Below are 72089 nucleotides of genomic sequence, written 5' to 3'. Positions count from 1 at the left end.
TCAGCGGTGTTACCAACTGTCAGTGGTGTTACTAATGTCAAGTTTTGTTACCTTTTTGGAATAAGTTTGTGACATTTATGCATAAAACCTGTTCAAAACAATGTCAGTGTTCAGTTTTAACATGAGCATTACTGATAAATTGTGTTGTTCTTGAAATCTCATTACAAATTCTTTAATGAATGGTGTTTATGTCATTGGTGTTACCAAAAGTAATTTGTTTCACTGTTGCCTACAATGAATGTACCTCTGAATAGTTAAAGTTATGATAATTTCACTTTATCAGAAGTCTCTTTTGGGTTTCAAATTCATAATGAATGTTCATGGTGACAAGTATCTTATTTCCAATTTATAATAAATTCAATTTTTTTATGATGATTGTCAGTGGTGTTACCGACTGTCAGTGGTGTTACCGCTATGTCAGTGGTGTTACCATGCTATTTTTTAATTTTTGTCCATAATTCCTTGGACATTTTAATCAGTACAATGCTTTGTGTTTATGCCTTTAAGTCCAAAGCATACACAAAAAAATAATCGTAAAAATTTTATCACTCCTTCATCTGCTCCGTGTGAAAGACAATGATAAAAAAACAGTAAATCAGAGCGAAAGGCACATTTATGCTCTGAAACCTGATATTTCAGTGCAGCGATACATGTTCAATCATGATCAATTGGGAGATCATCTTTAGGCTCTTCAATCCATATGCAAATCAGTATGAAATCGCCTTATTTTGTTTGATAAAAAAAAATTCAAAACATGGTAACACCACTGACATTTTTTCCTTGTTTATTTTCATTAATTATTTTTTTCTTCTCCACTGTTTTAGACAAAGAGTGCCCATTTTGTGTTTTGAATACTTTAATGTTTCCTTAATTATTCTAACTCACAAGAAAGTTGATTTGATTAAAGTCATTTTGAAAAATTCATCTGTCTGAAAATTCTTACTATTTTGAAAAGCGCCCATATACCTTTTTTTTTTTTAATAATTTTTTTTTTTTTTTTTTTTTTTTAAATAATTTTTGTTTGTTTTTTGCGTATGATTTTAATGTCTGGCGTATAATCGTACAGCGGTCTTCAATTTCGTAAGATTGTACGCAAATTTCGTACAGTAACCAGGTCTGAAGACTGCCAATGTAAAGGAAAACTACATACCGTTTAGAAAGGATCTCTAAAGTCCAGTGTTGTGGAGTAAAATGAAAAATTGTGAGTTTGTGTAGTACACCTTAGATTAGTATTTTCCCAATGTATCATTTTTATAGACATCTTTCTTTATTTGGTGTTTAACGTCGTTTTCAACCACGAAGGTTATATCGCGACGGGGAAAGGGGGGAGAGGGGATAGAGCCACTTGTCAATTGTTTCTTGTTCACAAAAGCACTAATCAAAAATTTGCTCCAGGGGCTTGCAACGTAGAACAATATATTACCTTAATGGGAGAATGCAATTTCCCAGTACAAAGGACTTAACATTTCTTACATACTGCTTGACTAAAATCTTTACAAAAATTGACTATATTCTATACAAGAAAGGGTAAAAGGAGAAACAGAATCCGTCAGTCGCCTTTTACGACATGCTGGGGAGCATCGGGTAAATTCTTCCCCCTAACCCACAGGGGTATTTTTATAGACAGAAACGTTTTATTGTAAGACAGAAAAAGGCTTGGGCAGCTATTTCGCTAACCAATGATATCTCAACATATGTGAGTTATGAAAACATCTGACCTGCTTCGAAAACTTGTACACACTGTACAAAGCTCTTTATTTTTTTACATTCCTCATCACTTGTGAATTAATAGAACATCCAAACTGCTTCAAAAACTTATCAATCTTTTGCACTCAAAAACATACACATATTTAAGTAACTCGAAGGTCAAAGCCCTGATGACTCATTTGCTTCCACTTTTGGCTGTGACCCTGACCTACAAATTACCTTGACCTTGAAGGCTGACGTCAAGGTCAAACAAAACAGAATGACAAACGGGCACTGTCAACAGCAGCAACAGACCATAAAACTGACCTATTTTCTATGCAACCTTGACCTTTGAAGGACAACTGAAAGGGATGACACTTAAGTTTTTATCTTCAACAAAAATCACCTGAAGTTTCATGGTGATACAGCTTCAACTTGGCAAGAAATGGTCAACTTTGATCTGAAAATACAACATTTCAACATTTGTATCACCTCCCTGACCTTGACCTTTGGATGTGGTCATCAAAACAAATGTAGTCAAAAAGGTGGTTATCCCTCAACTTGTCACATACTACCATCATGCCAAGTTTCTAGTGTTCATGGTCATCGTGAAAAGACAAACGTTAAAGTTGTCCACGAGAGAGACAGACGATGGAGAGCGAATACATAGGCATACTTTTTGCTTCGCAAGCGACTCAAAAAGTGTCAAATTTGGCCTTATTCCTGTATTTGTTTCTTTCATTGAACACCTTTGTCTTGACAAGTGTAATTTTCTCTTTCTCAGGCAAAGTAGAGTTTGAGAAAATTGGGTGCTCTGTGAGGAACTTCTTGACTTCAACTACCCCTGGCAAAGATCCTTTACTGCCAACCCCATGTGCCTTGATATAGACACTAAAGAAACGAGAGACTTCCTGTTCATCACGCATGTTCCAAACATTGTATTTCCTTCCTGACTTTCCGCCACGATTTTGCTCCGACAGTGAACTTTCATCCTCAGGAGGCTGCCGACCAGGATCTAATGATTTAGACATGACTGACCTTGGCAAGGAATTTGGACTAGACACGACAGATCCTGACAGGGAATGTGAACTAGACATGACAGATCCTGACATGGTTTTTGAACTAGACATGACAGATCCCGATAGGGAATTTTCATCCTCAGGTTGTCGACAAGGCACTACTGAACAAGACATGACAGGTCCTGGCAGGGAGCGTTCGTCTCTTAGAGACTGCTGGCAAGGCTCCAACGAACTAGAAATGTCAAGTCCTTCCACTGAACTTTCATCCTCAGGAGACTGATGACCAAGAATCGACGAACAAGGCACGACAGGTCTTGGCAGAGATTTTTTTCCCGCCGGAAGCCGCTTACCAGAACCATCAATTGATGACAAGAACCCACCTACTTTGGTGATTTCTGTGACTGCCAAAGGGCATTGGTACACATGTTTATTGATGTCTGCACTGTGACCCATGTGTCTGTAAAAAGACTCTCTCTCTTGGTCTGGCACGTCAAGAAGGGCAAAGAGGGTTGATGCACGATGTCTGAATTTGTCTGCAATCAAAAGCTGTGGGCTTTCTAACTTGTCCGACATTGCAGTGGTGATCGTACTGAGTGAGTTCCATCCGACAGCATGATCCAGGGAACCTCCTGTGTTTGGGAACAGAAAAACATTTTCTGAGTGAATGTTCGCGTTCCCTCTTTCTTTGACCAATTTCCGCAAAGGCTCCACTGTGTCCACTGGGATCAACAGTGGCACTAAACGTTTGCTGCCTTTCCCTGCCATGTATGCCAATTTGGTTTTTTTCAGTAGAGAAGCTTCAAGAGGATCAGAGACCTTCTGCACTGTGTTGGGAGCAATCCACTTTTCCTGTTCAGCATCTTCCCATTCTGTAAGTGTCATGCGTGCGGGTTCACCGCCCCTCCTTGCATTAAACATTGTGAGACGACATACAATCAAATTGCGCATCCACACAAAGTCATGAGTACCCCATAGTTTGTAATCATCCTGGAGTAGTTTTTGCATTTCTGCAAGAACAAATTCCTTGAGATTTTTGACATCCTGTTCAATAGGCATACTTGCTGGTTTCCTCAACACACCTCTCCTCTGCTCACACTCCACCTGTGCTGTATAGAAAATGTAATCCCAGTGGAGATCCAACACATCCGAGAAATACCCTATTTCCTTGGCCTTTTCAAGCTCATCGTGCTGGGTGTAAAGACCCTTTAAGACTTTGATAGCTTTCTTCAGCGTAAAGCCTATTGCCAGTTTGAGCCCAGACTTCTGTTGACGACCTTTTTCTTCTCTTTGAGTTAGATCTTGTATTGCTTGTGTCAACTGATCAAAGTGCTTTCTTGTGAGGACATCTTCTCCAGAAAGCTCTGCAGAAGAAAGCCTATTGACAGCCAAAATAACATTCCCCATTCTTCGCATTTCAGACATGACAACTTTTCTCTCTTTCTTTACAGACTTCATCCATAATTTCTGTCCCATCAGTAAGATAAGGTGATCTTTTCTGCAGAGCTTTCCACAATCATCATCTCGGAACCGTTCCAAAACCTCTTTCTGAAACTCTTCCGACACCTCAGCAGGTTTACTTCCATCGAAATACACCGCTCTTGCTGAACTGCTGAAAGTGTGACTGCAATGCTTTTTGTGCTTGTGTATTTGTCTATGGCTGTAAAAGCCTTTACAGCCGCCACACATGACAGTTTTTGCAGTTCCCTGTGCTCTCTTCTTTATAAGTTTGTCGTTTTCACATCCCCCTGCCTGAAGATCAACATTTTTTCTGTAAATCCCTTCTTTACGCAGACCTTCGATTGCACGATTTTGCTCTACAAAAGGAAGTGCTAAAGCAGCTTCAACACCCTCTTCATTTCTGTGTTTTTTGATCAAGTGGCGCTTCAGCTTTGACATGTACATTCCACAGTATATACAGGGTCTGTTCGGTTTTTTCCCTCTCCGCTCACCACCCTTGTCGCCATCATTTGGTGTGTTGACAGCACAGTTACCATCATTTGGTGTGTTGACCGCAAGGTCGCCATCATTTGGTGTGTTGACAGCACAGTCGCCATCATTTGGTGTGTTGACCGCACAGTCGCCATCATTTGGTGTGTTGACCGCACAGTCGGCATCATTTGGTGTGGAGTCTTCTTCAATCCCCCCCACAGTATCGGCAGCGTTGTGTTTGGAATCTGCAACATAACAGAAACATTCTTGGTCACATAATTTATAAACAATTTTACCCCCTTCACTGACCCAGCATGATAATTACTCGGTCCTCAGTGTGCTTCCGGTATGACTACAAGACGAGAAATTCTCCGGCCTATGAAATATGTACTTTCACTTTCTCCACACAGAGCATGCAAACATGGCACTGAAGGGGTTAAACAAAGTCATGACTTTATATCACATGGAACCACTTACAGATCCACAGTACCTTCACAGTAGGTTCACACATCTGCATTCTTCACAGACCAAGATTTTCTGATTGCTTTCTTTTCTTTCTTTATTTGGTGTTTAACGTCGTTTTCAACCACGAAGGTTATATCGCGACGAGGGAAAGGGGGGAGATGGGATAGGGGAAAGGGGGGAGATGGGATAGAGCCACTTGTTAATTGTTTCTTGTTCACAAAAGCACTAATCAAAAAATTGCTCCAGGGGCTTGCAACGTAGTACAATATATGACCTTACTGGGAGAATGCAAGTTTCCAGTACAAAGGACTAAACATTTCTTACATACTGCTTGACTAAAATCTTTACAAACATTGACTATATTCTATACAAGAACCATTTAACAAGGGTAAAAGGAGAAACAGAATCCGTTAGTCGCCTCTTACGACATGCGGGGGGCAGAGAAATAAGGATGTGGAAAAGAAGACTTTTGGTAAGTGAAATAAAGGTGATGGATCCAGTCAGGTAGAAATAAGACAACAAGAAAGGAACTGGAAAACTGCAGGGAATAGTAGGGAGAGTTTTCTTGGAAGGAAATATAGGTGAAAGGACTGGTAAGGCAGAAATAAGACAAAAGAAGAGAAGTAAAGGGGTGGGGTAGCTCTGTGGAAACATGATGGCGACCCCATGGGAGCTTTTCTGATTGCAAGAATCTGCTTTTGTGAAATGAAGTTTAGTCACATTCTTAGTCACATTCTGTCACTGTTGATTGGGTTTGTTTAACCACTCAAGTTTCAAGTTTTGTTTAAGGACTCGTAAGAGCCAAATCAAGACCCTCCTGCTTAAAAAATGTATGTCTAAGAATTAAACTTTTCCGAAGAGTTTCAGCACTAATTCAGTAGAAACTTCCAAAATTCTGAAAACAAAGTCTTGAGAGAGTCACGATCATAAAACATATGTCATGCACCCAAAAGGTGAGCACATTCAAACAACTACAATGGCCAAGCCCTTCGGTGCTGTTCATGAAAATGGACTGAGAGGTCAGTCTTGGACTACGACTCAAGGACTGGCAGTCGTAGTCCAAGACTGACCTCTCAGTCCAACTTCATGAATTGCACCACGGATGACTCACTTGCTCTATTTGACGATACTGACATTGACATCACCCTGACCTTGAATAATCTAGGTCATTACAGCTCGTAGTTACTCAAAATGGTACACTAAAATGTTGAGCAGTTTGATGTTTCACATCAAACAAAACAAATATGGATAGCACCCTTACATTACCCAAACCCCATCCATGACCTTGACCTTGCAATGTCACATTTCTTTGGATATGATAGTCCAAGGAAAATGTTTGCCATGCTACAGCTGATAAAAACAAACAGCCACATGTGTTAGGGGCTACTGTGTGCTATTTGTCATGTGATCTGGTAATTAACCGGGCTGCTTTTGCCTGCTGCTTTGTCATGTGTGAGGCTGTAGCATCTGTGAGAAAGAGAAGGTAAAAGCATTCAGATTTTGTCTGAGACTACGCACATGCACACTCCCCCTAAACTTTAAAATGTGTCACGCTCACAGACCATCTGGGAAGCTAGGGGCCAGAAGATCAGTTGATAGAAAAATAGTCTGTTTACGGTATCCCGACCGACCCTATTCTTTACCCCCCACCCCTAAACTTGTTCCCCATTTTTGTTCAGAAGGAAAACAAAAATTGAAGCCTAAACAGGAAGGGTAAAGGGGCAATTGCTCATGTTAAAGGCACAGTAAGCATACCTGTCAAGCTCTTGTGGACTCTCACCATAAGATTTTGCTCACAAAACCATAAGTTTGCACCAAAAAGCATAAGACAACATGCAAAATTGCAGAAGTCGTTAGATTAATCACCACAAGAACTAAATACATGCACACACACACACACAAAAGAAATCAGCCTTATTTCACACAAAAGAAAAACACACTTTTCTCAACACTGAACTGCACTGTTTTGTGTCATTTTGAAATGCAAAGCATGTTTAAATGTAAATTGTACCGAGAATCACCTAAATTGTACAAAGACAGTACGTACACTTCCAACCAGACACACATTTAGTGATTTACACCGTACCCCTCACAAAATGTTACCAGAATGCACAAAAACACCACATGATAGTAAAGGCACAAGACAAGTGTGTTTTAACAACACTCATTCATTGAGCACAGTGATTCAATCATGAATGGAAACCCCCACCACAATGTTTAAAAGAGAACATTTTAGCCAAACAGAATATGTAAAACACACAAGTTACAAGCCAGAAACTCATGTGTGTCTCAGCAATCAGGGACAAATACCAGATCAACAAAAATATGACATGTAAATGCTTTAGTTTGAGGTCGCGCATGTTCTAAAAACAAGTCGTATAATGATCGGTTGTGACAACCATCCGGTGCCAACTTTCGCTCTCTGCCTCTTCGAAAATGCATCATAACGCCCTTATTTTTATTTATATGGCTTCACACTTGGTATAACGTGAGAAAATATTGTGTAGATAATAGAAAAAAAATATTACATCTAAATTGCTTTGGTTTGAGGTCGCGTGTGTTCTAAAATCAAGTCCGACATGATCGGATGTGACAGGAATCCGGCTACTTTCACTTTCGATCGTTAGCTCTTCAAAAATGCATCACAACTCCCTTAGTTTCATTTCTATGGCTTAAAACTGCGCACAACGTGAGAAAATACCTTGAAGATACCGAGAACAACAACTATAGTACATGTAACTGCTTTAATTTGAGGTCGCGTGTGGTCAAGCATGGTCGCACAGTACTCGGTCAGATCGCGCTGACAGTGTGCACATGCGCGTTGCCTTGTACTTCCGCCGGATCAGTTACTGCGAGATTTTGTAGCTGTTACTTTGTTCTCGGAAGAACCTTTGCGATCTTTATTTTATTTGACCAAATTGTTTTGTAAAAACTGTAAGATCTTCGGCATACGCCGTAAGACTTGAAAAACATCAAAATTCTGTAAGAATTACGCGAAAAACGTAAGACGACAGGTATGAGTAAGCCTCCCGTAAACCACCACAGATACTGTCAGGCTCAGTTTACACACAGTACAAACACCCTTTCATTTAAACACTCACCGCTTGAGAACATCCTAGGTGCCCTCCGTAAAGAGCAAGCAATTTTCAAAGAATTGTTTTTTGCGTGGTTTATCTTACCCCTGAGCCATCGTGAAACCATGTGATCCAGTTTACTTCTTTTCACAATTTAGTCGTCAGTTTGTGATTTCAATGTCACTTGCTCTAAGCTTATCTGCAATAGCACGTTATTGTAACAAACGCTGGGCTGCCATTCACACGAACTAGAGCGGTGCCAGTAGAACTTGAAAGAAAGCAGCGACATGCAGAAAGTTCGTCTGCTTGAGAAACACGCCTTGCGTGACCTGCACCGGGTTCCTTTTTATAAAACTTTCAAAACTTCGAGTTGTACTGATCTTTTCTTGATGAAAAAAGAAATCTTTTATGATTTAAGAGTGTTTGTGTTACAAGCTGTCAATTCATTATTTAGATTTTAAAAGTTAGTTCTAGCGCCAAAACGAGGCGCCTGATTATCCATTCGCATAGTCCACAAAAATAAATTCTTTGAAAATGTCTCACTCTCGACAGAAAGCAGCCAGGATGTTCCCGTTCGGTGAGCGTTCAAATGGAAGTATGCTTGTACTGTGTGTAGAGGCTCGGGGAGCTCCGTGATGGTTTACGGGAGGCTTACTGTGCCTTTAAACTTCCGTTCATTCAAGATGTTTGCTGAACGTAAGTTCTGAAAATGGAAGCGAATTGCCACGTGAGTCATGCGCTTGCCGTGAAGCTTGAAAAATGTGATAAAAACAGGGATTGATGTGAACAAATGAACTCATTCTCGGTGAAGAAGGAAAAAGTGGGAGGGGAGAGAGAGGGGGAGGGGGTGTGTGTCTGAAGATCTACTAGATTTGATGTGTTTAAGAGAAGGCTGTTTGCCAAAAACATATCTAAAGGACCTCATAGAGGGAGACAGAGAATTTCATTTTGATTATCCAATGAACACGACTTTTTACATGATCACTTCAAATTATGTCATTACTATAGTAGCTGATGTACCTGGCATTGCCAGGGACAGTAACAGAAAGGGGGCATGAGAGAGAGAGACAGAGAGAGGGAGAGAAGAAGAGAGACGTGTGGCCACAATGGCCTGCTCTTGCCTGCCTGCCTACCTTTCCTTCGGACATATCCGGCCTTCCTTTCGTCAAATACCCTTCTATATACGTATAGATGGCTGCTCGCGGCATGTACCAACTATCTTAGGCCTAAAAAAGTGTTTGTTTAAGGTATCCCGACCTTCCCTATTTTTCCCCCCCGACCCTAAACTTATTTTTCCATTTTTGCCGAAGAAAAAAAATGAAACATTAAAAAATCGAAGCCAAGAACAAAATCTTCGCACTTAACCGCACAGACGACAAAAGGGAGGTAACCCAAAACACCAAAGAGTAAAGGGGCCATCACTCATGTTAAACATCCGTCAAAATGTGCTAGTACTTTGACAACTTGACGCGAAGCGTCTTCAATCTATTAAAAGAAAAAGAAGAAAAAAAAGACCTACATACCCTTTTTGGGGGGCCTATGTTACCTTAAACAAACAATTAAATTTTTTTTAGGCCTTTTCTGACCTGAAGTGTGGCTATTACTTGCAATGCATTACTCACCCAAACATTTTCTTTTCCTTGCTGGTTGTTCTTGCTCGTCAAAGTCACTGCTTGATAAGTCACTGCTTGGTACAAAGTCTTCACCCTATGATAATAAAAACAATTACAAATTTAATTTTTTAGCTGTTTATTTCATCTTTGGCCCCATATGAAAAAAATGCAGACCTGTACGGCCTCATTTGGGTCCGTACTGTTAAAACATTTTTTTATATATTTTTTTTGAAGATGGAAAAATCGGACTTGAACCGCTCTCACATAACTGCAGCGGTTATCATACTAACATTCACACATTTGCTTATGTTCACCTGTACTGTTATTGAAACCATGTACTCTTATAGTCATTGATTTTCGTGCAAAATGCAACCCCGTACTATTATTCAACTCTGTACTGTTATTGATTTTCGTACAAAATGTAACCGCGTACTATTATTCAAACCCGTACTATTATTAGGAACCCAAGAGTACTTTTTCACTACCAAAAGTTACATGTGTCCGATTTGCTTTGAATGTAAACCGGAACAATGCGATCATATCTAAAAAATAAATTGCACGATGTTCATTTGCTAAACGATCCATGTGATGGGGTCAATTTGGACGCTAACAGTCAATGATGATACTCCTTGCAAACACGGTGGAAAACGTAAATAGGGCTTCACTTGCAACTGAACATGGCGTTAAATTCATGGTTGACATCTGCCGTGCGTTTCATTTTGCGTAGCTGGCCAAGATAGAAAACAAAATGACCACAGCAAACTAAGCTAGCAAAGATTGGAAAAATGAAACGGTCGAAGTTAAGTCAATGTAGCACCTCCCGAGCAGGCTCGTGAAGTAAAGCTAGCATGCTAGCTTTGCTTCGCAGACAGATCGGCAGTGAATCGGCTCATCTTACTTTTCTACAAAGATACTCGCTTTGCTACGTTTGAATATGGGTTTATTTTCAAATATGTACTAAGTATGGAAAATCACTTTTGAGCAACTGCTAGTGCTAGCTGGCTACCCGGCCTCACTCGGCACACATGTGCGACTTTTGCGTTGTGCACGACACCGTCGCAGCAGCGCCTCCAAACTTCCGCTAGATTATTCCCAGGGGTCCCCCTGGGTACTTCCACCAATGTTTGTGACGATGCAACAGTTGCTTGACTGTCATTGGTATTAGAGTACAGATCTATCCATGACCCCATCAATATTTCGACCAATTTATTCAGTTATTCTTCTGCTAACATATTCAGTTATAACCACATACCATAAGTAATATACTTACAGAAGAGTAGTCATCAGCCGAGTCCTGCAGATCTATCAGTGGCAACCTGCAACAGCAAAAAAGGTTCAATTTCACTGGTTGTTTACCCGTAAAACGCTGTCTGAGTTATGTTATACAGCTGAATGAAATCACCTCTGTAGCGTTTGTACGTTCAAGTCACACTAATACACTAGACGCCCAGGGTACTATACTGTTCAAAAAAAGAAACGCATAGTTGCTACTTGCCAAATTTGTTTTATTTTTCGAAAAAATTAACAGAAAATCCAATATTTAGATTATTTGTTTGAAATTTGGTATGGACACAGTTGAATGCACACACAGTTCATTTGCATCTTCAAATCAATCAGTCAATCAATACGATTGGGTGCCGAGGCTGTCAAGTCAGTAGGGGGTGTGACTGCCTTGAGCAGCAACAACTGCCCGGCACCTTCTGGGCATGGACTGGATCAGATGCCGGATATCTTGCTGTGGGATGGTGTCCCACTCCTCCTGAAGTGCCTGCAATAGATCGCGGTGATTTGCCGGCGCTTCTTCTCGCCTGCGCACACGTCTGTCCAATTCATCCCAGAGGTGTTCTATCGGGTTCATGTCTGGCGACATGGATGGCCAGGGAAGCACCTGGACATGGTGGTCGGTGAGGAACTGGGTGGTGAGTCGTGCTGTGTGCGGGCGAGCGTTGTCCTGCTGGAATATGGCATCCTGGTCAGCCAGAAGAGGAAGGGCGTGTGGGCGCAGAATTTCCTCCACGTATCGCTGGGCAGTTATGCGCCCTTGGACGTGCACCAGGGTGCTCCTTCCAGCGGTATTGATCGCCCCCCACACCATGACGCCTCCACCACCATGAACGGGTGCCTCATCCACACAGTTGGGCGCGTAACGTTCGTTTAATCTCCGGTAGACCCTCCTCCGACCATCATGTCGCTGGAGCAGGAAGTAGGACTCGTCGCTGAACCACACGTGTCTCCAGTGATTCCGGACGGTCCAGCGAAGGTGCTGGTTGCCCCACTGCACTCGGTTCTGGCGATGGCGGCGGGTGAGGACAGCTCCTCTGTGAGGTCTGCGAGCTCTCAAACCAGCTTCATGCAGGCGGTTCCGCACGGTCTGGTCCGATAATCGGTGTGGCCCGGGGAGAGCCTGGACAGAAGATGAGGCCGACAGGAAACGATTCCGGAGGTGGCGGAGCCGTATGAAGCGGTCGTGAGCAGCAGTTGTCGCCCTTGGTCTTCCCGCTCGTGGCAAGTCAGCAACGGAGCCAGTGGCTTGAAACCTGACCCACAGTCTACTGATGGTGCTCTGGGACACGTGGAAGTGCCTGGCGATTGCACTTTGACTTTGGCCTGCTTGTAAACGACCCAATGCAATTTGGCGGTCTTCTCTGCTCAATCGGGCCATCTTTCGTCGCTGAATTGTCGTCTGATTTCTTTGTGGCGAACAATCCGCTTTTATGGGTTTTGGAAGACATGGTGAGAGCTCAATATTCCCCGAGTTTCACGAGATTACACTGAAGCATGACGAGTGGTCATGCCAAATGAGCAATTTTGACATTGTAGCCACTGATAACGCATGCGTCACGTGCAGAGCTCACTTGTGGCAATGGACGAAAGGTCAACGACCAGATAAACATTTTCTGCAGTTTGGTGGATATCCTTGTAGCCATATAACTAAATTAACCAAATATTACAAGCTATGCGTTTCTTTTCTTGAACAGTATAGATGAGATAAATCACTGTGGGTTACCCTGACCACCAATTCGGCGCAGCGACATCGTGGTGTTGTTTATCACTTTATGTAGTCCAGCCATCCCAATTCAACACAGCGATATCTTGGCGTTGTCCTTCACACGGCTACTTAGTCGACGCGGCGACTCTGGCGTAGTCCGTGTCATGAAGTCCGGTTAAAGGTGTATGATCACGTTGCCTCAGCTTCGTGCATCTTTACTTGATTCCTGCGTCTGCTTTCAGTAGCTCTCGCGAAAGACGGTCCCCGTCCGTGGAAAGACTCCTGTGGACTTAATTCTTAAGTCAGTATTTCCATTGGTACACACACACACAGCAATTCAATCATCATCCACCCTGGGCCAAAACTACTCTTCACATTCAACCACACGCACACTCGAGTTATTTACATTGCTATAATGAATAGTGATATCAATACCACATCCTTGTCTGAATTAACTATTCACACATTAATAAGAAGGTTGTATACATTGCTTTAAGTTCAGCTAACCTACTATGGGTCTTCTCGGGACTATAATAATAAGGATTTACATATTCAGAAATCGTCTCATATAACGAATAAATAATACAGCAGCGTGTTCATTATCTAGTTATGGCCTTTGGCGAAACAAGTCTTGGAATCGCTAACAGTCTGTATATCTCCTTCATGAGATCCGAAACAAACTGAGTTCCACAGTCAGAGACAACGACCTGAGGACAGCCCATTCTTGCAAAGACTGAGAACAGCGCCTCAGAAACCAAAACCGTATCAATGGTCTTCAGCGGAATTGCTTCCGGGAATCGAGTCGCAGTATCTACGATCGTCAACACATAACGGAATCCTGTTGAAGATTCAGGTTTGAAGGGACCAACCAAATCAATGCATATCTTCTTGAACGGGACGTCGACAAGAGGCATCTGTTGGAGAGGAGCAGTAGGGACTCGACCCTTGGATGAAGTTTTCTGACACACATCGCAAGTTCTACAGTACTTGCCTACGTCACGCCTGACGCCCGGCCAAAAGAACTGTGTCAAGATTCGCTTTAATGTCCTCCTGGTACCAAAGTGACCAGTCATGAGGGCGTATTGGGCTGTATGGAGAACTTGATCTCTCAGAGAAGTAGGAACGACAATCTGAAAGACATCAGTCTTCTCATGAAACACTCTAAGTAGCAGCCTGTCTTCAATGACGATAAACGGCTTGATCTGACTGGAGATCTGCGGCTCTTTCAAAACCTGTTGAAAACATTTCCATAAGGATTCATCTCCGGCCTGTAATTCGGATAATCTCCCTGGGGTAACGTCCGACACAATACTGCTTTCAGAGGTTTAACTGCCTCTTTAGCTTTCGCCTTTTGCAGCCTAGTGGAAACGAGACTAACCTCCTCTGGGACAATGGATCCTCCACACCCTCCAGACACAGAAACGACACCTGGTAGGTTTCCCAAAATGAGATCTGCCACAGGATCGTCGATGACGCAACATGTCAGAACACCTGCAAAATAAGGAATGTCCACCAACACATCAGCCAAGGGAAATATCTCGATGTGTCCCCCAAATGACAGACAACGCTGTTCCTGTCCTTTGAACTGATCATCACAAACTAAAGCCCGTTTGACACCAGCAGTAGTGCACCCTGTGTCCCTCAGTACTGTCCCTGAACAAGAAGAGCAAACGCTCGATCGAGTCACTTTCGCAGTTCTGAATATTATATGAGGCATCAGATGGACAGGAAGAAATTGCTATTCACAACACAATGAGTCACGTTCACATAAAATTTGAGCCCGGTCACTTTTATAGTTTCCGAGAAAAGCCCAACGTTAAGTTGTGTGTTGCCGAACAGAAAAGGCTAGTTATCTCCCTTGTTTTTCTGATAACGTTCGTAAAAGGCTACAGATGTAAATACTTTGATGTAAAGAATAATCCTACAAAGTTTCAATCACATCCGATGAACTTTGTCAAAGATATAAAATGTCTAATTTTTCCTTTGACGCTGACCTGTGACCTTGAAAAAGGTCAAAGGTCAACGAAACCATCGTTAAAGTGTAGAGGTCATTGGAGGTCACGACTAAACAAAATATGAGCCCGATCGCTTTGATAGTTTCCGAGAAAAGTAGTCAAAGATATAAAATGTCTAATTTTTCCTTTGACGCTGACCTGTGACCTTGAAAAAGGTCAAAGGTCAACGAAACCATCGTTAAAGTGTAGAGGTCATTGGAGGTCACGACTAAACAAAATATGAGCCCGATCGCTTTGATAGTTTCCGAGAAAAGTCCAACGTTAAGGTGGTGTCTACGGACGGCCGGCCGGCCGGCCGGACAGACTAACACTGACCGATTACATAGAGTCACTTTTTCTCAAGTGACTCAAAAACCATTGATGGTTACCATTTCCATGGGTGCAACCTGGAAAATTCTCAAAACCTGCAAAAGTTGGGGTCCAGGGTACCGGCCCCTGGCGGGGTACAGGGGCAGTGCCCCGTTGGTGCGTTGTCCACGAAACTCGCCTCGACCTGCACCTGAAGACTGTTGTCTGCCACGATCCGAAAAAGAACATCAGCCTCCCCGATATTCTCGAGAACCACCCACGTGACCATTGTTCCCAGCGCCAAGACTTGTGTCTGCAACTCCAACTGAAAATATAGACATCTGATTTCCGCGCTAAAGTTTTGTTGAGATGAGCTTCATGGTAAAGTTCAGCTGCTTCACATAATGCAGAAACGTCACCCAGCTGACGTTCCCTTAAGAACACGGTCAATTCTTCTGAACAACTCTGAAGTATCTGCTAACATAAGAAGAAGTCCTGCAAACCTTCAGTAGTGTTAGAAATACCCGACAACTCAGTCCATCGGTTGAGCAAGTGACGACACTGGGTTAAAAACGCTAAAAATGACTCGCCTACCTCGGGACGAACATCTTGGAAACGCTCTCTGAAACCCTCCTCTGTGCATTGAAACTTTCGAAGAAGATGGGATTTACCCCATGAAAGGGTTGGTTCTCCTGAAATGGAATGATACAGCGACAAGGCACTACCTTTCAATAAAGCAGCTAAATAGACAGGCCATTTATCCACATCCCAGCCGCACGCCGAAGCGTGTGTTTCAAACCTAAACAAAAACGCATTAATGTCGTCTTTGTTTTCATGAAACATAGGCAATTTTGATTGGTGAGGAACAGAAGTATATGAATGAACAGCCTTTACCGTCTGAGCTCTCCTTTTTAACTCTCTCAGTTTCAAGGTCTATATCGCTTTTCCTACTCCTAGTCTGTTCTCTTTCTTTTTCAACTTCCAGCCGAGCCAAACTGCCTCAAACTTAGCATGCTCTTTTTCTTTTTTGACTTCTAGTCAGGCAAGCTCTCTATCTGTCTCAAACTTAGCATGCTCTTGCCTCTCTTTTGCTTCTGCATCTCTTTTTTCTTTACGTTCTTCTCTGGCAAAATGTTGCTGTTCCCTGACAAAATCAGTTAAGTCTTTTTCTTTAAGACCCAGTTCTTTCCCACGAGACAGCCACATATCCCAATCCTCACTCATGTTGATATTGTATACATGTCACAATACTGTAACAAGTTACGTTATAAAACACTTTACACTATCACCCTAGTGTGCCTAATTATAAGTCAAGCAACAATCAAAGTATAATCAACAATTAAAGACCCAAAAAATCGTGAAAGTTCTGCGGAAAAAGAAACAAAACCTCTTAACGCTACGTACAATGGAGAAATGGGTTCACCAATTGTCAGGAATGAAATTAATTAAAATAGTGAAAGACAGACAGAAGGATGTCACTAATGCGCGTTCGTCATTCTCCTCTCATTCTTTCTTTATTTGGTGTTTAACGTCGTTTTCAACCACGAAGGTTATATCGCGACGGGGGAAGGGGGAAGATGGGATAGAGCCACTTGTCAATTGTTTCTTGTTCACAAAAGCACTAATCAAAAATTTGCTCCAGGGGCTTGCAACGTAGTACAATATATTACTTTACTGGGAGAATGCAAGTTTCCAGCACAAAGGACTTTACATTTCTTACATACTGCTTGACTATAATCTTTCAAAAAAATTGACTATATTCTATACAAGAAACACTTAACAAGGGTAAAAGGAGAAACAGAATCCGTTAGTCGCCTCTTACGACATGCTGGGGAGCATCGGGTAAATTCTTTCTCGTCCCAACCAATATGGGACTCCCCCCTAACCCGCGGGGGGTCTCCTCTCATTCATTCCAACAATAATAATAAACAATTAATGGAGCTCAAGGGTTTATATAGCTCAAATATATGTATAGCACGGATATAACATATATATAATCACACGCTCAGTCACACTAATCCACTAGACGCCCAGGGTACTAGATGAGATAAATCACTGTGGGTTACCCTGACCACGATTCGGCGCAGCGACATCGTGGTGTTGTCTATGTAGTCCATCCATCCCGATTCAACACGGCGATATCTTGGCGTTGTCCTTCGGTCCTTCACACGACTACTTGGTCGACGCGGCGACTCTGGCGTAGTCCGTGTCATGAAGTCCGGTTAAAGGTGTATGATCACGTTGCCTCAGCTTGATTCCTGCGTCTGCTTTCAGTAGCTCTCGCGAAAGACGGTCCCCGTCCGTGGAAAGACTCCTGTGGACTTCATTCTTAAGTCAGTATTTTCATTGGTACACACACACAGCAATTCAATCATCATTCACCCTGGGCCGAAATTACTCTTCACATTCAACCACACGCACACTCGAGTTATTTAAATTGCTATAATGAATAGTGATATCAATACCACATCCTTGTCTGAATTAACTATTCACACATTAATAAGAAGGTTGTATACATTGCTTTAAGTCCAGCTAACTAACTAGGCAAAGGCTATACGCACTCCGAGTGAGAGTCAGTGATTTACATAGTATATGTTTCTAGGTCGATACACACTCTGTCACTCTAAGTTTGTTCCAAACTTTGACAACAAACTGCCATGAAGCATCAGTTTCGTGTGTGTGTGTTTGTTTTTGTCTGTGTTTGTTCCCAGCGTACTCCGATACCTTGAATCGAAAGTGAAGCGTATCTTCGCAAAATGGCGTCGAATGACGCTCCGAGTGTTGATGCGGTTCAGTGTCGTAAATGTATTCTACGTTACAGCAAAGGCCGTGCAACATGAGATTGTTTTTGTTTCTTTGTACTCTTATAAATACAGTAGAACTCCCCCTTAGCGACCCCCCTGTTTACGACCACCCCCTTTTTACGACCGATTTTGCTACCACGGATGCATTCTACTATATAATGAACCCCCAATGAACGACTCACCCCAAAACGCAACTAACGACCGAGCTTTTGTGGATGAATTACGACTTTCGCGCATTTGTAGTCGAGCAGACGAAAACAATACATGGCGGCTCTTGCTCCTCGAACTATCGCGAGACGAAAAAAAACCTAAATCTCGCGCACGATAGAATCGCGGCGACTTCCTTAGGAGTCGGGAAGACGCAAATCCTGTGTATCGTCAAGGATAATGACTCAAAACGCGACTTACGACCGAGCTTTTTGGGATGATTTACGACTTTTGCGCATATTTCGAGCAGACTAAAACACAACATGGCGTCTCTCGCTCCTCCAACTATCGCGAGAAGAAATAAAAACGAAATCTCGCGCGCGCGAGATCCTGATACATCCGTTTTTTTCTGCACACTATCTTGTCACGACGACTGTCTTGTTGACAAACGAAGATTTGTGAAAGAAAAAGAAAAGCGCCGACTCTTGAGTAGAGAGCTAATAAAGTAATCGCTAATCGAGCGAAGTGGCAATCCGCGGCGACTTCCTTGGGAGTCGGGAATATGAAAATCCTGTATGTCGTCAAGGATAATAAGGACTCGGTGTCATCTAGATGGTGAGAAGGATAGCGAAGCGAAAGTACGCAAAGAGAGGAGCCTGTGCGAAGACCTCAATGATCGTGGTCAAGTTTAGCGATGCAAGGCGACGAATCATTCATATGAGCGGAAAGATGATTCGGGAGAAAAGTCGTTATGCTATCTATCGAGTTAGGACATTCGGATTTTACTGGTTGCGCCACAATGTCAAATGTGCTTCACTCAGCGGGGAGCGAGCATTACGCGTCGCCATGAGTAAATTTTCTTTGAAATTTGAGTTCAAGTTGTTCTGCTGTAATGTGTTTGGGTGTGTGTGTGTGTGTGTGTGTTTTGATATGACAGTAAACTGCAACTGTGTGTTTGTGTGTAAACATGACAGTACATACACTGCAACCAAATTCATGACCGACCGGGCAAAAACTCAAACCCCCCTTTTAAGACCCCCCCTTTTTACGACCTAATTTTCAAGGTTTTTCCAAAGTCGTAAACAGGGGGTTCTACTGTATAATCAACTACTCTGCGCTCCTATCGCAAAGTGGTGTCGAATAGCAAATTCGCTTCGCGACCAGAAGTTAAAGCCGGAGTGTATAGTGGTCAGGTCTTGTATACACTCCGAGTGCGTATAGCCAGTGTGAACCAACTATGGGTCTTCTGGGGACTATAATAATAAGGATTTGCATGTTCAGATATCGTCTCATATCAGGGTTTAGCCGGGAAGAAAAAGACAATGGGACATTTGTCCCCCTAAAACAAATTCTGATGGGACTTTACATAGTCGAAGGCAAAACGCACAAATTAAGCAGGCTAGGCGGTCCGAAAATGCTTTTGTCGAAAGATGCAAAATAGTGATATTTAGTGCCATATGATGATATGAGAATTTTCCAGTGTATCCGGTTAGTGTGTGTGTGTGTGTTTGTCTGTGTTTCGATCGATATCGCTTCTGTTGACAGTTTTCACAGAGGTAATCGCGCAAGCACAGAGAGTTCACAGAATTGATTGAATACTAATGAATTACATTTTAAAAGCAAATCACATTGCATTTTACAAACTCACAAGTTGTTCGGCTTGGCACGCGTTTTTGCCTAGCTCATTCCGAACATTGTACTCCCGTGAAAAGTGTGCATGGGGTGGCGCAGTAAACTCTTTGACGCACTGGAGGGACATTTTGAGATGTTATGCGCCAATGGCGCAAGAGTAAATGAAACCATGTATCATATAACGAATAGATAATACAGCAGCGTAAATATTATATTGCCATGAACAAAGACTTTACATCATCAGCCACAGTCAGAAATATCACAAGAAACAGCCAGTGCTTTACTGTGGAGTGTACTAAAACACCAGTGTACAGGCTTGAGAGCAGACGGAGGCGAGCGAGACTAACAACCTTCTAGTTCTACAAAGTCCACCACGGCCTTGTCGCAGTGAAGAGCAACCACGCACCAAAGCCAAGCCCACCCAAGTGCACGACTAGGCAGATCCACGCTCTATCCTAGGAAATCCCCCACTCTAGGACAGCCTACAGGCAGAAAACATTCTTCCTGCGCACCATTCCAGAGTGGAACCGCCTGCCTGTAGAAACTGCTACAGCGCCATCCTTTCAGGCCAGGCTGGCAACTCTCCACTGACCCACCACCCCCAACCTCCCCCCCCCCCGCTGAACTTCTTCATAACTCCACCCCTGACCAAGCAATAGACCGGAACCACCATCACCCAAGCGTAGCAGATTCATCACCATGCTGATGCTGGCTACCTACCACCAAGAAAGAAAGAAAACAGGCACTCTTTTTTTCACAAGAACAGTTATTCACTTATTGACTGGAACAACCTTGATGACAACACGATCCAGTCGTCAACGGTCAACGAGTTCAGAGGAAAACTGCTAACCGCTGATTAAAACACCAAGTGCTCTCCCCAACTTATCCGCCAACGAATATTCCCAAGTTTGGGACCTGTTCAGGCTGTTGGCGTAATACATCAAGATCAAGATCAAGATGATTCTAGAATTTCTATATCCATAGATCTACGACCGGTTTTAAAAGCGTAAACGTTGACACGATTCAACCCTTGCTTACACGGAAAATGTACCCTTGGATGATTACTCTGCACTAAATTTCAGGCAAAAATACATCAATCAAAATACTTACATTTCATATTCCTCGCTCATGTCGTCGCTTTCATCTTGGAGCAACAGCGTGGGGTCCAAGTCGGCCATGATGATGACGTAAGACTTCTTCAGCACCGCACACAATGATAGTTACGCGTTTTAAAATTCGTCTGAAATTAGTCAAAGCGATTCCAGACGCTTCCATTTATATCTAGTAGCTTCTTGATTTAAAAGAGTTAACAAAATTGAATACTTGTAATTTAGAATACCAGAGTTCTAATTTTCGGAAAAAAAATGCCATCTCGATCTCCCTCTTGCTTCAATGACGAAAGTGCATATGGCTACCACTGATCTAAACAAACTGTTGCATACTAACGAAATGGCACAGCATGTTGAACATGCAAAGTTAGAATCTTGACTGTGGCCAGAGCATGTAGTGCACAATTTGATGAAAACAATCCTCCCCAATAATTAATTATTTTGATAATTAATGTTGTCGCCGTAACGGTAGCATTTACGGAAGTCTCCCCAATGAAAACAAAATTGAAGGGCATATATCTCTATTATAATGGATCCAAGAACAGCTCCAAACTGTTTCCCGGTTTGTTCATGGGAAGGGGTTCGCGATGGCGCAGTGGATAGGGGAATATCAAGACAAGGGAGGCAAATGGGGGCTGAAACAATAGGGCGACGCGTTTTTCGTCGCCCTATCACCTAAGTACATAATTTTCATATATTAGGGCGACACAAGTTCGCCCCAACTCCCATTTGTATAAGTATATATATATATATATATATATATATATATAGCTATTCTGATGGACACGTGGGGGGATTCGGGGGCTGTGATTGGATGGTCTCGCACATCCCTTTTCCGATCATCAAAGCATAACGCTACGAAAGTTGGCCATTTTTGCCGATATCCAAACGATATCGGCAATAACAAAGACGCATGGTTCCGGTTTCTTCCACGTGTATAAAGTACACGCATACCTCGCCAGGCTTGTGTCTGTGGCTAGTCGACAGACGATGCAATTTGCTTTGTGTGTGTTTTTGTTGTTGCTTACTGTACATGACATACATTACGTGTAAAATCCAGTTCTTTAACTGGCAGCAAACCTTGCAAATTTCCAGAAGCTGCAATCTGAAGCGACCTATCTCTGATTTTTGCAGACGATCTCTCCAATCACCAATGTTTAACACAAAATCAGCAAACTCTCCTGTCACATAGAACGTCCATTGTGTAGTGCAATGTTGAAATGAAGTTACCGGTCTGAAACATTTCGTCGTTTCTTCTGAGACAATCCTTGTTCTCTTATCATCTACAGATTTACCGCAGTCTTCACCACGCGAATTCCCAACAGAAGTCAGACTTTCGAACATACAATCTACGTAGGCAAGCATGATACGTCATAACGTCATATGATTCCTAAGATATTGACGTAATGCTAAGCATCCGGTTATCTTGAGTTTTCTCCGTAATACATGTCCGTGGGTTTTTCAATGTTCGGTTATTTCCGTGGCTTCATGCAGAAAGGGAACCGTCGTCTGCAATCAATGACATGGACCATTCTGGTCCTTGTTGCTGACAAAAACATGATTTTAACACAGAATTTAATGTCAGAATAGCTATATAAACGCTATTGTGTTTTCATCGTAGCAATAGGGTCCGATATTTAGACTCGAACAAGTATAATGCGACTCGTCTTCGACTCGTCGGCATTATACTTGTCTCGTCTAAATATCGGGCCCTATTGCTACGCTGAAAAAACAATAGCTGTTAATATATATATATATATATATATATATATATATATATATATATATATATATATAAATCCTAAAGCCTCCTTAGGTCGACCAATTGTCGCCCTAAGGCCCCCATTTTACAACACTTTCGATTTAGGTCGACCGAAAATCGGTCGACCTAAGGTTTGGCCCCTTTTCTGCAATCCCATTGGACTGACAGCATCGACCCTATGCGCTATGAGAAGACAGTGCCCAAAGTGTCTTGTCTGTAAATGGCATCAATTTGGGATTTACCGTTTAGGAAAAAAATCAAAAAGTAATTTTGAGACTTATGTTGACCTTTGGAAAATGGGGTCATTAGGGCAACTATGATAAATTGTCAAATATATTTTTATCTGAGAGTGTTCCTTGTAAAAAAAATGAGATTTGTGGGAATTTTGTTTTACTCGAAATAATGAAATACGTATCCCATTCGTGCTTCTTCTCGTTTTGCGAAACTTGTCTTTTGTGAAAAGATACACAATTCACACTATGAGCCATCACGGATCCATTGATCTTCAAATGGTTCGACCACAGTCAGACGAAATTTGACCTGCCGCCCTCATCGGAGATGTGAAAGGACGCCATTTTTTCTGATGTGCTCTGCTGGTAAACAACTTTTGATGACTTTATTTGATTGTTTTGCAATGTAAAATATATACGTAAGTAATTTGAAATACAATGCTGATCATAAGCCTGATTTTTACTTTCCACATCGCTCTCTCCACAACTCAGTCGAGTCAGTGCTGAGTGCTCTGATTCTGAACATTGTCGAAGCGACGAAGGTGAACTTTCTGCGCATCGATTTCTTTCGATGTAAGCTTAATTGTAAGCGTTTAGTCTACCAACCCGAAGAACACATTTGCAAATTCGAGTAAAATATGTCGTGTGAAAACGTTCAGAGTGCTGTGTTTCATTTGGGTCTATAGAGTATAGTTTCTCACTCTCAGGTCACAGTGCAGCGAGTGCTGCTGCATGCTGACAGGGACGCTGACTTGTCAGTGACACTGACTGTCACTATAATGTCAGTGTTACAGAAGTTCAGCCACTGGTCATGGAAAATTAAAGTGTATTTATTGGTAAGGGAATTTGATAAACTTTTATGGGTTGATCTATGAACATTCCAGATGAAAGTCTTTAAACCGAGTCAAAATTGATGTGAACAAAAACATTCATTACTACAAAATTCTTCAAGTTCAACCGAATAAAACAAAAACCAGCACCCCTTTGTCACATTTGTGTTGGGAACACACTGACCACTAGCAATATCTGCAACTTGATAAGATGGTTACATGGGGGGGGGGGGGGGGGGGGTGGACATGCACGTTGAGGCAACACAAAATCAGGGTTCCACACAGGCTCTGAGGTCAAGGGTATTCATACCCTTTCACCATAAAAGTAAAGGGTTTTCATACCCTTTCCTGATTGATCAAAGGGTATGGCATGTTGTCGGCGACTCTGTGTATTGCTTTGCTGTTTTACCAGGTTCTTGCATATATATATATATATGCATGATGTCAATGTGTGCAGATTGCATTGTCAATTTGAGAGTGCTTTGAATAAAGGAAATAATTTATGACCATTGGGAAATGTCATATGTGTAAATTCTTGCTTGTAGCATTACAATAAGTGAATAACACCATTTATCTAATACAGGTCTATGATAACACTTAAACATTTACAGCAATTACCGGGGTATCAAAACACTAGTCAGAGGCTGAGAGCTTTCACAAAACGAACAAGTAAACTGGCTTGAAATTCTGAACAGTAAACTTTTATTAATAACCCAGAACCCAGCCACCAACTGACAATTATGAGTTTACCAGTGCAGTGCCACAGTTATTTTCCCCCAAAATTCAGGGTAATGCTATGAAAAGTCAGTTCAGTTCCACAACAACAAGAATATTATTATGAGTATCAATAAGTTTGAAATTATTTGCCTGTTCAGTTGTTGGTTACAAATTAACAACACACCTATCAAGTGCCTGTTGAAATTCACATCTGCAACACACTTGTGACTGTGTCTCTCCACAACAACAGTTCAATCTAAGTTTCAACACACTAAAGCGTGGCATCATTGAAAGGGCGTTGCAACTGTATGGCTCTAATAATTATTACTCTGTAACTCAGTCTTTGGGTGAAGTCTTGGTGTTTTGTTTTGCAAGTCACAGCCACTGTCAACAGATTTCCTTAGTTTTCCTCATGGCTCCGTGCACTTGCAATGCCGCCCTTCCAGTGATGTCACGCTTTAGGTCAGTGCCTACGTGTTTAATCATCATTTTGTTAGGCCAGTCTCTCCACTGAGAGTCGGTTCCTTAGCTTTGACTTCCCCCGGTTCTGTTGACTAAAGCCTCTCTCACAGGGTACAGAAGTGATTGGAATGGTCAAGAGAATGTCACCAAAAATGCTAAAATCAGGTATCGCAAAAATGCAAACGTCAAAGTTCGTTGTTTTGGATCAACTGCAACAGGCTTTCTTGGTCGTGGCCTTTTCAAACACAAAGTCAGTGACAAAACTGATCGTCTGCAAACTTGCACGCTCGCGGTCTTCGCGGAACCAACAGAACCGAAAATAGCGGAGGGGAAGTAACTCTGGTCACGCTGACAGCGCCGACTTCCCGGAGACAGTAAAACACGTGTCGAGATCGCCGGTGAAGCTTTCCGAAATTAGTCTCCCGCGAAAAAAAACACCCAAAAAAACCTCGAGCGTCGCATAACCAGTCGTACCGTTTGTAAAACGATCAAAGTCATACCCTTTTTCCCTTCAAGTCGTATGTTATTATACCTCTTGGCAAAATAATTGTTACTTACCGACACCCTTTCAAAGAGCGTCTCGTACGTGATTTGGGGGGGTCAGAGGGTATAATACCTCCAATTTTACGTGATGTGGAACCCTGCAAAATATTTTTTTGTGTATGCTTTTTTTATCCAGATACTTGCGGCAAAAATGGACTACTACCCTCATTACACCAGAGGTAGGAGGATGAGTGGTCCTCATGGCTTTACGCAATAATTCAGGTAAGAAAAGCTAAGACAAAAACTTATTTCCAGTTAATCAAAGTGACTACCTTTAGCCTGCCCTTCAAAGCCAAAAACCGGCACGGTTGGCCTAGTGGTAAGGCGTCCGCCCCATGATCGGGAGGTCGTGGGTTCGAACCCCGGCCGGGTCATACCTAAGACTTTAAAATTGGCAATCTAGTGGCTGCTCCGCCTGGCATCTGGCATTATGGGGTTAGTGCTAAGCCTGGTTGGTCCGGTGTCAGAATAATGTGACAGGGTGAGACATGAAGCCTGTGCTGCGACTTCTGTCTTGTGTGTGGCGCACGTTATATGTCAAAGCAGCACCGCCTTGATATGGCCCTTCGTGGTCGGCTGGGCGTTAAGCAAACAAACAAACAAAAATCAAAGCCAAAATGAAGTATTGCCAGTCATATTATCATAATTATGACTGGCAATACTTCATTTTGGCTTTATTATGAGTGGACTTACTGCTGTTTGACTTTAGAGGGCAGAGCTAGAATGGACACTTTCCTTCGTCGCTTTGATGCGGATGTAATGCCTTCACTACGGTTCTTGCCAGACACAGCTTTTTGATCTGATGAGGCCCCCACCTGTTCAGTTACACATTAAGTGATTAACATGCTTCCATTTGAAACTTCGAAGTCTTCATCGGGGATTGACGCCCGACAAAAGCTAATTGAAGCCCGACAGAGCGAAGCGACGGAGGGCTTCAATTACTATAGACTTTGGGAGGGCGTCAATCCACGATGAAGACCGAGAAGTTTCAAATGGAAGCATGTTAATGTTATTGTAATTGAATGTCAGTGTTACAGAAGTTCAGCCACTGGTCATGGAAAATTAAAGTGTATTTATTGGTAAGGGAATTTGATAAACTTTTATGGGTTGATCTATGAACATTCCAGATGAAAGTCTTTAAACCGAGTCAAAATTGATGTGAACAAAAACATTCATTACTACAAAATTCTTCAAGTTCAACCTAATAAAACAAAAACCAGCACCCCTTTGTCACATTTGTGTTGGGAACACACTGACCACTAGCAATATCTGCAACTTGATAAGATGGTCACATGGGGGGGGGGGGGGGGGTGGACATGCACGTTGAGGCAACACAAAATATTTTATTGTGTATGCTTTTTTTTATCCAGATACTTGCGGCAAAAATGGACTACTACCCTCATTACACCAGAGGTAGGAGGATGAGTGGTCCTCATGGCTTTACGCAATAATTCAGGTAAGAAAAGCTAAGACAAAAACTTGCATGAATTATTTCCAGTTAATCAAAGTGACTACCTTTAGCCTGCCCTTCAAAGCCAAAAACCGGCACGGTTGGCCTAGTGGTAAGGCGTCCGCCCCGTGATCGGGAGGTCGTGGGTTCGAACCTCGGCCGGGTCATACCTAAGACTTTAAAATTGGCAATCTAGTGGCTGCTCCGCCTGGCGTCTGGCATTATGGGGTTAGTGCTAGGCCTGGTTGGTCCGGTGTCAGAATAATGTGACTGGGTGAGACATGAAGCCTGTGCTGCAACTTCTGTCTTGTGTGTGGCGCACGTTATATGTCAAAGCAGCACCGCCCTGATATGGCCCTTCGTGGTCGGCTGGGCGTTAAGCAAACAAACAAACAAAAATCAAAGCCAAAATGAAGTATTGCCAGTCATATCATAATTATGACTGGCAATACTTCATTTTGGCTTTATTATGAGTGGACTTACTGCTGTTTGACTTTAGAGGGCAGAGCTAGAATGGACACTTTCCTTCGTCGCTTTGATGCGGATGTAATGCCTTCACTACGGTTCTTGCCAGACACAGCTTTTTGATCTGATGAGGCCCCCACCTGTTCAGTTACACATTAAGTGATTAACATGCTTCCATTTGAAACTTCAAAGTCTTCATCGGGGATTGACGCCCGACAAAAGCTAATTGAAGCCCGACGGAGCGAAGCGACGGAGGGCTTCAATTACTTTAGACTTTGGGAGGGCGTCAATCCACGATGAAGACCGAGAAGTTTCAAATGGAAGCATGTTAATGTTATTGTAATTGAATCTGACGACAATCTCTTTCCTGCTTTCATGCGGTTGTAAACAGACAGAATTGGTTCTGTTCTGTTCACACACTACTTTCAGTCCACCTACCTGCAAGGGTCAAGTCCCAAGAAATGTCTCTGTATTCCTATCGTATCACTCTGCTCCTGTTTTGTTTTCTTTCACACACATTTTCCCTTCTTTTTTGACGGTTTTCTGGACAGCAAACTCTAAAACAAATTCTTTTCATCACAAAAGCGATCTTTGGAATTGACTGACGTAGTCCGGAAGAATTCATGCATTAACTTACGTCACGTACTCAACGTCATCACTTCGCATACCTTATGGTCTCGGTATTTCGTTGGCCTTCATATTTCCTACTTGTAAAATGACCCTCAAAGCTAACCGAGACTAGTTGAGGCTGTATCAATACGCCTCGCCAGCAGGTTGTTAATGGATTTTTTAGCGAGTGGTTATCGACAATTGTAATACAATCAAGTTTGCGTTTTAATGAAACAGATCCTGTGATTGGTCAGAATGTCCCAACTCATTACAAATTACCGGTGACTAATTGTCGATAGCCACTAGCTAAAAAATTCATTAACAACCTGCTCCGCACACTCGTGAATTACCAAGAGGCTGCAAATACCCACTCGTGGTTTATTTTCCACTAATCAACTCGTGGTCATTGTTTAAGCTCTATTTAATGACCGGTAATTTTTAATGAGTTGGGGCATTCTGACCAATCACAGGATCTGTTTCATTAAAACGCAAACTTGATTGAATTACAATTAACATTAACCAGAAAAGCCTTTTAACATATGATAATTATAAGAATAACTTTGAATGTAATTAGAAAATTGTTTGCCATTTGAAGAATATTCATACCATAAGACTAAATTGTTGAAAAGTGTCAAATGTACTGAAAGTAGATGGCTTTGTCAACTGACCATAAATACAATTGGTTCTTGTGCCTGTTGTATAGGAGCACCTGAAAGAGAAGGAACAATGGAACAGAAAGTACCAGCAGGAGGTCGACAGTCTGTCATTCCGCAACTAGCAGCTGTCCAAACGAGTTGTGGTACTGCAAGAGGAGCTGGAGGCCGTCGAGTCACAGAAGAAAAAACACAAGGTTGGCACATTTCTTTAAAGCAGTAAAGCGGTAATCAAGACACCAGCATTGACTTGACAGATACAGATTTCCTCTTCGTTGAATAGGGTTGAAGGCATGGCTATCATATTCCTTGGTGGTGGCAATTCCGTTCAATATGTTTTTGTAACGTCGTGAAATATATACTTTTCCCATAAAACTAAAAGCTTAGTGTTACTGCGACTTCATTTTATCATACTTATTTTCATAGTGTGGCATTTTTCGGTTCTCGTCTTTGTTTTGCCAATACATTAACCTTTACTTTAATTGTTTAAAGTTTTAACAAAAACTTACAATGGTAGGAACCCAAGAAAAAGTCCACCCCTCTGCTTTTTGAATGTAATCTATACCTGACTAAGTTTCAAATGTACATTAGTATTAGATAGGCCATGAAGCCTGTAAATGCCCCTTCTTGATCTTGTGATCATTTTATTGCTATTTATAGTACAGAAAAGGGAACCCGTAAGATTTTGCCATATTTTGTACTCTTGATTTTCTAAATTACGATTGATACGGTCTGTGGAAAAAAAGAGAAATAATTCCTAGACTTCTTGCGTTTCTACTTTCGGTTCACTCAGTTAGTGTAAAAAAACAACCTGTTACTATGGCCATTTTGAATCTCGTATGAAGTGACTAAACGAGATCAGTTGCGTTGATCAGCTCAAAGCGTGGAAAGCTCAATTTTTATCATGCAAAAACAACAACAAAGAGGTGGATCCTCAGCAGGAGCAAAGAAAAAGGCTGTTCGGGAACAGGAATTCCTTTCAACGTATGTTTTCCAAGTTTGACATCGATAGACACTGCATGTCAAAGCTAGACTCATAGGGATCCTGAAATTGACAACACCAAGAAAAGCCGCTGCCAGCATGAGGAGCATCACAGACTTTGTCTTTTGCAAAAGATCTACCCGAGGAACAGGGTGCAGTACATGCCAAAGCGATGTTATCCGAGCTGATAGTGAAAATGAATTTGTCATTGAGCACAGCAGATGTGATTTTACAAGCTGTCAAAAGTGTGTTTCCTGTCTTAAACATCGCGCAGAAGTCTAAGTGTTCAGGCTGCAAGAAGGCTACAGCAATGATGAAACAGATGTCTAATGACATTAGGTCTTCTCTTAAAGAAAAAATCAACAAAGATTTCCATCTTTTTTTTTTATCAATGATGGTGTGTGCAGCATGTTTGAAATGAATGATTAAAAGTTATGTGGAGTACTCTCATTTTTCTGAAAATGCACGTAGCTTTTTTTTTGTTAAACTCCATGGCAAAATTGAGGTCCCCAGGTCTGTATTACAATATATATATATATGCAACACATGCTTCTATCAGTTAAAAGATATGATTTGTTTTTTATCAGCCTCATCTGGAGATGTACTGGTACCTCAGGCCTCATCTGGAGATGTACCAGTATTGCCAGCCTCATCTGGAGATGTACAAGTATTGCCAGCCTCGTCTGGAGATGTACTAGTATCACAAGCCTTATCTGGAGATGTACCAGTATCACCAGCCTCATCTGGAGATGTACCGCCATCACCAGCCTCATCTGGAGATTTACCAGTATCACCAGCCTTATCTGGATATGTACCAGTTTCACCAGTCTTATCTGGACATGTACCAGTATCACCAGCCTCATCTGGAGATGTACCGCTATCACCAGCCTTATCTGGAGATGTACTGATACCACCAACCTCATCTGGAGATGTACCGCTATCACCAGCCTTATCTGAAAATGTACCGATACCACCAGCCTCATCTGGAGATGTACCGCTATCACCAGCCTCATCTGGAGATGTACCGCTATCATCAGCCTCATCTGGAGATGTACCGCTATCACCAGTCTTATCTGGAAATGTACCGATACCACCAGCCTCATCTGGAAATGTACCGATACCACCAGCCTTATCTGGAGATGTACTGATACCACCAGCCTCATCTGGAGATGTACCGCTACCAAAAGCCTCATCTGGAAATGTACCGATACCACCAGCCTCATTTGGAGATGAACAGGTACGAAAAGCATTGTGATTTTGAACTTACTCACGGGTTACCTCCATTATGAAATTGACCGTTTTTGTTTGTTTATTTGTTGCTTAACGTCCAGCCGACTACGCAGAGCCATATCAGGACGAAAATTGACCGCTTTTATTTTTTAAACTTTCCAGGAAATGGGATTTAGCCACCTCTAGGTCGATGTTGTCAGTCTAATGAAATTGGAGAAAAGGCACCAATGGGTGGCCGAGTGGTAACGCACTTGCGCTCGGAAGTGAGTTCGACCCTGTGTCAGGGCGTTAGCAATTTTCTCCCCCCTTTCCTAACCTAGGTGGTGGGTTCAAGTGCTAGTCTTTCGGATGAGACGAAAAACCGAGGTCCCTTCGTGTACACTACATTGGGGTGTGCACGTTAAAGATCCCACGATTGACAAAAGGGTCTTTCCTGGCAAAATTGTATAGCCATAGATTAAAAAAATGTCCACCAAAATACCCGTGTGACTTTGAATAATAGGCCGTGAACAGTAGGATATGCGCCGAAATGGCTGCGATCTGCTGGTCGATGTGAATGCGTGATGTATTGTGTAAAAAAAATCCATCTCACACGGCGCCTTGAGTCCGAGTCTGGAGATACGCGCGCGATATAAGACTTCATATAACCCATACTTGTCGGTCGCCCTATGCCTAAGTGGAATGTTTTGTATAATGGGAGCTTTAGGGCAATATTTGGCTTTAACACACACACACGTACATATATAGATTGGTTGAATTTAGAATAAAAAGAAAGTATGTAAAAGTCACAACATTCTTACACGTACTCGCATTCACTACCAAGAAACTGTTAATTTTTAGGATAGTTGGACATTAACTACAGTACCTGTGTAATCCAGAAAAACACACAAGATAAGCACATAATTGAGGCAAGTCAGGACCATTATGATGATCTGTGTCAAAAGCATCACATTTATTTTAACACGAATATTTATTGGACCATAGTGGCAGAGTGGGCGGCTTGCAGTCTCACTCAATGACAAAGTTAAGCAATGCCGAGCCTAGGCAAGTACTTGGATAAGTGACTGTCTGAGTTGTACACTGCTGTTAACTTAACGGTTGACCCCTCATGGAGGGCGGTGTCTCACTACTCTTTGGGATGAGATTTTAAACTGAGGTCTATTCAGTATTCTGAGTACATATATGCACTCAAAATCAAGCTTGGACTTGATCCTGACGCCAATGTCCAACTCGGGTCAATGCAACCCGCAGAAACACACCCAGCATGCATCATAGTCTCAGAATAATCAAAATGATGATTGTGGAGACTCAACGAAAGGCAGGTGTGCTTTGGGAAATGATTCTATTGTTATTGCAAATTTGTCTGGAAGCATGTGTCGACATAAGCTTGTATGTCTGCTTGATAGGGAATGGGATCTGGGTTGTCAGTAAAATGAAATTTGAGATTTTAAAAGAATCACCAAACCTTAGGGCGACAAAATATAAGTTGAAAGTATTGTACAATTGGAGCTTTACCTTTAGGACGACATTTGGTTGACCTAACTCCCCTGTAGGATTTAACACAATATATATATATATATGTTATAATTTTGGTCGCCCTAATCAAAAGTATTGTATAATGGGAGCTTTAGGGCGACATTTGGCGAATTGGATCTGGGTTGTTACTAAAATGACATTTTACTTTTTTGAGAATTTTTTTTTCATTTTTTTTCAGAGTTTTTTTTTATTTATACACGTTTTTATTTCTTTTTGGTACATGACATCAACATCAGACAGCAACACTTTTTGAGTCACTTGAGAAAAAGTGACTCTATGTAATCGGTCAGTGTTAGTCTGTCCGGCCGGCCGTCCGGCCGGCCGTCCGTAGACACCACCTTAACGTTGGACTTTTCTCGGAAACTATCAAAGCGATCGGGCTCATATTTTGTTTAGTCGTGACCTCCAATGACCTCTACACTTTAACGATGGTTTCGTTGACCTTTGACCTTTTTCAAGGTCACAGGTCAGCGTCAAAGGAAAAATTAGACATTGTATATCTTTGACAAAGTTCATCGGATGTGATTGAAACTTTGTAGGATTATTCTTTACATCAAAGTATTTACATCTGTAGCCTTTTACGAACGTTATCAGAAAAACAAGGGAGATAACTAGCCTTTTCTGTTCGGCAACACACAACTTAACGTTGGGCTTTTCTCGGAAACTATAAAAGTGACCGGGCTCAAATTTTATGTGAACGTGACTCCCAGTGACCTCTACACTTTGACGTCTGCTTTGGTGACCTTTGACCTTTTTCAAGGTCACAGGTATGTCTTGAAGGAAAAAAATTGAAATATCATATCTCTGAAACTATTCATCGGATTTGATTCAAACTTTATAGGATTATTCTTTACATCAAATTATTTACATCTGTATTGTGTTGTGAATAGCAATTTCTTCCTGTCCATCTGATGCCTCATATAATATTCAGAACTGCGAAAGTGACTCGATCGAGCGTTTGCTCTTCTTGTTTGAGATTTGAAAGGAAGCACCAAACTTTAGGGCGAAAGAAAATACGTTGAAAGTATTGTACAATTGGAGCTTTTAGGATAGTTGGACATTAACTACAGTACCTGTGTAATCCAGAAAAACACACAAGATAAGCACATAATTGAGGCAAGTCAGGACCATTATGATGATCTGTCTCAAAAGCATCACATTTATTTTAACACGAATATTTATTGGACCATAGTGGCGGAGTGGGCGGCTTGCAGTCTCACTCAATGACAAAGTTAAGCAATGCCGAGCCTAGGCAAGTACTTGGATAAGTGACTGTCTGAGTTGTACACTGCTGTTAACTTGACGGTTGACCCCTCATGAAGGGCGGTGTCTCACTACTCTTTGGGATGAGATTTTAAACTGAGGTCTATTCAGTATTCTGAGTACATGCACTCAAAATCAAGCTTGGACTTGATCCTGACGCCAATGTCCAGCTCGGGTCAATGCAACCCGCAGAAACACACCCAGCATGCATCATAGTCTCAGAATAATCAAAATGATGATTGTGGAGACTCAACGAAAGGCAGGTGTGCTAAGCTGCCATGGTATTATGGGAAATGATTCTATTGTTATTGCAAATTTGTCTGGAAGCATGTGTCGACATAAGCTTGTATGTCTGCTTGATAGGGAATGGGATCTGGGTTGTCAGTAACATGAAATTTGAGATTTTAAAAGAATCACCAAACCTTTAGGGCGACAGAATATAAGTTGAAAGTATTGTACAATTGGAGCTTTACCTTTAGGACGACATTTGGTTGACCTAACTCCCCTGTAGGATTTAACACAATATATATATATACATGTTATAATTTTGGTCGCCCTAATCAAAAGTATTGTATAATGGGAGCTTTAGGGCGACATTTGGTGAATTGGATCTGGGTTGTTACTAAAATGACATTTTACTTTTTTGAGATTTTTTTTTTATACACGTTTTTATTTCTTTTTGGTACACGACATCAACATCAGACAGCAACACTTTTTTTTAGATTTGAAAGGAAGCACCAAACCTTAGGGCGAAAAAAAATATGTGAAAGTATTGTACAATAGGAGCTTTAGGATGACATTTGGTCGACCTAGCTCCCCTGTGGGATTTAACACACATGCATATATATATATATATGTTATAATTTTGGTCGCCCTAATCAAAAGTATTGTATAATGGGAGCGTTAAGGCGACATTTGGCGAATTGGATCTGGGTTGTTACTAAAAAAAAATGACATATTACTTTTTTGAGAATTTTATTTTTTCAGTTTTTTTGGGTTTTTTTTATACACGTTTTTATTTCTTTTTGGTACACGACATGAACATCAGACAACAACACTTTTTTGAGATTTGAAAGGAAGTACCAAACCTTAGGGCGAAAGAAAATACGTTGAAAGTATTGTACAATAGGAGCTTTAGGATGACATTTGGTCGATCGACCTAGCTCCCCTGTGGGATTTAACACACACGCATGTATATATATATATATGTCAAAAATGGTGTGAATGTGATCATACTTTCTCCAAGTCCTTTTTCAAAAATTGACCCGATATTCCGATCTACTTACAAATACCTTTTGGGGTTTAAATTGTGATGTTTTAGTTTAAATAAAAGTTCCACATGATTCTATGTTCCGCCTTGCAAGAGACATCACATTAACTTAACTGTGAATATTTTGTTTTAGGATGAAGACTACTGTCAGGAGAGTGATTTTGATTCTGATAGCACACCTTCTTCCTGCGATTACCCTATGCTGTCACCACCTGCACAAAGGAAGAAAACTTGCCAAGGTAAAAGTCAATGAAAGAAACTGTGAGAAGTAGTAACTCACTGACTGCGACAATTCATGGTTGACCAATTTACTTAAAATTCAGCTTTCCTGAGCCAGAAACCACAACTTGGTCTATAGTTCAGGACATTTCCTAGTCGAGTTGCAATCAATTATTGTACTATCAAGGAAAAAGTTTCTTGTGTAAAGAATTTAACATGCTATACGGTGTTGTTGCCAGGCCTCGGTCTTTTGTCTGTGACGCATTTCTTTCTGATTTGACGCATTGGACCTAGCCTTGTCCGGTCGATGGACCGATAGTTTTTACGTTTTGGTGGTCAACTGACCGATACATATTCGTACAAGGCGGACAAGGTCTGCAATGAATGGAATGGGAGTTGCAAAGTCGGAAAACAAACCCCGATCGAAATGCTCATGTTTGCTACGAGTGAAAAATGCACTCGGTGCCGACTCTGTGTTTGTCGTCATTGACTCTGTGTTTGTCGTCATTGACACTCGAGGCTGCGTTTACGGAAATACCCGTTCCAGCCGGTGTACCTAATTATCGAAAACGGCGCAAACAGCGGAAATTTCATCAATATAATACTACGGCATGGTAATTTGGACCTATTGTTTTTTTAAAGCCAGGACATTTGGACTTATTGGTTTTTTTTTTAGGGAGGTCCAAATGACCTATTGTCTTCTTAGGCTGGCAACAACACTGGCTATACTTTTTCCCACATAAAACAGACTTGTGCCCATTGTGATATACATTGTACTTGTTTGACAGGCATGGTTACAACAAGGCAGCAAAGTCTGGTTTTCTCGATGGCTGGTTGGCACCCCGTTGCCTTGGCACCTCAAGCAATGATGTTGCCAGCGCAGTCTGTGTCTCGTCTTACTTTTCCCAACAATGTCCAGCTTCCCACCGACCTTACTGTCCTTCAGCAGCAGCTCAGGACTACAGGTATGTTATTCTTCAGCGTGTGGCATCACCGTATTTGATCTTTTACCCTTGTTAAATGCTTCTCATTCAAGTCACTGCACAGCAGAACATGCATGCACTTTTAAAACCAGCTTGCTGCACAATTGTTAAGTACCTATTTTATGAAGCAACTGCTTGTTTGCGAAAATGAGTGTGCCTGCATCGATACTACGTGTTTATCACTAAATCAGTGTCTGATAAGACCGTCCATCCGGAGGGTGAAATGAATAGGCTAAAGTTGCTGATGCGACCCTCATTCACATTTCACACTGTTAGACTGTACGGTAGGCTACGGTTCATGTTGGTTAATAAATATTGGCTTCAAATTGGTACCCTTGAAAATGACAGAAGGCCGCCTTACAATTCTTAAACTTCTTGAGTTTCTACTTTTGTGACATGACGTGGCGAGTCTCGTATGAAGTGACGAAACGAGATCAGTTGTATTGATCTGTTCAAAGCGTGGAAAGCTCAATTTCCATCATGTAAAAACAACAACAAAGAAAAAGGCGGTTCGTGAACAGGAATTCCTTTCAAAGTTTGTGTCAGTAAAAAGATGACCTGATTTATTTCTCATCAGCCTCATCTGGAGATGTACCGCTACCACCAGCCTCATCTGGAGATGTACCGCTACCACCAGCCTCATCTGGAGATGTACCGCTACCACCAGCCTCATTTGGAGATGTACCGATAAAACCAGCCTCATCTGGAGATGACAGGTACGAAAAGCCTCGCGATTTGAACTAACTCACGGGTTACCTACTTCCTGAATTTGACTCTCCGGATGACTTTTTAACTTTATAAGCCTGTGATTAAGGTGACCCACAAACTGTTACCAGACACTCCCTGGACTTATATTAAGCCTAGTGCAGAACCGCGCGAGGTGACATGTGACTCATTTCGTGGTGGAGGGTCACATTTTAAGGATTTTTTGCATTTTACTTCAGTATCTGTGTAATCCAGAAAAGACACAAGATAAGCGCATAATTGAGGAGAGTCGGGACCATTATGATGATCTGTGTCAAAAGCACATTGAACACGACTATTAATGGGACCATAGTGGCCGAGTGGGCGACTTGCAGTCTCACTCTATGACAAAGTTAAGCAATTTGAGATTTAAATAGAAGCACCAAACCTTAGGGCGACTGAAAATAAGTTGAAAGTATTGCATGATTAGAGCTTTAGGACGACGTTTGATCAACCTAGGTCCCCTGTTGAATTTAAAGGCACACGCAGCTTCCCGTAAACCATCACAGACACTGTCAGGCTTTTACACACAGTACAAACACCCTTGCATTTCAACACTCACCACTTGAGAACATCGTAGGTGCCCTCCGAAAAGAGCGAGCACTTATCAACGAATTTATTTTTGCGTGGCCAGCCGGATTGTCTGATCAGACAATGGGATGGCTCGTTTTGGCGCTAGACCTAACTTATACTAATAAATTGACAGCTTGTTACACAAATATTCTTAAATAATTCTTTTTGCATTAAGACAAAATCAGTAAAACTCGAAGATTTTAAAGTTTAAAAACTAGCCCTGAAGCGTGTCCTGCAAAACGTGTTTCTCGTAGCAGACGAATGTTCAGCATGTCGCCAGTTTCTTTGAACGGTCAGCCGACACCATTCACTTCGTGTGACTCGCAGCCATTTGTTGCGTTTTAGATAACGTGCCATGGCAGATACAGCGAGTCGCATTGAAATCAAGGACTGACTACTAAATTGTGAGAAAAAAAGGGAAAGTAGATCACATGGGTTCACGATGGCTCAGGGGTTAGATTAACCACGAAAACAGGTGTGTGGTTTACTCGAGCTAAACAAAAAAACTGTGTCATTTAATGCTATTCACTAAATGCTATTGCAAGTGTGTTCGATAAGGTTAGAACTGCTTTTTCATGAAAAGATTTGAATCGTTCTGTAAACCATTTGGGACGGACTGGGGCTTTAACACACACGCATTACAAGTCAAATAGTGTGAATGTGATAATTTTTTCTCCTTCCTCCAAGTACTTTTAGTTTTACTCAAAAGGACCTATGACCAGATTTCCAGATCTACTGACAAATACGTTTTGAGCTTTCATTTGTGATGTTTAGATAAAAAAAAAAAAAAAAGAGTTTCACATGATGGCATGTTCCGCCTTGCCAGAGACATCACTATAACTTAACTGTGAATATTTTGTTTTAGGATGAAGACTACAGTTACGATCCGGAGAGTGATTCTGATTCTGATGGCACACCTTTTTCAAGCTACATGTACTACTACTCAATGCTGTCACCACCTGCAAAAAGGAAGAAAACATGCCAAGGTAAAAGTCCGTGAAAGAAACTGAGAAGTAGTGACTCTATGACTGCAACCTTTCATGATTTGCCAATTTACCTAAAATTCAGCTTTCCTGAGCCAGAAGCAAGACTTGTCTATAGACTATAGTTCAGGACATTTGCATATGCAGTTGCAATCAACTAGTGTACTATCAAGAAAACAGTTTCGTGTGGACAGAATTGTACATGCTCTACATTTTCCCATCTTTGTTAAAACATTAAGTCAAAATTTGACTAAATGTAAAAAACATCAATTTTGAAAACAACACTGGACAGCAATTAAAAATAGCATTCACCAAAACTGGCAACATGGTCTCAAAAGCTTCCTCACCTCATGTCTGACACATGCATGCACACACACACACACAAACACACACACACACACATACACACACACATACACACACACACACACACACACACGCATCTCTGCCTTATGCAGCTTCATTTGTTTCTAAGGAAAATGCTGGGAGTCCATGGTTTCCAGGGAAATTGTATATTTGTGAAACACGTTATTCACCAGTCTTGCAAAGACCAGGCAAAAGTTACTAAATGTTCAGTTAAGCTGCTGCAACATTCCCCCATTTTGAAATTTTTACCATGCTCCTTTTTGTTGTGAACATAAAGATCTGAACCTGGGCTTTTATTTCCAGGAAGCGATCACTTTTCATAATCGTTGATATTGGTTTTGGTTATGCCTAATATGATCACATGGTTATTCTTCAAGAAGCGTTGTTCAGTTTTCATTTTTTTTCTTGGGTAGAGCTGCTTTGATCTTTGAAAACTTTGTAATAGGATTTTTTGCATATTTTGTTTTTTTCAGAAATACCAGACAAACACGATGTACTGCCACCTGCCTCAAACGGACTGCCACCTGCCTCAGATGAGCTGCCACCTGCCTCAAATGGACTGCCACCTGCCTCAGACGGACTGCCAAACATTTCTTCCAAGAAACCGAAACGACCTTGCCTATATTGTGGCCAATTTCAAAGTGTGCTCATCAGACACTTACAAAGAAAACATTCTAATGAAGTAAGGGTTGCTGCAGCCATGAAGCTGCCTGCTTGTTCTAATGCGCAACTTGATTGTGGGCAGGCTTACCCTTTTTAAAATCAAAAAACAAGAAAGGTAGGTTGTTGGAACGTTTGTTATTGGATTTACATTAACATAAAACGTTTTAAGAGAACAGCCTTCCTTCTGTATGTTTTTGCTCATTGAACACCTTTGATTTCACCAACTCTTTTTTCTTCTTGTCACTGAGCTCTGACCGGTACGGTTGGCCTAGTGGTAAGGCGTCCGCCCCGTGATCGGGAGGTCGTGGGTTCGAACCCCGGCCGGGTCATACCTAAGACTTTAAAATTGGCAATCTAGTGGCTGCTCCGCCTGTCGTCTGGCATTATGGGGTTAGTGCTAGGACTGGTTGGTCCGGTGTCAGAATAATCAGAATAATGTGACTGGGTGAGACATGAAGCCTGTTCTGCGACTTCTGTCTTGCGTGTGGCGCATGTTATATGTCAAAGCAGCACCGCCCTGATATGGCCCTTCGTGGTAAAACGCTGGCAGTTTCTTTGTTTTTGGATTTACCCTTTTTAACGCAAGAATGGATGGTGAACCAGCCAGACTGACACTGTGTGAATGGCAAGAAGCAGAAAGCAATCATTGGGTGGTACTGGTTCAATCTCGGCAGCTAAACTAAAGAGTATGTGTGTATGTAAAATCACCCATGACAGATGTGTACTGGTTCAATCTCGGCAGCTAAACTAACGAATATCAAGTATGTGTTTTGAAAATCGTTGTCAGTATCGGATAAAGGAGAATTTCACTTGAGACTCGACCGAGGCCTGGTTTGTGTTATTATGCAAGGTCCGGTACTATGAACAAATTTGGTCAAATCCACTACAAATGTATGCGTGTTTGGCTTATTTCATAGAGTAAAAAGTTCACGCACTAAACATTTTATGTTGACCGACAAAAGTGTGCCACGTACACTCTAAATATTTGGACGCCAGATACCTCTGCAATGACCGGAACAGAGCTGAGCAGAAAATGCAATCAGGTGTTCTATCTCAGACTAATCAAAGCAGTCTGACACAAGCCTGATCACTTGGATCGTCACTAATCTATTCAAGAGTTCTGCATTGCCCATTATCTCCCATTCAAACCCTCTTTTGTACTGTGAGTTAGTAATCGCTGAACGATCGCTGTTAATGTTATAGCGATACTGGTGAAAACGAAATGTAATATTTTGAGTGCATGCAGTAATTGAAGGGCGCACAAAGCATGTGACTACCCTCCAGTGACTGCACTCATAACCTTTTGAGATGAGTGGTTGTAAGGTATTATAATAAGACTTCCTCTCCACAATACAAGTGCCTGTTGTTGTTATTCATGTTCAATTGATGGGAAGCTAATTCTGGAGGATAAATAGAAAACAATTAAGCTTTTTGAGTCACTTGAGAAAATGTGACTCTATGTAATCGGTCAGTGTTAGTCTGTCCGGCCGGCCGTCCGTAGACACCACCTTAACGTTGGACTTTTCTCGGAAACTATCAAAGCGATCCGGCTCATATTTTGTTTAGTCGTGACCTCCAATGACCTCTACACTTTAACGATGGTTTCGTTGACCTTTGACCTTTTTCAAGGTCACAGGTCAGCGTCAAAGGAAAAATTAGACATTTTATATCTTTGACAAAGTTCATCGGATGTGATTGAAACTTTGTAGGATTATTCTTTACATCAAAGTATTTACATCTGTAGCCTTTTACGAACGTTATCAGAAAAACAAGGGAGATAACTAGCCTTTTCTGTTCGGCAACACACAACTTAACGTTGGGCTTTTCTCGGAAACTATAAAAGTGACCGGGCTCAAATTTTATGTGAACGTGACTCATTGTGTTGTGAATAGCAATTTCTTCCTGTCCATCTGATGCCTCATATAATATTCAGAACTGCGAAAGTGACTCGATCGAGCGTTTGCTCTTCTTGTTTAATAGGTTACAATAATGTCATCATTTATTTCTCATTGAAAATTTCAAATCATTTTATATCATTTTGCTTTAAAAGTTGTCAGTCGTGTCTTGAAATCGATGACATTTGTTTTATGTTTTGCTTCTAATACTGAGTTCTAATGACAGAGTAAATATAGCATTGTAATTTGTAATACCATGCACAGTTCAAACTGTCAATCACGCTCCTTCCCAGTTTGTGATATGTATGTACATGAATTCTGTAAGTGGTCAATTTGTGTGTGGCATTGATCAACATTGCAAACAACACAGTTAATCTATGCTATCATGTACATCAAAATAATTTCAAAGAACTGTTCTCTGTTTTAATCTGTATTTGTTTCACTTCTCTGGGGTAAATTAGTTCCCCAATAAATCCTGTTGCATTGTAAATGCATGCCATTTATTTTCTTCTGTCTTGACTTTATTTTGCCAAAAATGTTATGCTTGGAAGAGGGCTTAGTAACTCTCTCCAAAAGGCCACTGGTTCTGATTCTACTCAATTACGATTGTTTTCTTGATAGTGTACATTTGATTGAAATTTTAACTAAAATTTGTTGTTTCTGTGCTTCATTAATCTTCTTCAATTTGAGGTATCTTGGTGTAGCTTGTGTGTTTATGACATCATTTCTGCCCTAACATTTACAATGATTTCAACATAAAAGATAACTTAAACATACTAAATATGGATCTCTATGTTGTTAATGATTAGGTGAAATGTAAGACTACCAAAATATGTGTGCCATAATTCTGCACACGATATTTTTTCTTTCAAACAAATCATTGGTAATCTGAACCGTACACTTGCAAGTGGTCAAATTACTTTTTTGTGTTCTCAAATTGTTTCATGGCAGAGATTTAAAAAGACCTCAATTAGTGTACTGTAAACTATAGAGCATTTATTGTGATCTTAGCAGACTTTCACTGTGCTGTTCTGGAAAGAACGTCGGCAAGACTATTGAAAGCATTCTGCATTTAGAACATTGACAGATCATGCAGAACACACTGAGAGCCCATAACAGCTTACTTTTTCAGTTCATTCAGCACACAAAAGATGATCACAGCAGCTAACTCTCAAAACAGAACATTTGAATGCCGTTCTCAAACTGTTTCAAATAAGTGAGTGTGTGCAATTCCCATCATGTTCATTTAGAGTGTAGTTGGGCTCCAGATCAATCCAGCATTGAGTGCATTTCTGCCATTACCTGAAAACAATAGACCTTTTGCAAGTGTATTCTTTGCAAGAACTTTATTCTTGTACATACTTGTAAGTTGTCTTTTTTTCCCGTTTTTGTTACCCTCTACAGAGAGGTCCCACTCGCAACTCTGTACGACATCCCTTTTGTCAAATCTCCCTTACTGAACAAAGTATAGTAGGTTTTGGACTCGAACAATATGGTAAGTGTAGGGAAGCGATTTAAGAACAAGTGCGCACATTAAAACATCATTGCTGAAGGTGTATGTGTATAATTTTATTCTTGTTTTTGACAAATAAATGAGCTGTTGAACAAATACACATTCGTTGACTTATCGCAGTTTGCATTGTATGTGTTAATGTGTGTATATGTACATCCTGTTATATGTTTTTCTTCTGTGATGTACTTTGCTTACATCTGCCTGTTAACATTACAACAAGGCATTCCTATTGATATGTTTAAATTTTGCAAACAGTGACCTTTTATTTCTGACTTGGGAACAACACTGATGAAAGCATCTATCATTTTTTCTGTCACAACTCATACACAAAATCTATTGCACGTTTTGAACTGTTTATTAAAACTGCCAACAGAATAATTAGTGATGAAACAGCCATGATTACACTCAACACAAAGCATCAGGAACTTTAAATAATAATGATTTCGAAAGCGGGAACTGCAGAGTTTGAGCACATAACTAAATGACAATTAAAATTGTTAAAATAATAATAATAACTGGACATTTTTAAGTGCATAACCTATGGCTCTAGGCCCTTTACAAAACTTTGTGAACAACAAAATATACAAATACTGGTCGCCTTAATATACCTTATAAATTGGTTGCCCTAAGCTACCCGAAAAGGCGTGTCGCCGTAACCCCCACTCTTGCATTATTTTCATTAAGGCGACCATGCAAAACACCTATATCTTAATCTTGACAGATTTTCACGTTCAATTCATGACAGTCGGGTGTAGGTCAATTAGCAAATGTAATTACAAAATTTTATTAATATTGCTTTAAAAACAACGGATATAGCACCGGTAGCTATAAAACCCCTTTTTACAATGGTCGTCCTAAAGGCGGATTTATACTTATATATATATATATATATATATATATATATGTATAAGTTACAGCTCCGTCCATCCATGGTATCGCCTGATATTTTGTCGAGACTGGGTCAATGAATATGATGACGTCACTCGAGGCTCTGCCGAGAGTGACGTCATTATATTCTTTCACCCCGTCGAGACAAAATATCACGCGATACCATGGATGGACGGAGCTGTAACGTATATATGGCATGACCAAAGTAAAGAGAATTTGTCATGGGATGTGGAAACAAATCATTGGAAATTCACCATGGGCAATCAACCCAAGCCTAGAAGTTGTAGAACTATATTTTGTTTCAGTCTTGGCAAGGCCAGTTTTGTCCAGTTCCGGAAAAGACATCATGAATTCATTCACCCTGCCGAGACGAAAAAAACAATTCCATGGATGAAAATGTATAAGCTTATATCCCGTGACGCATCAAAGCTAAATTTTGTTTTGAAATGTCTTCACAACGGACAGATAACTTAAAACGACATAATCGCCTTCACAAGACAGAAAAAACGCACACTTTGTTTTTCGTCTGCTACAAATCTAGTCTTGTTGGTTGACGGAGAGAATAAAGCTTCAATCGTACCTTCATCAACAGGAATAAATGCTCAATCCGCTGTCAGTTCGCAACTGAACCTTGTTTTTTTTCTTTAACTTTTTGGTTAACATTGAAACGGCAATCCAAAAGAGTGTTTTAGCTGTTTCAAGACACAGGCTTAGCTCCTTGTTTTGAGTTGCTTTTCAGTCTAAAATGACACCGGAAGCGAACAAATTGTCGCGTATACTGTCGTCACAAAAAGACGTCATGACAAACTTACACGCAAAGCGAAAGAGACTTTGACGTCATTTACTTTTGTTCGTAATTTTCCGTCTGTTCCTAGCTTGTCAGTGAAGACCTGACGTGAGTAAGCTTACCCAAAACGTCTTTGTTCTCTATTCACATTGCAGCTGTGAAATAATCAGTCTTGTGTCTCGGTCGTGTAGGTACAGAGTTTGCTTCTGCAATCATTGTGTTCGTGTTGATGACAGCTTCATAAGACAAATCAGCAAATCTATCGTGAGGAAGACGTTTATGTACAAATCACCGAACCCAACCCATTTTTTGTGTGCATTTTTCTGAAGAATAAACTGCATGTGGTTAATTTCATCCGTTTAATGCTTGTCGAAACGAGCCATAAGGCTTTAGAATAAAAGATTTCATGCATTGCTTGGCCATCTGCATTTCTGGTACGACCTTCCAGATTATCAACAGCGGGTTCATGGTCGGAATCAAGAGGTCAAATTTGCGTGGCTCCCAATCATTTCATAAAAGATTTCCATTTTCTTGTTTCTGCGGCTGCGCAAGTTATTTTGCCTGTGTCATGGCCGAACTTTAGGCCTACGGAGAAATATCGCTGGATATTTTCTCCCTAGATTAACAGAGACAAAGAAGGGAAGTCATGCTGTATTATAAGATTACGTGGTTTTTGCTTGACCATTCCGCAAATTTTGCCAGGTCGGAGGGAGTGCCAAAACGTCTTATCTGAAGATAAGGGGTTCTGGCAGGGAACTTTTGGGGATTTTGACATGACGGAAAGAGTGGCAAAACGTCTTAATATCTACAGATACGGGGTTCTGTCAGGAAACTTCTGTGGATTTTGTCATGTCAGAGAGTGTGCTAAGTAGAGGTTACATGCCGAGTCTCAGTGATTATCAAAAATAATGGTCGAAGTTAGCGGATCATGAAAAATGCGAGCTTCAGCGAGCTTTTTCATGACCGCGAACTGAGACCATTATTTTTGATAATCACTGAGACGAGGTATGTAACCTCTTTATTCCTCCTTTCTTCAGTTATTCAAAGAAAAGAGGAGTTTTTGTGCGAAAGTTTGATCGAATCATATTCACCCAACCAGTCTACCTGCGCAGGCGATCGATTAATGCGCGGTTGTATAGTTCCGTGCAAATCATTCAATTCTGTTAACACTTCTTGTCAGTTTCCATGTTTTGAACTAAAATCAAGTACACAGTTATGTTGTCATTCTGCTGTGGCGGTAAAGGCAGATAGTGTGTGTTCTGTTCATGTTTTGGTATCGCTCAGGAAATGTTCTTTCCTCGAATGTGACTAGCAGACGAAGTTTTACACCCGTGTTCCAACGTTAAAAACTGTATGAAGTTCAGTTTTCTGGGGAAAAATAGTGTATGAAACCGCTGCATGTTCTTTAAGTTGATTAAATGTTTGCAATTGATTGCGTGTGATCTGTTTATAAAATGAAATATTGTTGAAAATTGACCGTCGGATTGCAGTCTTGTCGATGCAGCCGAAATCTGGAAGGGGAACTACTCGTGTCGCTAGACAAAGTATGAGAGTTACTTTTCCTTGGAATCTTGCTAGCGATAAACGATTGTGCACGGCAGATCTGAATTCAGAAAACAACCAAACTCATGGATTTTATATTGAGATTCATGTGTTCAAGCCTGAAGTTGCCGGTTTAAATGCGGTATGGTTGTATTCTTTGCTCCAGAAATGTATATTTTGTACATTAGAGTGTTCTGAACTTTTGAGTCGCAAAAAGTAGATCCACAATGTGTACAGTCTCTACCCATGAGCTATCGAGGATTCAGGCCCGTTGTTGGGTAAGTGATTTTGGTTGTTGGGTAAGTTACCGAAAAATAACTAGCCCTACAAGTTTACAGAGAGAAAGAAGCAGAGGGGGGAATAAAACGCCGTATCTGAAGATAGGGGGTTCTGGGAAGACTATTCTGTGGATTTTGTCATTTAGGGAAGAGTGCCAAAACATTGTATCTGAAGATACGTGGTTCCGGCAGGTTTACTCTGGGGATTTCATCCACAAATGTGACTTGGTAAAACGAAGTATCTCAGAAATGTTGTAAAACATCACGATTAACGAATGCTGGTTTCGAATTCTGCGTTTCCTTCTCCTGGATTATGTTCTTCACATAGGTTTTGCTCTTGTCTTAATTTTAAAGCTCTGTCTTGCTTTTTCGATTTGTAGCGCTGTTGCAAACTTGTAAAAGGCTCTCTTGAAAAGTTTTCACAAAACGAGATACGGGGGTTCTGGCAGGGAATCCTTAGTACCTGCATAACATGAACAGGAGTATGGGGAAGTCTTTATGCCCTTGGCTGGTGGGCAAACTCCGCATATAACGTGTCATGTCAGTTCCCAGGTACATCTCCCACCGGGCTTCCCGTTTAGCTTTGTAAGTTATTTCAAATATACGTTGAAGAAATATGGCGTAGTGTCCAATTTAAGACGCCTCTTAAGATACATATACACAATTCATGTCAACTTAATCCATAGGCACGATAATATAATTTGTATCACATCACTTTTAGAAAAAGGAAGAAGATGTTTTACTTTATAAATACAATATATCTTTTTCTTTTTAATGAGTATGTTTTAATTCAAAGTTCTACGAATAAACGGCCAATCTGGATTTTTTATTCTTGGTTTATAGAAAGTTAGCAGTCTATCTGTTTTGAATTTCTATCAATTTCTAGACCAACCTGACACCGTCAGCTATCAGGAAAAGGCCACATAACAAAACATATCATCCCATCTAACACAACTTCTCAAACAAGACTCTCCGTTAGTTTAGCAGCATCTTTGTCAGAAATGTCGACCGTAAGAAGATTCCGGCCACAACTATTCTGTGGGTTCTTACTGCTGCCATTCTGTGCTAGCAAAATCCTCTCTGCGCAGCAACTGTTCCCATTGACAACACTGACAACATCCCGCCCTGACAGTCTACTAACGGACGTACACGGAGGCGAGGTGCCGGAATGCTTGGACGATCGTTTCAGGCTGTTACGAACGCACAGCACAAGACGATGTCGGAATCGCTTTGCACTGATGACGTAGAAATAGAAATTGAAGGCGTGCGTGGAATCGGCCATCAGCGAGGTGACCTGGTGCGTCAACTTGTCGGCGGGCAGGTGGCGGAGGTGTTGCAGCACTGTGGTGTAGTGGAAGAGGACGAAGTAGAGACACTGGGGCAGCACCATCAGCACGAACAGCAGGGCGGCGGCCAGCGTCATCACGGTGAAGGTCCGCTCCGTCCTCCGCGCCTCTCGGCTGGCGCGTGACGTCACATAGCACGTGACGGAGCCTTGCAGCTGCTCGCGCCGGTTGCCGGCCCTCCGGAGAGCGAGCACGAGGAAAAGGGTGATGAGCAGGAGGAGGGAGGTGGGGAGGAAGGCGTAGAGCGTCACGTTCACCCAGCTCCACACCTGATCCGCGTAGCCAGACACAGCCTGAGTCGTCCCGCACCTAAACCGGCCCACGGCCACGCCGCCTATGATGAGCGGCAGGTGCACGGCGAGGATGGCGGCCGCAAGGGCCACGCTCAACGCGCACAGTCTGTGCATGGTGAAGAAGCGCGCCCTACTGAAGGGAAGCAGCACGGCCACCAGTCGCTCCACAGCCACCAGCACCAGCACCCAGTTGGCATAGCTGCTGCACACGTTGGTCAGCATCTCACAGCGGCAGAAGTGGTCGGACAGGCGGTCCAGCGAGAAGTACAGCTGGTTCATCACCAGCTTGAGCAGCAAAGCCAGCGTGTCGGAGACAGCGAGCAGCGCCAGCAGGAAGGTGTTGGCACTGGGCGGCCTAACCAACACCGCCATGGCCAGCAGAGCTGCAATGTTGCCCGGCAGACCCACCGCGCACAGCACCTGCACATCACACGGAAGTGAACACTGAATTGATTGGTTTTGGGATCAGTTGACCCAGTGCATTTTTTTGCCTGTCTTGCCGTGAACTTCCCCCCTCCCTGTCCCCACAAAAAAAGAAATGAGAAAAGAAAAATGACGAGTTTGCAGCTAGAGCTTTGGCCACTTCATAACCTGTGCTGACCCTCACACGTGACACAAGTTTGCTTGAACTCGTTCATCCTTCAAGGTCACACAGGGGCCATATAGCGGCAGGTCGAGTAAGCTTTACTGAGTAAACTTAGGTGCTGTTCACATGTTAGACTTTCAATCAACTTTCCCCCAAGTTTTGTTGGTTTCAAGTCACCCCGCGTCGCTGAGGCCAGGTTAGCGAAAAGTCAACGGTCCCAACGATCAAGTTCCCGATTTAGCACCGACTTTAAAATTCACTTGAGCGCTGCTCAACTCCTCAGGGATTTACAAGTGACTTGCGGCATACTTTTATTATCGCGCTTCCCGATTGGGTTAGGTCTCGCCGTTACACAACGAAGGCGACCGGAGTAACCCGAATGTGCAAGCCAGCAGAAATGTTACCGAAAGTACGTCTCGTACGTGTATAAGATCCTGAAAGTTTCAAAGCAATCCACCCGGTCATTGCTGAAATACAACGTTTATTTTCATGGTACCTATCAACATTGACGCAAATTGACGTTGAAAGGAGGGAGTCTTAAAATGGGGGTTAAATTTTGCAAAGGTCATGAACCGAAAACCGAAAAATAAAAGTCGTAAAAAGTGGGTAGTCTTAAATTGGATAATCTTTAAAGGGAGGTTCAATTGTATTCATTATTATTAACAGCTGTTGTGTTTTCAGCATATTCGCAAACTTCCTGCGGAATATGGCCCGATGATCGGAATAGGGCTGTGTGAGTCTATCCAATCACAACCCCCGAATCCCTCACGTGTTTATCAGAATAGCAATATATTTGAATGTCCTCTACTGTACCTTGAGGTAGTGGCGTTGGATCAGCTGGGCGGCCTCTGCAACGGGGTCCGCATAGGCCGCGAAGTCTTCGTCTGAACTGTAGATGATCCTGGTGGTACCCACACCCTCTTCGTCATACACGTAAGTCACTATCGCTGAGAGCAAGGTCCCGTTGACATTGGCATCTTGGGAAACATTCATCTCGCCATAGGAATTCACAGGTTGTGCCAGGGGAACGTTATTCATCCTCATTCTGCTGGACATAGCTGTCACATCAATGAGGAACGACGCCGAATAGTATCTCTGAATAAACAAACCAAGACTTCTGTTCTTGGCCTTCACTTCCGGACTAAAATCTCTGACGTCAAAAGTCAAACAAAGTTCTAAAAGACGTCATAACGTAAATAATGGCGTCAGGTTAAAATTCTGTCCCTTTGCCTGCATGTCTTCTGGGGAAGTGACAACGAATTTTAGAACGAAGTTTGTTTCGTTGCCTTTAACATATCAACCGTAAAAAAGAAATTGAAAGTTCACCGCCAGGCTGTGCATGTATCGGTATTGCGTATCATTAATGAGGAACGACACCGAATAAATAAACCAAGACGTAGTAAGTGTGTTCTTGGGCCTCTCGTCCAGTGTGAAATATCGGACGGCAAAAGAGAAGCAAACTTCGAAAAGACTTTATAATACGAAGAATAGCGTCACGTTAACTTATGTAACTTCTGCTGCATGTCTCCAAAGGAACTGACGAAGACTTTCGATTCATTTTTCGTTTTGGTGACTTCGTCATGTCAGCAGCACAAAACTACTCTCAAGGTTACCACAAGGCTGTGCATGTATCACTATAGGAGCAGGTCATTAAGTGTCCTCCCGGGTCCTAAGTCTTTTCTTTTCTTTTTGTTTTCCTTTGTCACATCAGATTCTCTCGACCGAAGCTTTAGATCACAGACCCGGCTTTGCTGAATTTTCCTTGCTGTCGTCTTCTAATCTTACCAGACACAATTTGCAGTCGGTGTTGCAATCCCCTTTTTGTCCTCCACCGAGCCTTTTCACCCAATCAGAGGAAATGTTATCGCTGCCAGTCTGCTACTTGTTGTCTGCCTGTCTGCGTTCAACTTGCTGAAGCTTCAGTGTGTTTTAATCCCTGTTCGCGGGGGCAAGTGTTCTTCTTGTCCTTGTAACTGAATCAGTGGAAATTGTCTCGCGGCTGGTCTGCCATCTGTCGTCTGCCAATAATATATGTGTTCACGTGACCCAATTTTCAGCCCGTTTCAAAACCTTTTTTCATCAACTTTTGCAATGGTTCTATTCACTCAACCAGTTGGAATTTTGTCGTTGCCAGTGTGCCTACTGTCGTCTGCAAATCTGAAACGATAAACGGATCTTGATAAGGTCAGTGTACCTGACCGAAGTAGTGTTTTATAATTTTACTGATTTTTGTATGTGTGGTCACATCAAGTTGTCTTCCGATTCCTTAATTTTTTTTACTCAGTTTGGGTGAGTTTTCACTTATATTGCCAGGCTGCTGCCTGCAAATTTGAAACGATAAACGTAGCTTGGTTACTTTCGTTTCGTCTTCAACCTGATGTGTGTTGCAATTGTATTCCTTCATTTATGTATCAGTTTATTTGGGTCAGATCAAATTTTGTCCTGAGTCCTTGATTGGTGGAATTGTTTTCCTATACTTTCTGTCATAAAAAGAACTAAGCACAAACGCTTAAGTGCAGATGTTTCTGATGAGACTGTTAGGTGTAAAACCAGTTATATGGCTGGGAAGGCCATCCATTTCCTGTCCAATTTCAACAGATTGATTTTGACATATATATAATGCAATGTGTGTAAAAATACAGACACCTAAGATCAAATTCCCACAAGCAAGGTTCCTGCGTTAAAATTGACAACAAATCAGAACAGCTAAAACGGAACCGTTTTGCATGTCATTGGAAAGAACAATCAAAGTTGTATCCATGACAGTCAGTTTTGATCACTTATATTGTCTATGAAAGACGTTAAGGCATGCTGGACGGCGGTGTAGGTGTTTTCCTCTGAAAAGCCATTTTAGGCGGTTTTTGACTGCAATTTTCAAATATTACCACAGTTTGGTAAGATCAATATGACGTTAAACTGAAGCAAATTGGCAGTGTGTTGCAGTTTGTTGTATGTTTGTTTGTTGTTTCTTTTGTGTTTGTTGCCGAACACTGCGCCGTTTACAAATGCCTGCTGGAAAGGTTTGGAGGAGGGGAGAGGGACTGAACAGAAGAGAGGGGTGGGGCTGGATAATGAAAGTGGGGAGGGGGGACATTAGTGAGAATAAAGCCGCTGAGCGACGCAAAAAAGTGCTTGAGGGGGGAGGGGGGGGGGGGAGGCGTGCAAGTCGAGCGTATGGTTAGAGAGGGGAGGGGGGGGGGGGGTTGTAGAGCTGCACCACGTTAAAAAGTGCACTCGCGCTCTTATCTGTCTTTACCAGCAAGGTTTGTATTACCGTGGATTTTGTGATGGCACGTGTAATATGAGAACTTGGAAATCGCGCTTTCCAGTAAGTAAATAGGCACACATACCCGTGTATCCGTTTTGACAAGATTTTATTTTATGTTATGACAGGCTAATCTTTGCGAAAACAGGTCTCCGTGTCACTTACTGCCGGAAGAGGGTCGGCACCTACCTCCTATAAGTGACTATAAGCACTGGAAGATTAAAAGAAAACACATCAAAATACGCAATAAATAAGACAACACAGCGCGTGCGTATGTGTGTGTGTGTGTGTGTTAGTGTGTGTAAGTGTACGTGTGTGTGTGTGTGTGTGTGTGCGCGCACTCACACAACTAATGATAAAAAACAACTTGTAAAATACCGTGCCCTTAAAGTCACAAACTCAAATACTGGTGGTACTTTTTACCCACATTTTCACAGATGTTTTTAGTGTAGTGCTATAGGTTATACACATTCTAGTATATCATTCATTTAGCTTCACGGGTGCTATTGAATGTCTTATTGTTAATCGCCTTTTCCCCCTTGTAACATGGCCATTTTTCAACGGAAAGCCGATCACCCGATGTTCATGTGACACTTGCGCAATGACTTTGGTTAAAGGCACATTCAGCTTCACGTAAACCATTAGTTTCTGGTCACAGACACTCTCAGGCTTTTACACACAGTACAAACACCCTTTCGTTTAAACACTCACCGCTTGAGAACATCCTAGGTGCCCTCCGTAAAGAACGAACATTTTTCGAAGAATTTATTTCGTGCAGTCAGAACGGATTTACAATGAGACTAATCGGACGCCTCGTTTTGGCGCTAGAACTAATTTTTTAAATCTAAATAATAAATTGACAGCTTGTTACAAAAACATTCTTAAATCATAAAAGAATTCTTTTTGCATCAAGACAAGATCAGTACAACTCGAAGTTTTGAAAGTTTCAAAAAATGAAGCCCTGAAGCAGCTCACGCAAGGTCGTGTTTCCCAAGCAGACGAATTTTTTGCATAGCGCTTGCTTCTTTGAAACCAACCGCCGCCGATAAGTTCGTGTGACTCGCAGTCGTTTGTTGCATTTTAGATTCAGAGGTACACAATAACGTGTTATTGCAGATACAATGAGTCGCATTGAAATCACAAACTGACGAATAAATTGTGAAAAAAAGGAAAGTGGATCACACGGGTTCACGATGGCTAAGGGGTACCGGTAAAATAAACCACGAAATCTGGTGTGTGGTTTACGCAAGCTAATTAGCCATTCAAACGAACTGTGTAATTTAATCCTGTTAAATGCTATTGCAAGTGTGTTCCATAACGTTAGAACTCATTTTTTCGTGAGAAGATTTAAATCGTTCTGTAAACCATTTGAGGCAGACTGGGCCTTTAAGCGCAAATAGCAAAGGTTGTTTGTGTGTTCAACCCAAAGTGAGAGCTCTTCTCGGGTTTCCGTTATGTATTGGATTGAACGGTTTGTGGTCTGCTGCAAGGGAATTGAAAGCACGGAAGAATAAGCGGATTAAAACAAAGACCCCCCAAAAAGAGAAACGGAGAGAGAGAGAGAGAGAGAGAGAGAGAGAGAGAGAGAGAGAGACAGACAGACAGAGAGAGAGAGAGACAGAGACAGAGAGACAGAGAGAGAGACAGAGACAGAGACACAGAGACAGAGACAGAGAGAGACAGACAGACAGACAGAGGTAGAGAAAGGGTTTGGCTCATAAATCACACGCAAAACACCTAACACTTAACAACCCACAAACAGCATGTTTGTCATTAAATTGGGATATTTTGCAACACCATTTTCAAAAAAACATTGTTTTGTTTTTCCACTCAGTGTTTTCAGTTTTAAAGCAAAGGATGCAGCTAAGATATGTTTTCTTCTCTTTTTCAGCGGAATGGCCATAAAGGTTCCCAGGGACATTTCGTAAGTTTTAGGTGGTCCGTGGTGTCTTCGACATCCTGCCATGAAGGAGTTGGCAACGAAGGGCTTGCAAACAATTATTAAATTAATAAGCACAGTTACGGAACGTTTTCAAGTTTGACATCGGTGGCGTGTCTAAATTACATCACAACGAATGCCTTAAAGATTAAATTACCCAGAAAACGTCTCCAAAATGGCTACTTCAATGCTGTTTCTTTCACTCTCGATCGAAGAGCTTTGGCGTTAAATCAGTATTGTCTCAGAGTGTTTAACGTTACAACACACACACACACACACACACACACACACACACACACACACATACACACTCACACACACACGCGCGCGCGCGCGTTATTGGATTCGTTCAAGCGTGTGTGTTTGTCTTTGCGTGTGATTGTGGAAGAGGGGGATGCAATTTTCCCGATGTAATCGGTATTTCGATAGCTCTGTTCTTATCCAAAAACAAAGAGACTGCCAACGTTCCAAAATTCAGAATCAAAAAACAAGAAAGGTAGGTTGTTGGAACGTTTGTTATTGACAAAACAATACATTCACAGATATTTAGACCCAACGATCTTTTAAGTGAACAGACAAACAAATATTCACACAAAACTTATCTTGGTAGAATCAGTTTACGTCCACTCGTCAGGAAGCCGAGCGAATGAATGTATCTGTGAACGTATTGTTTTGTCAATAACAAACGTTCCAACAACCAACTTTTCTTGTTTTTAAATTTAGTCAAGTTTTGACTAAATGTTTTAACATAGACGGGGAATCGAGACGAGGGTCGTGGTCAGGATCAGGATCAGGATCGATACATTGCAGGAACCTTTTTAGGTTATCATCGCAACGGAAACGAGAGAGCGCAACCCCAAATATTAAAAATTGTAATAATAGGAATTATTTGATCCTAGCCTATCCTCTTTTTCTTGGGAAGTCAGTTTGTGGGGCTAGGGGGGCGGTTGAAGAACAGGCAGCATCCGAGTGACACCCTCAGCCTTCCCCCACACGCAGATCCCCCAACCCCGGCCCTTAAATCCTATCCCTAACCAAATTTAAAAGCAGGTTAAAAACATTTTTGGCGCTAGTGCGGAGTGGCCGTCATGGCACCTCTGCAAATCGCTGTTAAAAATGCAGCGGCAGAGCCTGCCCGGACAACCTTCTCTTCCAAACTATTCCACTCTGCTACGGTGGTGTATGTGTGTGTGTGTGTGTGTGTGTGTGTGTGTGTGTGTGTGTGTGTGTGTGTGTGTGTGTGTGTGCGTGTGTATACAGCGATTCAGAGAAAACTACCGGACCGATTTTCATGAAACTTCACATGAGAGTTCCTGAGTATAATATCCCCAGAAGTTCATGTTTGTGATAAATGTCTTTGATGACGTCATATCCGGCTTTTTGTGAAAATTGAGGCAGCACTGTCACGCTCTCATTTTTCAACCAAATTGGTTGAAATTTTGGTCAAGTAATCTTCGACGAAGCCCGGGCTTTGGTATTGCATTTCAGTTTGGAGGCTTAACAATTAATTAATGAGTTTGCTCATTAAAGTTGTCATTACAATCGATTTCAAAAATATATAGATATGTCATGTTTACTCTAAAAATGTGCTCAGAATTACAGAAAATAGGTGTAAGTAGGCCTAAGTACTACGTTTGCACGCTACGCGGAGACGAGCGTGACTCGTGTGTGGTTAGTCGAGACTACTTAAAATATAGTCGCGGCGACGACTGCTTGTTGGTGTTAATCTGTTACTTTGATGCCGACAGCTTGACTAAATGTTGTTATATCGCTTCACGCGACTTGTTTGATTCTGTTCTTATCTCTTTTGTTTTGCTTTGTTTACGCTTTTCATCAGGGAAGGCCAAAACAAGTAACAAGTTCCCTGTATTGTCTGCACCTCTTTTAAGGGGTTACTTGTGTGTTCAAATCGCTCGACAGATACATTACACATTTTGTGCACAGGTTCCTCTAAGCAATATGGGCACATCTGTGCAAAGAAAAAAGGTGGTTGCCTTATTAACCTTTTTAAAAACAAAATTTTACTCGGGGTTGTCAAGTACGATTTTGCAAAAAACACTGCGATTCTTAACGTGATCCTAACTGACAAAAAGACATATTTAGCTCTACAAATGATAAATGAAACATTACTTTGTGTAGATAAATGAATGAAGAGTATCACTTTATCATAATACGGCACTTATCAACCTGCATTTTCAGAAAATGATCGAGGTTTCTCGAGGGCGTAGGTCTACACATAAAACTATCACGCATTTAGTAGTAAAAACGTTATTAAAAAAAAATTCGCTCGACAGATCATAACTAAATTTGAACACAGCTAAGTTCACTGTATACAGATACAATACCTGCAAACAAAATAAGTTGTTGCCTTATTGTCTACTTCACAATTATTCCTGCACCAACCCCACCCCCATATCTTGATTGACAAAAATGATTAAAACAATAATTTGGGAACCCTGTATGTCAGTTGGTAGAGCACTGGACTTGTTATCCATGAATTTGAATCAGGGGGAAGGGTTGGGGGTCGGAACATTTGTGTGCAAAGTTTCATAAAGATCTGTCCAGTAGATTTCTCTGAATCGCACATCGCACACCACACACACACACACACACACACACACACACACACACACACACACACACACATATTTATATTATATACCGAACAACAAAAGAAACGCGAATTTTCTCCAGAAAAACCTTTAATCACAATTTGAAAATTTCATTTCTCATAAACGTTACATCGGAACGAATCAAAATCATAGTGGAATGTTCTTCAAACAATGTTCTTGGATACGGCATAGTCTTTCGATGCCACGGGCAAAGGAAGCCTCGACAGATGGTCAGTATGGTGTGTGACCCCCATGGACGTTGATGACGGCCTGGCAGTGGCGCCTCATGGAGTGGATGAGTCGGTTGATGGCGTCTCTCGGAATGTTGCCCCAGGCATTGATAAGGGCTTGACGCAGTTCTACTGCAGTTCTTGGTCCTGGGCGAATCTGGTTGAGCTCTCTTTGAAGTTGGTCCCAGAAATGTTCAATGGGATTCAGATCTGGGCTGAGGGCAGGCCAAGCCCTGATGTCGATGTTACGGTGCTGCAGGAAGGCCTGGGTGACCCTGGCTGTGTGCGGGCGAGCGTTATCTTGCTGCAGCACACAGTTTCTGCTCGCCTGGAAAAAGGGCACAACATGAGGCTGTAGGATCTGGTCAATATAACGCTGTGCTGTGATGCCGTTTCCCCGACCAGGACCAAGATTGTTGAAAAACACAGGTCCCAGGGATTGGTTGACGCCGATTCCACCCCAGACCATGACATTTGGTCCACCCTGGGCATTGTGTTCCATGACGCAGTCATCAGCATAGCGTTCACCTCTTCTTGGCCACACTCTGACACGCCCATCAACATGACTAATGCAGAAACGGCTCTCATCGGTGAACAGAATGTTTCGCCATTGTCTCCAGTTCCAGGTGATGTGATCATGGGCCCACTGCTGGCGCGCCATGCGATGTCTTTGAGTGAGGACTGGTCCTCTAGCTTTGGAGGTGTCGCTCAGCAAGTCTTCGGCGTACTGTCTGGCCACAGATGGGTCTCTGGTGGTTCCCGACAGTAATCCTGGCTGTTTCATTGGCTGTATGGAATCAGTTTCTCAAATGCTGACGCAGGATCTGGCGATCTTGTCTCACTGTGGTAACGCGAGGTCTTCCACTTTGTTGTGTATCAGCAGTGCTTCCAGTGTTGACAAAACGTTGCTGAAGGCGATATACTGTTGACAGATGCACATTGAAAGCAGCTGCTACCGCTTCTGGGTCATCACCAGCCGATAGTCGACCAAATGCCCTCTCGCGTTGGTCTGGTGTCAATCTTGGCATCTTGGCTCTGTCAAAAGAGAGACTGGCAGTTAGCGTGCCATGGTCTCTTTTTATTGCTAATGCATCACAGGGGCGGATCAGTTGCTTTGTAAGGGGGGGGGAGGCACTTTGAATCGAAAGTGAATGTGATGGGCGCGAAGCGCCCGAATTTGCTAGGGGGGTCCGGGGGCATGCCCCCCCGGAAAAAAACATTTGCCCAAAGAAGCAAAATGGTGCCATCTGGTGCCATTTGAACTTAGAAATGGTCATAAAATCAGCATAGAAAAATCTTTTTTTTTCTTCTTTTTTTTCTTTTTCTTTTTTTTTCGGGGGGGGGGGCACGTGCCCCCTGTGCCCCCCCCCCCTCGTCCGCCCCTGCATCAGTGGACACATCTCACACATGAGGTTTCTCCTACTCCGCTTGCACGTGCTGTAAGCGCGCATCATGTGTATCTCGTGGAAATTGCTTGTCCCGTGCGTTGAGACAGCCACAATGGGAAAATATTCATACAACAGCTTTGTTACACATGACTGCACAACATAGCATCTATATCCCGAAAATTCTCACTCTCAGATTAACTGCAAATTTTTTATTCAAAATATCGAAAATAATTCGCGTTTCTTTTGTTGCTCGGTATATATTTATATGTTACAGTTAATCTGTGAAACCAGGGAATACGTGTATTAACTAGGTAATACATGAATTAACTGACGGAAAAAACCAGTTAATTCATGTATTACCTAAAATAGTTTCGTTAATACACGTATTCCTGGTTTCACAGATTAACTGTAACATATATACACACCAGGGTGGATCAGTTAGTTTGTAAGGGGGTTGTTCTTAGAATTCAAGAGTGTAAATCGAGGTCACTAAGCGCCCGAGACCGATCAAGGGGCTTACGCCCCCCCCCCCCCCCAACCCCCACCCCTCCTCACCCCCAGAAAAAAAAATTGCTCGTGGGATCCATTACACATTTTGAGCACATGTTTCTCTGAGCTATATGTCCAAACATGCAGCCAGAGAAAACGTTGTTTCCTTATTCACTTTCTTATAAGAATTTTTTTTCGGGGGTCGGTACCGGGTGGGCAAATATGACCTTACAGAAAACACTGTGATTCGTAACGTTATCCTAACTGATATTTTTATCTTTAGAAACGATAAGTAAAACATTCCTTTGTGTAGATAAAAGAATGGAGAGTATCACTTTATCATAATACACTACTTCAATCACTGTGCATGCCGAAAATCATCGAGGATTGTCGAGGGCGTACACCTACAATTATCACTCATTTAGTGGTAAAAACGTTATAACACAAACTTTGCTCGACAGATCATAACCAAATTTGAACACAGCTTAGTTCACTATATACCGTTACTATAACTAAGAAAACCATTGAGTGTTTCCTTATTGCTTACACCACAATTATCCCCGCACCACCCCCACCCCCATATCTTGACTGACAAAAATGATGAAAAAATTAATTTAGGAGTCAAGTAGGTCAGTTGGTAGGGAGAAGTGTGCAAAGTTTAATAAAAATCTGTATAGTAGTTTTCTCTGAATCGCAATACAAACACATACACCCAACCACTTAGTGCCCTTAGTGCACCTCGATACCCCCTACCAAGCCCCCCCCCCTCCCCCAATCCACCACGCACACACACCCTCCCCGTCCACCACTGATCACAAGCGCACAAACACACACACACACTCACACACACACACACACACACACACACACACACACACACACACACACACACACACACACACCAGGGTGGATCATGTCACGCTTCTCCATAGACTTCAGACTCTGTACGGCATCTCCGGTCCACCGCTAGCATGGCTTGAGTCTTATCTCATTGGCAGGACTCAGGCTGTGCATGTCGAAGGCCAGATGTCTGCTCCAGCCCCACTTTCTTTCGGCGTTCCTCAAGGTTCAGTACTCGGTCCCATCGTTTTCATCATGTACACTAAGCCCCTCTCCACACTGATTCAAAACCATTCTGTTTTAAATCAGTCTTTTGCTGATGACACCCAGCTGTATAAACCCAGTCCCCCTGCAGAGACACATTCCGCCATCCAGACCATTCAGACATGCATCACTGATGTTAAATCTTGGATGGTCGATAACAAACTTAAGCTGAATGATGATAAGACTGAAGTCTTACTGTGCAAAAAGAAGAACACTACATTTCCCTCTCCCCAACCTGTTTCTGTTCAAATAGGCAACACCGACATTCTTTTCTCACCATCAGCTAGAAACCTTGGATTCACCCTTTCATCTGACATGACCCTTAACAAACATATATCTTTAGTCTGTAGAGCAGCTTATTTTGAGCTTCGTAAGATCAGCACCATTCGCCACACACTCTCCTCTCAAACAACTAACACTCTTGTCTGTGCCTTTGTTCTTTCTAAACTTGACTACTGCAACTCTCTTCTCTCTGGCTGTCCTCTGTACCTCCTGCATAAACTCCAACAAGTCGCGTAAGGCGAAATTACAACATTTAGTCAAGCTGTCGAACTCACAGAATGAAACTGAACGCACTGCACAACCGTATACTTATGGAAAGCCGTTTGGCTCATAACCATTACGCGTGTAATAAAACATAAATACACGCGTAATAAATGACTAATACACGTGTATTTATTTCTTATTGCACGTGTAATTTATCTTTTTTCTCATGCTATGGAATAGCATAATGATTAAATACACGTGTAATAAATATTTCATACTCGTGTAAGAAATGATTAAATACACGCGTAATTAACATTTCATGCGCGTGTAAGAAATATTTAAATACACGTGTAATTATTTATTACACGTGTATTTAAATATTTTTTACACGCGCATGAAATGATTATTACGCGTGTATTAACTATTTCTTACACGCGCATGAAATATTTCTTACGCGTGTATTAAATATTTCTTACACGCGCATGAAATATTTATTACGCGTGTATTTAATCATTTCGTACACGTGTATGACATTTTTATTCCACGTGTATTTAATCATTTCGTACACGTGTAAGACATGATTAAATACACGTGTAATACATTTTTCATACACGCGTAAGAAATTAATAAATACGCGTGTAATAAATATTTCATACAAGCGTTAAAAATGCAGGAGTCACGTGGTTAAGCGACTTAAAAACTCGGACTGGGAATCCACATGAAAAACACTCTATGCGTCTTCATCGCCTCGCTTTGCACGCTTACAGCTCAAGATGGCGGAAGCGGCAAACGTCAATGTCACCTTAGAAGGTTTGCGAGAACAATTTAACGCCTTTGCCCAGGCTCGCACAGCATTGGAAAGGTAAGTTACTTGTTTTATCAGATGAAGTCGGTTGTTGTGCGCGCGAACCGGAAGTAGAATAGACGAGAGTTGTTGCTTTGCATGTCGTATATTTTCCGATTCAAGTTTTAAGTTTATTACGGGTGTATATAATGATTAAATACACGTGTATTTAAATAATTGCCTACACGTGCATTTAATCATTTCTTACACGCGTATAAACTATTTCCTGCACGTGTATTTAATCATTTCTTACACGCGCATGAAATATTTATTACACGCGTATTTAATCATTTCTTACACGCGCATGAAATATTTATTACACGCGTATTTAATCATTTCTTACACGTGTATGAATTATTTATTACACGCGTAAAAATGATTATTACACGTGCATTAATCATTTATTACACGTGTATCAATTATTTATTACACGTGTATTTATGTTTTATTACGCGTGTAATGGTTATGAGCCAAACGGCTTTCCATATATACTCGTAGCATCGTCAGTCCACCGCTCGTGGCAAAGGCAGTGAAATTGACAAGAAGAGCGGGGTAGTAGTTGCGCTGTGCTGCATAGCACGCTGTTCTGTATCTCTCTTCGTTTTAACTTTCTGAGCGTGTTTTTAATCCAAACATATCATATCTATATATTTTTGGAATCAGGAACCGACAAGGAATAAGATGAAATTGTTTTTAAATCGATTTCGGAAATTTAATTTTGATCATAATTTTTATATTTTTAATTTTCAGAGCTTGTTTTTATTCCAAATATAACATATGTATATGTTTTTGGAATCAGAAAATGACGAAGAATAAGATGAAATTGTTTTTGAATCGTTTAATCAGACCTGGGAACCCATACAATTTCGCCGTATTTTGTACGCATGATTGTCGAGAATACGCTCAGTACGGTCAGTGGGAAAAAAATACCACGAGAAAAATTCCTAGACTACTTTTCTTCACAAGCCCATCCTGAAGCCGATCCAGTATTTTGGCACATGATTACATCACTATATTAGCCGCTTTCAAAAAAAATATAATCGGATCGTGTCAATCAATGAAAGCAACCAGACAAACGAAAGTACGGTATTTGGCGAAATCGGCTCTGAGAATAAACAAGTGAAACAAAGAAGAAAAGTGAAAAAGTTTGAAGAAAAATATCACACACACACACACACAATTTCTAACCAACACACACATGTAGTCCCGCCCGGAATAAGCTTTTTTGGATGATTTACGACTTTTGCGCACATTTCGATCAGACGAAAACACAACATGGCGGCTCTCGCTCCTCCAACTATAGTGGTGTTTGTCGTGTTGCTTGTATCCAGGAGATAGATGTGTGTGTGTGTGTGTGTGTGTGTGTGTGTGTGTGTGTGTGTGTGTGTGTGTGTGTGTGTGTGTGTGTGTGTGTGTGTGTGCCGAGACGGAGAGAGAGAAAGAGAGAGAGATAGAGAGAGAGAGTCTTTGTGCGTTTATTAAACTAGGCAATTATTTCAGTGTACAAAGGAAGTCTAAAAAAGAAAAGTTCAAAATTGTAAAATTTAAAAACTGACGACCATTCATGTTCAAAGAAAGCTCATGGGTTTCCTATTGTGCGTCATTCGATTTTATTAGATAAAGAGAGTATTATATGACAGCATTTGAAGTGTCATTCTGTAGAATAAATCACGCTGATATTGTTGATTTACATTTTTACTTTGTTTTGTCAATATTTAGCTTGATATACAAAAAGGGTCCCTGCCTGAACGTTATAACATTTAACAGGTCACTTAGAATCCGTCCTGATTGGTCAAAAAGCCATATGGGGCACTGAATTGGTAATAATATAAGATGTTTGGTGGCTTGTTGACAGACCAGCTTTTTTGTTGGTCCAAGGGGACCATGTCGTCTTTTGTTTCATCTTTATCGACCAAGGCCGAAGGCCGCGATTGATAAATATGAGACAAAAGGCGATATGCTCCCCGAGGACCAACAACAAAATGCTGGTCTGACAACAAGCCACCAAACATCGTTTTTGTCATCATTTTGGTTGTGCAACAAAATGCACAATAACCCACAGGGAGACGATTTTTTAGAATCCAACTCCGGGCCACAAAGCATCGTCACAGTAGCACGAGATAACACGTCAAACTTGTATGTGACGTCAAACGTAGCTTGTTCCCAGACCCAGAGGTCTGGGTTATGCGGAGACATTTGCCTGTGTGAACGGTGACATTCCGGAACTAATTTTCGGCAAACTTAGTTGTTTGCAGCAATGTATTTCAATTTTTTTTCATTCTTTCTTGAAACTGTTACAGCATGATGAAAAATCACACTATAATAGGTTATAATAATAAAAATAAAAACTATCTCAGATCTCACACACTAAAAATATGATAAAAAAACAGTTCTAGAGCGACATCAATCGCAAACCAGTGGTGCACTTGAAAGCATTGAAGGTGTAAGGGAAGTAACTCGCTTCAACGCCATGCGATAGGGCACACAACGGTTCTTTCCCTTGGCCCATTAGCTCAGTTGGTTAGAGCATACATATCTCTGGTTAGAGCGCCGCGCTGATAACGCGGAGATCGTGGGTTCGACCCCCATGTGGGCCACGCAATATTTTTGATCGCAACGCAGTTTTTTGTGTGTTTCCGAGATAAGTTTTAGGTGTTCTTACTACATGTACAAACTATATTTTACTGTTTCTCAAACCCACTGTCTTTAACATTTGTTTACAGTTTCACTTGCCAATAACTTGCTGCTGATGATATCTGAATCATGTTGCTGATGATATCTGAATCATGTTCAATTAACATTAACAATGTATAATTATGCCAATTATGTTTTTCACTAATGCACCAAAACTCCATTTTCTAGACTTCTTTTTACAATCCAAGCAGTTGCTATTTTCCTAACTCAAACATTTCTCGATCAATCCAAACTATTTTTAAGCTGTGTAACATAACATATTTTCTTTCCCATTTTTTATTTTTCTATCTCGTCATTTGTTGTTGACAAATAAATATAATTATTTCATAACTCAAACATTTCTTGGTCAATCCAAACTATTTTTAAGCTGTGAGTGTGACATAAAACAATGTACATATCGTCGTCGCCATGGCAAAATTGCGCTAATGTCAAGTGAAATGTTGTTTACCTTTACTGTACCAATTGACACTAATGTCAAGTGAAATGTTGTTTACCTTTACTGTACCAATTGACACTAATGTCAAGTGAAATGTTGTTTACCTTTACTGTACCAATTGACACTAATGTCAAGTGAAATGTTGTTTACCTTTACTGTACCAATTGACACTAACGCAATTTTCCCATGTTGACGACAATATTTTATTTAAGATTGATTTCAGGATTTTGTTAACATAACACATTTTCTTTCCCATTTTTAATTTTTCTATCTCGTCATTTGTTGTTGACAAATAAATATAATTATTTTCATAACTCAAACATTTCTCGATCAAACCAAACTATTTTTAAGCTGTGGGTGTGACATAAAACAATCTACATATCGTCGTCGGCATGAAAAAAATTGCGCTAATGTCCAATGAAACGTTTAGTTTTACTGTACCAATTGACACTCGCGCAATTTTTCCATGTTGACGGCAATATCTTACTTAAAATTGATTTCAGAATTTTGTTAACATAAACATTTTCTTTCCCGTTTTGAATTTTCTATCTCCTGATTTGTTGTTGACAAATAAATGTAATTACAATACAACCATCATTGCACTTGCCAATATCTTGTTACTGGTGCTATTATCACAATGGTGTTCAATTAACGATGTTACATTTGTTTAACAATCAGTATTACATTTATTGTTTAAATGTACTTTCTTTCACATTTTGTAGTTTTCTATCCCATGATTCGTTGTTGACAAATACATGTCATTCCATTAACCCTATACATGTGTTGCATTGTTGTGCAAGATGACTGAGTGTGTGCATAATATATATATATATATATATACATGTAGTCCATTTCAGAACATATTTACCATAAACAAAACCCTCGCTTGCATAATATTGATCGGGAACAAAACAAGATTTTTTCCTTCAAATAACTTGCGTTATTTAACAATTTCACTATTTCACGCTAGCACTCGGACAAGTGTCACACACAAACACCCTGCCATGACTGTTTTTTGAAGAAACCACTTTGACCATACACCAGTTAACAGTTTCGGCACTTACATGGTACAAAGAAGGAAAACTCACGTGATACCCAAAGCGATTCTGGTTGGACGAGAAATTTCGACGAGCAACCGCTGCATCGTCTGCTCAACGTGATGGAAGCAATTGAACGGGACGGTGTGTTTTCCTCTACGTTATAACAAAAACCTCACGTTACATCCGAATTAGCGATGGCGTCAACATGCTGTGTTATTGGTTGCAGTAATGGGAGTGACCGACTTAAAAAATGGTGGTCGGAAGATTGCAAAATTCATTACGTGCCTCGACGGTCGATAGTGTGTGGTTGCGAACCACAAGTTCAGGTAGGCATTTGTTATCGCCTGTGTGTCGTGTTTTGACAAACTTTTAGTACGACCGATGTGAGCCGAATTTATTGGGGAAAGTTCAATGAATGCAAAAAGGTATGCCAAATAGTAGTGTGTCATGTTTCCTTTGCGTTGGGTTGTGGTGAATACACAGCGGTTATCTGTTTGCGAGTTGCCTGGAACACGGTTTTTTAATAACATCTCTCGATCTTCACATATTTTGTCATGTGAATAAGAACAGAACAAGTTCGTCAAACATATTTCTTATTTTATCTGCATTGAATGAATTTACAACGTCCTTCTTGTTAATTGTTTATTCATAAAGACTACTTGTACTGAAGACAATGTTTCCCCCTTTCAACGGGTGGAGTAGTGCGCCGGAGTAGTGTCCCTTGCGTAGAAACGTGGGCGAATAACACGATCTGCGCATGCGGTGAAATCAACCGGAAAAGGAACAAGTCGCGTAAGGCGAAAATACAATATTTAGTCAAGTAGCTGCCATTTTTCAGCAAGACCGTATACTCGTAGCATCGTCAGTCCACCGCTCATGGCAAAGGCAGTGAAATTGACAAGAAGAGCGGGGTAGTAGTTGCGCTAAGAAGGATAGCACGCTTTTCTGTACCTCTCTTTGTTTTAACTTTCTGAGCGTGTTTTTAATCCAAACATATCATATCTATATGTTTTTGGAATCAGGAACCGACAAGGAATACGATGAAAGTGTTTTTAAATTGATTTGGACATTTTAATTTTGATAATAATTTTTATATATTTAATTTTCAGAGCTTGTTTTTAATCCGACAATAACATATTTATATGTTTTTGGAATCAGCAAATGATGGAGAATAAGATGAACGTAAATTTGGATCGTTTTATAAATTTTTATTTTTTTTTTACAATTTTCAGATTTTTAATGACCAAAGTCATTAATTAATTTTTAAGCCAGCAAGCTGAAATGCAATACCGAACCCCGGGCTTTGTCGAAGATTACTTGACCAAAATTTGAACCAATTTGGTTGAAAAATGAGGGCGTGACAGTGCCGCCTCAACTTTCACGAAAAGCCGGATATGACGTCATCAAAGACATTTATCAAAAAAATGAAAAAAACGTTCGGGGATTTCATACCCAGGAACTCTCATGTCAAATTTCATAAAGATCGGTCCAGTAGTTTAGTCTGAATCGCTCTACACACACACACACACACACGCACACACGCACGCACGCACACACACACGCACATACACCACGACCCTCGTTTCGATTCCCCCTCGATGTTAAAATATTTAGTCAAAACTTGACTAAATATAACAAGTCGCGTAAGGCGAAAATACAATATTTAGTCAAGTAGCTGTCGAACTCACAGAACACGTGGAATTGACAAGAAGAGCGGGGTATTCGTTGCGCTGAGAAGGATAGCACGATTTTCTGTACCTCTCTTTGTTTTAACTTTCTGAGCGTGTTTTTAATCCAAACATATCATATCTATATATTTTTGGAATCAGGAACCGACAAGGAATAAGATGAAAGTGTTTTTAAATTGATTTCGAAAAAAAAAATTTGATAATAATTTTTATATATTTAATTTTCAGAGCTTGTTTTTAATCCGAATATAACATATTTATATGTTTTTGGAATCAGCAAATAATGGAGAATAAGATAAACGTAAATTTGGATCGTTTTATAAATTTTTATTTTTTTTTACAATTTTCAGATTTTTAATGACCAAAGTCATTAATTAATTTTTAAGCCACCAAGCTGAAATGCAATACCGAACCCCGGGCTTCGTTGAAGAGTACTTGACCAAAATTTCAACCAATTTGGTTGAAAAATGAGGGCGTGACAGTGCCGCCTCAACTTTCACGAAAAGCCGGATATGACGTCATCAAAGACATTTATCAAAAAAATGAAAAAAACGTTCGGGGATTTCATACCCAGGAACTCTCATGTCAAATTTCATAAAGATCGGTCCAGTAGTTTAGTCTGAATCGCTCTACACACACACACACACACACGCACGCACGCACGCACACACATACGCACATACACCACGACCCTCGTTTCGATTCCCCCTCGATGTTAAAATATTTAGTCAAAACTTGACTAAATATAAAAAGACGTAAACATGCCGAAAAACGATATGCGCATCACCCGGAAAAGGAAATAAGTCGAATCTGCTCGCGATAAAAGAAGTGCGCATGTGCGAGATCTAAAATGGCCGCGGAACTGTTAACTGGTGTATTCACCTAAAAATTACATGAAGGAACGTCTGGGAACCTGCTGATTTGAATCAGCAAATTTTCTTGTTGACGCTTTTCTTCCAGTCTGAAAATGTACAGAGCTGCGATCATACCTGTGAATTCAGTAAGTGTTGAGCATATTTCTTTTCTTTTAAGTGTTTATGACTTTTCGTTGTGGATATTGCGATTACAGAGATAAGTTGCAAATTGACCATGAGTCGCCGCGGTAATTATCAACATTGATTGGGTCTTTGAGAGTGAATGCTTACAATCGTTGTCCTCGGAAACACAAATCCAAAGCCGCGATGGTTCCACACATCAAACAATCAGCCTGATTGGCTTTTACTTTGACAATCCACGTTTCACATCAGAAAGCTCAAACCCATTCACCACCTCGAGTTATTGCATGGGGAACATGAGATTTATTTACCAGGTGTTTGTGAATGAAAACTCGTGAAAATGATGACAATATTTTTTACTCACCTTGGTACATCTTTAAAACTAGTCTCTCTCTTGGCAGTAGAACAAATGACACCACAAACAATAAACTAGCACTTAATATAATCAAAACAGAAGGTACAGCCATTTCACAGCCGCACTGCACTGCACTGAACAGCGTTCATACCGGACACTGCGTGGAAAATTAAATCACAGATCGAAGCAAGCAGCCTTTATACCAGCAGAAAACAGGAAAACGTCGCGCCCAGAAACAGATGTCTGTGGCCGCACACTGCACAAATGAAATTGCTTGTGGCAGATCCCTCGCTTGTTCCCAAAATGCTGTTCTCTCTCTCTATCTCTCTCTGTCTCTCTGTGTCTCTATCTGTGTCTCGCTCTCTCAGTCTCTTTTCTCTCTCTCCCTCTCTTTTTCTCTCTCTGTGTGTCTCTCTCTGTCTCTGTCTCCTGCTCTCTATCTGTTATCTCTGTCTCTGTCTCTCTCCCTCTCTCTGCCTGTCTCTCTCTCTCTCTCTCTCTGTCTGTCTGTCTGTCTATGTCTGTCTCTGTCTCTCTCTCTCTCTCTCTCTCTCTCTCTCTCTCTATCACACACACACACACACACACACACACACACACAGCAGCATAAAACTGTCAGCGATTGCTGAATAAATCTGGACTGGACGACGCAGCCATTCCGGTGGCGAAAGACTACGCCGGCTTCCGCCCACGGGAGCTGGAATTGGGCTAAACATCTGGAATTAGTCTAACATTTTCTGTCTTCCCTGCGCAGTAGCTGACGTGGTTAGAATTGAAGGGAATGCGGGTGGGGGGGGGGGGGGGGGGGGGGGTGTTACTTTTTTGCGTTTGTGTTCCCTAACCCCGTCCGGTTTTCTTTGTTTTTCTCTGTATACGTTTGGGTGTCTGTCTACTCGGTGTCTGTCTATTCGTCTCTGACTCTGTCTCTCCGCCGTCTGTCCCCCTCTGTGCCTGTCGCTCTCTGTGCCTCTTTGTGGCTGTTTGTATGTCTGTCTCTTTTTACATTTAGTCAAGTTTTGACTAAATGTTTTAACGTAGAGGGTGGAATCGAGACGAGGGTCGTGGTGTATGTGCGTGTGTGTGTCTGTCTGTGTGTGTGTGTGTGTGTGTGTGTGTGTAGAGCGATGCAGACTAAACTACTGGACCGATCTTTATGAAATTTGACATGAGAGTTCCTGGGTATGAAATCCCCGAACGTTTTTTTTCATTTTTTTGATAAATGTCTTTGATGACGTCATATCCGGCTTTTCGTGAAAGTTGAGGCGGCACTGTCACGCCCTCATTTTTCAACCAAATTGGTTGAAATTTGGTCAAGTAATCTTCGACGAAGCCCGGACTTCGGTATTGCATTTCAGCTTGGTGGCTTAAAAATTAATTAATGACTTTGGTCATTAAAAATCTGAAAATTGTAAAAAAAAATAAAAATTTATAAAACGATCCAAATTTACGTTCATCTTATTCTCCATCATTTTCTGATTCCAAAAACATATAAATATGTTATATTTGGATTAAAAACAAGCTCTGAAAATTAAATATATAAAAATTATTATCAAAATTAAATTGTCGAAATCAATTTAAAAACACTTTCATCTTATTCCTTGTCGGTTCCTGATTCCAAAAACATATAGATATGATATGTTTGGATTAAAAACACGCTCAGAAAGTTAAAACAAAGAGAGGTACAGAAAAGCGTGCTATCCTTCTTAGCGCAACTACTACCCCGCTCTTCTTGTCAATTTCACTGCCTTTGCCATGAGCGGTGGACTGACGATGCTACGAGTATACGGTCTTGCTGAAAAATGGCATTGCGTTCAGTTTCATTCTGTGAGTTCGACAGCTACTTGACTAAATGTTGTATTTTCGCCTTACGCGACTTGTTTTTTCTGTCTCGCCGGCTCTCTCTCTCAAACGATATCAGCATTCGCCTAAACGGCTCGACATGTTTTGTTATCATTTGCTAACAGTCAGCATAATAATTAGAAACTAGATGATTACCCGCTTCGCCGTGTACCGGCTTCGCCGGGAAAAAGTAGAGCCGAATACCCGGCTTCGCCGGGGTATCCGGCTTCGCCGGGAAGAAGTAGAGGAATACTCGGCCTCGCCGGCATGAAAGCGTTGTGGACAGTGACCTTCTAAAAATAGTTACGGGAATATCCGGCTTCGCCGGGATGAAAGCGTTGTGGAAAGTGACCTTCTAAAAATAGTAACGGGAATATGGATTGACGCCACACGAAGGAAGGGAGATAAACGCAAAACACTGGAGAAGATAAGGAAGAGTTACTGGGAATGGATCTGGGAAGATGAACAGAAAAACCAAACTCGGTTCAGCGCTGCGCGCTGAGAGCACGTGTTGAAAATTCTCATCGACCAGGTTGTGTCCGGGGTCTACATGAATATGCACACCAAATTTGAAGCAGATCCATCGAGAACTTTGGCCGTGCATCGCGAACACACACAGTATTGACACAGATTGTGTTCGATAATTCAAACTAAGTTTTCCTTGTTGTTTTTCTCCTTTTTCTTTCCTTTTTTTTTTCTCTTTTTTCAAAAAATGTGTCGCATTCAGATCCATTCCCAGTAACTCTTCCTTATCTTCTCCAGTGTTTTGCGTTTATCTCCCTTCCTTCGTGTGGCGTCGATCCATATTCCCGTTACTCTTTTTAGAAGGTCACTGTCCACAACGCTTTCATCCCGGCGAAGCCGGATATTCCCGTTACTATTTTTAGAAGGTCACTGTCCACAACGCTTTCATCCCGGCGAAGCCGGGTATTCCTCTACTTCTTCCCGGCGAAGCCGGGTGTTCGGCTCTACTTCTTCCCGGCGAAGCCGATATCCGGCGAAGCGGGTAATCATCTAGTATATATATATATCGTATAAAACGGCTGACAAAAATTAGTTATATATGTCAATCGGGTTTTTGCAACCCACACAGTGATGACGTCATTCAGAAGGTTGGTACCCTCACTTCAAGTATTGGAAGATTCTAATCTCGGGGGGAGAGCAGGGGTCACAGCTATTTTAATTCCAATTGTATTTTTATGTCATTCTGGGTCGATCTTGCCATACAACGACAAAAAGTTGCACGCGAGAAGCCTTTGTCCCTAAACCACCGGAAGCAGAAGAGACGCCGTCGCCGCTTGTGGCCATATAATCATGACATAACTGTCGTGACCAGAGTGGGTTTGTTGAGGTCTTTTCGACCCCTCCCGCCAGACACAGGAAGAACAATCAGCTGAAGCCATTCAAGTAGCTGTCACACACACGCTGCAATTGTTTGATTGTTATGAATGTATGAATGACAAAGAACAAATGTTTATTTTTGAATGTTTTATGTATGTTTTATTACGGACACAAAAGCTCAGCAATGCAATTTCTCTTTTAGAGATTAATAAAGTTTATTGTATTGTATTGTATTGTATGCCTGTGGGTGGCTGCCCTGCGATACCCTATGGGGACACACTGTCTGACAATGACAGCGGAAAGCGCAGCAGGAAAAGTCGAAGCCCGGTTTCAAGTTACCTCCGTAATCATCAGTGTTTCCTTGAACCATAAATTAACTACGTTCTCAGCTCATAGACGCCATGGGGCCCTTTCGCAAGCGAGACCAAGCTCAAGCACTCAATCTAACCTACCTTTCACAAAGAAGTAGAACAAAAACCAATTTGTTCGGCTAAGAGCTGGAAAAGATAATTCGAACGGTGCATTTGTGTATAAGCACTCAATGAAGCTTACATTTCACTCAGAAGTGGAACAAAAAACTTGTTCGGCGTAAGTGCACAAAAAGGGAATACGTGTAAATGGGGCTTAACTAGCGATCTTCACAGCGCTGGCACTCATTAACGATTGTGAATTTTTAGTGATTTATTGACCTTGAACGTGAATCCTATTCAGCTATTAAGCCAAATACAATCTTTTCAGCAGCGACAACAAAGTTCACGTACTCGAACATGTATATTAAAGAGATAATACCCAAAGAATAAGGCCTGAAGGTCGCTTCTAAAGTTATACCATACAATTCTGCGTTACAAATAATGCTACAATAAAGGAAGACAGCGTTCACTTTGGAAAAGAAAAAGGTTTGAAAGCCCAATTA

At 41.4% G+C, this 72089-nt stretch overlaps 3 protein-coding genes and 1 non-coding gene across 4 annotated transcripts in view; 2 read left to right on the top strand and 2 right to left on the bottom strand.

Moving 5' to 3' along the window:
- Window positions 1-17291, bottom strand: part of LOC138983134 (uncharacterized) — a 21190-nt gene extending 3899 nt beyond the window's left edge. Inside the window, exons 1-7 of the mRNA XM_070356542.1 lie at window positions 17145-17291; window positions 15220-15403; window positions 14154-14266; window positions 13421-14007; window positions 11057-11156; window positions 9796-9880; window positions 1-4879 (exon numbers count right to left, since the gene is read on the bottom strand). The exon at window positions 1-4879 is cut by the window's left edge and continues 3899 nt beyond it. Of these exons, the coding sequence (XP_070212643.1) occupies window positions 2382-4879; window positions 9796-9880; window positions 11057-11156; window positions 13421-14007; window positions 14154-14266; window positions 15220-15403; window positions 17145-17291 (3714 nt within the window). The 3' untranslated portion in view covers window positions 1-2381. The remainder of the gene's footprint in view (window positions 4880-9795; window positions 9881-11056; window positions 11157-13420; window positions 14008-14153; window positions 14267-15219; window positions 15404-17144) is intronic.
- A 9387-nt stretch (window positions 17292-26678) lies between these two features.
- Window positions 26679-42809, top strand: LOC138982202 (uncharacterized). Its single transcript, XM_070355426.1, has 8 exons — window positions 26679-26770; window positions 28542-28688; window positions 30061-30710; window positions 34906-35011; window positions 35780-35956; window positions 36552-36690; window positions 38157-38277; window positions 39114-42809. Exons 1-8 carry the CDS (start codon window positions 26749-26751, stop codon window positions 39324-39326), a joined length of 1575 nt encoding a protein of 524 aa, XP_070211527.1. The 5' UTR covers window positions 26679-26748; the 3' UTR covers window positions 39327-42809.
- A 238-nt stretch (window positions 42810-43047) lies between these two features.
- Window positions 43048-50702, bottom strand: LOC138982203 (somatostatin receptor type 3-like). The gene is made up of 2 exons (XM_070355427.1): window positions 49245-50702; window positions 43048-48265 (listed from the first exon to the last, which is right to left on the bottom strand). Exons 1-2 carry the CDS (start codon window positions 49485-49487, stop codon window positions 47165-47167), a joined length of 1344 nt encoding a protein of 447 aa, XP_070211528.1. The 5' UTR covers window positions 49488-50702; the 3' UTR covers window positions 43048-47164.
- A 12588-nt stretch (window positions 50703-63290) lies between these two features.
- On the top strand, window positions 63291-63385 carry Trnai-gau (transfer RNA isoleucine (anticodon GAU)). Its single transcript has one exon. It is a non-coding gene; the product is annotated as a tRNA-Ile (tRNA).
- The last annotated feature ends 8704 nt before the right edge of the window (window positions 63386-72089 follow it).

Source organism: Littorina saxatilis, linkage group LG12, assembly GCF_037325665.1.
Source record: "Littorina saxatilis isolate snail1 linkage group LG12, US_GU_Lsax_2.0, whole genome shotgun sequence".
In the NCBI taxonomy this organism is placed as follows: domain Eukaryota; kingdom Metazoa; phylum Mollusca; class Gastropoda; order Littorinimorpha; family Littorinidae; genus Littorina; species Littorina saxatilis.
Note: the sequence above shows the minus strand (reverse complement) of the source record. Positions and strands in the feature narration are given on the sequence as shown.

What these genes read in the sequence shown, in the direction of transcription:
- LOC138982202 (XM_070355426.1), top strand. Translation starts at nt 26,749, where the DNA reads ATGGCTTTACGCAATAATTCAG. An exon ending in CCTCATTTGGAGATGAACAG is followed by an intron (nt 30,711 to 34,905) that starts GTACGAAAAGCA and finishes ATTTTGTTTTAG; the next exon opens with GATGAAGACTACTGTCAGGA. An exon ending in GCAGCAGCTCAGGACTACAG is followed by an intron (nt 35,957 to 36,551) that starts GTATGTTATTCT and finishes ATTTCTCATCAG; the next exon opens with CCTCATCTGGAGATGTACCG.
- LOC138982203 (XM_070355427.1), bottom strand. Translation starts at nt 49,487, where the DNA reads ATGTCCAGCAGAATGAGGATGAATAACGTTCCCCTGGCACAACCTGTG. An exon ending in TCCAACGCCACTACCTCAAG is followed by an intron (nt 48,266 to 49,244) that starts GTACAGTAGAGG and finishes TGTGATGTGCAG; the next exon opens with GTGCTGTGCGCGGTGGGTCT.